This window comes from Rosa chinensis, chromosome 4, assembly GCF_002994745.2.
Source record: "Rosa chinensis cultivar Old Blush chromosome 4, RchiOBHm-V2, whole genome shotgun sequence".
In the NCBI taxonomy this organism is placed as follows: domain Eukaryota; kingdom Viridiplantae; phylum Streptophyta; class Magnoliopsida; order Rosales; family Rosaceae; genus Rosa; species Rosa chinensis.
Window position 1 is genome coordinate 63533972 of NC_037091.1, and position 72089 is coordinate 63606060.

Sequence of the window (72089 nt, forward strand, 5' to 3'; positions counted from 1 at the left end):
CAATAAATCTGTAGATCCGCTCGTTCTCAGTGCCAACCAGATCAGGCACAAACTGAGCTAACTGGGTGAACCGCTGCTCAAACTCCGTAACAGTCATGTCCCCCTTACCTAAATGTAGGAACTCATATTTCATCCTGTCACGGATAGCTGTACCATAATACCGCCCCGTAAAATGTTCCTTGAACTGTTCCCAAGTGATTGGGCCATCATTCTCTAATTCCCTGCTAGTATAAGCCCACCAATCAAAAGCCACACCATCAAGAAAGTCCACTGCTAAACCCACTTTCCGGTCTTCTGGGCAATGGATTTGAGTGAAGACCCGCTCCATTTTGTTCAACCAATTCTGGGCATCCATAGCATCAGGAGCATGGGAGAAACAATAAGCTCCATGCCTCTTCGCTCGCTCCATGGTAAAATCGGTTTTGGAGCCCGAAAGCGCTGCAGTCAACTGCTGCACAATACGTCTCAAAGCTTCCGCTATTCCTCCAGGAGTATTCTCATCTCCTGGAATGGGAGGGGTCTCCCCACGAGTCCGGCGTCTAGGAGGCATAGCACCTGAGATTGAGAAAGAATTAGATGACTCACAACAAAGATACTAAGACAACTACATTATACACTTGAAGAACATACTAGCATCGAAGAGCACACGATGGGGATCCGCCGCGGTCGGGCCATCACTCGGAAGATACTAGATGTCCTCAAATGTATAAAGTAGTATAAATGACAGGAAACGGGAAACCTAATGCTCTGATACCAACTGTCAGGACCCACCCCGGAATTACCCTCCTAACTCCAAGATGGACCTGCGGGGCCCACTTTTTAAGAAAAATTCGACAGAACTTCCCCTAAAAGTGGACAACCCTAAACCTGCTGAAAACACTTCTAAGTATAGCAATTTCTATGCTTGAAGCCACCCTGCTTCCAAGCAACAATCCACAAATTTCCAAGTATAAACATCGTCCTACACAAACATAACCATTTATATAAATTACAACCCAGCAAATCAATTCTTTTTACTTTCTCCAATATTAAACAACTCCCATACACTCATAATTATACAAATGTATAAATCCACCCTTTTTAAGTCATCAGAGCAATCTAAAGAACACACTCGAAATATAATACATAGAGTAGGTTAACAAATAACCTACTGAGGATAGATGGCAAAGGTGGTGCTAGCCTCCACTCCTAAGCCGGTCAGCAACGCTGCGATCTGGGCAATTGAAACCAAAGGGCCCAGGGGGAAAGTACATAAAAACGTTAGCGTGAGTGGACAAAATAAATAAGTATAAAGGAAGAAAAGTTCATACTCTCCCACAAATTTACATTATAAAAAAAAACTCGATGCATGCAACGTTATAAAACGTATTTCTTTAAATTCAAAACTCGTGAAAAACATACCAGCCTCGCTGGTTAAAAGAAAACGGACTAGCCCCGCTAGTCAAGTAATGATAAAAATATGGGGAAGAGATTTCACCATACGAAAGAAGGGAGCCTCCCAGGCTCGGGTCGGAGTGTCCCACACTCTGGAGCATCCCATGCTCTGCTCTTACTCACCCACAAACACATAGTAAGTAGGGAGGAGTACTAATGGGCTAGCTAGCAATAAATATGACGACCCAGGTATGGTGGGTAAAAACTATTAAAATCCAATAAATCCTTAAGGCTTCCCCATGTCCCACGAATAAATAAAACGCGGGTGCGATTCCCAACCGTACCTGGAAATTCTCGTAAAAAGTCATATAAACCAACAGCGTGTCCCACACGCTAAAAGGATAAATAGATTATCAATAAGGCATTCCCAATGCCAAAATCGTAGGTCGATAAGTAAACATGGAGGTTTACTCCAACAAAACTCAATTTGCCAATAAAGTCTCAAATCGACGAATATAAATATAATATAAATAGTATAAATCCGAAAATCACCTCGAAACAATTCGTCGACAATCAACATCAATTATGAATTCGAATCCGAGCATAGCAACTTGGTAACCGAAACTTACAAGTGGTATAAATCAATATTTATTTCATGACAATCATTATCAAAAGCAAAACCACGGGATAATTTGCAATCAAACTTATATGCTCGGAAAATAATATGTTAAATAAATAAATCATGCTTTAATAAATAAATTCATGCATCACTTATTTGAAAACGAAAGTCCACTCACAGTGTACGGCTAAGCCTGCCGTCGATCCGAACCCTCCTCGAGGGAATCCTCCTCACGTCCTGTACAATATAACGTCCGTAAACCTTAATTACTGGATGGAAAACTAAATTACGATAATTAAAACCAAACCCTAACATCATCTTTATTTGCCCAAAATCTCCCAATCTTCTTCACTAATATTATTCCCTTAAGGTATGGGCTTTAGGGCCGAATCAAGGAAATCCGATAGATGGATTTCTCATAATTCAATTAACAATTTCATCATTGATCAACATCAAAATCCATAATCACTCTTCTCCAATTTTATCCCAAAACTGCAATCATGGAACTAAAAGTATAATTGACTAATTATATCAACAACAGAAGTCAAATTCCGGCCAAAACACAGTCTCACGCGCCACCTACAGTGGCGGCGCGTGGCACCCACGCGCCGGTACCAACCTCCACCACCGGCTACCAAATTTCATATACAGCAACTACTCAACACACTGATTAAACTTCTCAACTACAACATTCCCAAATTATACCTGTAAATGGTCGAATTCAACCGGCGAAATTAACCCAGAAAATCAAGAACCCTAGATTTTCAATTCTGCCTCTACACTTCAAATCTTGATTCGAGGCTAGGGGCGAAATGATCTCCGTGGAAAACCGAGCCTTCGACGGCAAAATGGTGACCGGAGGTGGCCGGAATAGCCGGAAATCGGCAAAAATGGCTAACTGCCACCGTAGCTTCCTCCGCTCCAAATCGAGCTTCTCCGGCCAAATCACCGTAATATACCTCCACAGACGTGACAAGGGGAAGAAACCGAGCTTGGGGGTGGCCGGATTACGTCCTGGGTCGGCCGGAGGAGGAAGAAATCGAAGGGGGAAAAGATCGGGCCGAAAGGGAGGAAAGGTCGGGGAGAGAGAGAAGAGAGAGTTACCCGGCTAGGTAGATTTCTGAAAATAGAAATCTACCAACAGTAATTTCCATATATATATATAACTTACCATGAACAGTAAATTCTACATTTTTAGCCATAACCCTCACATACTAAGCCCAATTTTTACGCACCACATATGCACGCGCTCGGTTTAACATCCCCTACAACTTTCATGAAGAACATTTCCTCAAATTTTGACCCGAACAAAAAGTCAACTTTTAGGGCCACTAAAATATCAATAAAGATTAAAAATTGAAAGTATCCAACAATTATCGTCCAAATAATGAGTAAATCGTTAATTCTAGGTTCGGGACGTAACAAGGTAATTCCACAATATCCGATATATGGATTGCATGTGGAAAGGGAACAACACGTACACATACAATAACCATGTGATGAAGTACGAAAATCATTTCCAAAATTCATGTACTGGGGAGCAGTATTGTATGATACTAAATGAAAGCAGTTCAACTAGCTAGATTGAACCACATCATAGTAGCTTTTATATTCCTTTTATTATACTTGTTCATTTTCATTCACGGAGTTTTGGTTTTACGTGCCCCGCCCCACCCCCTTGTAATTTTCTAATTATTAAAAAAATTAAATCATATTTACATTATCAATATACAACACATTATCAATACACATAGATAAAAACACTAGTTTAGCAACCTACTACAGTACTAGTTAATTACTCGTCCATATAAAATATCATAATTCTATTATAAATGTATAATTTTTGAGATGTTACATTGTAATTAGGTTTATTATAGGTTAGTTTAGTCTATGTAAAAGTTTCATTCAAAAATATCATTTTATAAATGCAAATAATTTGATTTCTTTATTTTTAATTGAAATTTCCACCGAAATCGAATCTTTCTCTGAAATTTCCTTAAATTTGAAGTACCGAAATCGAAACCAAAACTAAATTTGAAACCTTGGTTTGTGAATGATAAGGACTATTCATGCAATAGGTATTGCTTAATGTATGCGATTGACAGACTCGTAATGTATGCGATTGACATACTTGTAATGTGCGATTGATTAGTATAGCTATTATGTATTGCATTTTGTATACATGATGTAACCTTATATAAACCTCATGGTGAGATGAATACAATACATTTTTTCAATTCTCAACAACACGTTATCAGCACGATACTCTAACCCAAGCCCTAGCCAGGAAAAAAAACCCTAACACCCGAAATTTCTTTCACCAAAAACTGCCGCAAGCTCCTAGCCCTTGCTAGCCATACAGTTCGCTTCTCCTGCAGCCCTTGAGCACCCGTGTACCTCCTACTGCCCCTGCAGCATCATCGCACGCCTGCTGCCCCTGCAGCACAACAGTACGCTCGTTCCTGTGCATATCAGCCTGTTTGAACGCCCCGAAACATCTTGATCGAGACCTCAGATCAAAATCATTCCTTTATCAAAGTTGTTCGTCTCTGCCTCTTCTATCTGAGCTATAAATTTCAGCCCTATTGGAGCCTTTTTGAGATCTGTACACCATTCGAAGTGGGAGATATTCAGAAGCGAATCTGCTCCGAATTTCAACATGTAAGTTTTAAAGATTAAAGTTCCTGCTTTCTTGTCTTTTAAATTCCTTTATTTTCTGCAGGATTTTCAATATACGAACATGGGTTCGATTATTTAATAAAGCGGAATTGTGGGGATTCACGCTTAACGAACTAAGAGTGTTCATAATGCTCGGACTAAGAGCGTCCGTAAGCATCAAATTGTGACCATATTAAAACATTATTGTTTGGTCTAATCCAAAAGAGATTCTTGGAAATTGTTTTCTTGGTAGCATAGCTCGGAAATCTTATTATTTTAGTTTTCGTGGAAGTTTAGCTCCGAAACTAATATATCTTCTCTTCTTATTTTCAGGATGTCGAATGAACCTAGACTTGACTTTCCCATGCTTGACTCAACAGGCTCGAATTACCACAGTTGGGTAAACGATGTTGAGAACCACCTCACTTCAAAGGGAATATTACCTATAATCCAGGCACCTAACCCGGATCGTGTGTTCGTGCGAACACCTACAAAGCATGCTCAAGCAGTTATCTTGATGCGAAGCCATATGGACAAGGCACTCAGATTGGAGTATATGTCAATCAAAGATGCAAGAGAGCTATGGGTAGCGCTAGAAGAGCGCTTTGGCAATGTCCAAGATTCCCTCCTCCCTGACTTGAAGGTTCAATGGAACAATCTGCGCTTTGCTGATTTCAAGTCTGTTGCTGAATATAATTTAGAAGCTCTTCGCCTACAGTCCATGTTGAGGTTTTGTGGACAACCTGTCGCAGAGCAAGAGCTAATTGAGAAAACTCTCTCCACCTTCCCCGTTTCAGCCACTGTGGTATCAAAGCAATACTGCACTGAAGTCAATGCTGGACAGATCACGAGGTTTCATCAGCTTATCAATCTCATATCTATAGCTGAGAAACATGATAACATACTCGTGAGGAATTATAATTCAAGGCCCATTAGAACTAAGAGCATTCATGAGGCGAATTATAATGCACCCAAAAAAGGGCGCAAGGAGCGGAACCCTAAGAATAAGGGATATGAGGGACGTATGGGTCCATATAACCGCCCTAACAAGGAAGGAAACCGCAGGTTTGGTGCGAAAACACGTGGTCGAAATGCCACACGTGGGAGAGGTGGTCGTGGTATCCCTGGTCATGGTGGAGGCACCATGGGTCGTGGTGGTGGCGCATGTTTCCTGGAGAGTTGGAATGCCTTGTTGATAGTGGCACCACACATACTATATTGTGACATAGGCAACTATTTCTATGGATGACGCCTAGTCGATCTTCTGTGACTACGATGGCTGGACCATCACAATTGATTCATGGTTGAGAACCAGCTTAATTTATGTTGCCAAATGGCATAAGTATTAATGTCACCGAAGCTCTATATGCTCCTAGGGCTGGAAGAACCCTATTGAGTTTTAAAGATATAAGAGCCAATGGTTTTCATGTGGAAACACATTGTGAGAATGGACAAGAGTTCCTTTGCATCACCTCTAATGACTACGGACATAAACGAGTATTAGAGAAACTTATGTGTCGCTCTAGTGGGTTGTATGCAACCACTATTCGAATTATTGAATCCAACCATGTCATGAGAGATGACTTATGGGATTCTGACACATATAGGCTTTGGCATGACAGTTTGGGACACCCAGGTCGTGATATGATGATCCGTATATTAAAGACTTCACACGGACATCCATTTTTCAAAACGAAAAGAAGTCAGAACCAAAATTCGATCCAAGGTAGGGCTGGCGCCGCCTACCAAATGCGACCCAAAAGTGGTATTGACGCCACCAATACCTCCTTGGTTCCTTTTTCTACTTCTAAAGTCAATTGTGACTTCGTGGCTCAACCAGATACTTCCCTGGTTGCTTCTAAAGCCCATATTTCGTTTTGCAAAGCCTGCTCTTTAGCAAAATTAGGATCGAGACCATCCTATGCAAAGGATACTAAGGAAAATATTCCATTCTTACAAAGAATCAAAGGTGATATTTGTGGACCTATTCAACCAACTTGCGGACCATTTAGATATTTTATGGTGTTGGTTGATGCATCGACACGATGGTCACATGTCATGCAATTGTCCACAAGAAATGCTGCATTTGCTAAACTCCTAGCACAAATCATTAAATTAAGGGCTCACCACCATGATCATCCCATTAAGTCAATTCGTCTTGACAATGCTGGAGAGTTTACATCAAAAACGTTTGATGACTATTGCATGTCCATTGGGATTGATGTTGAACACCCTGTTCTCATGTTCACACCCAAAATGGTCTCGCAGAAGCTGCCATTGAAAGACTTCAAATGGTCGCTAGAGCATTGGTTATGCGCATCAATCTCCCTGTTTCTGCTTGGGGCTATGCAATATTGCATGCAGCTGTGCTCATTTGTCTGAGGCCTACTGCCACTCAACCCTTTTCTACATCCCAGATGGTTACTAGATATGAGCCTGATGTCTCACACTTACGCATATTTGGGTGTACTGTTTATGTGCCAATTGCGCCCCACAGCGCACCAAAATGGGTCCTTAAAGACGATTAGGCATTTATGTTGGATATGACTCTCCAACCATTATCTGCTACTTAGAACCCTTGACAGGCGATTTATTTACTGCTAGACTTGCGGATTGTCACTTTGATGAGACAGTCTTCCAGTCGTTAGGGGGAGATAAGAACAATAATGTTCAACAGGAATGACAGAAATTGTCGTAGTCTGTCCCCACTTTGTCTCATCTTGATCCCCGAACCGCACAGTCCGAAATTGAAGTGCGGAGAATTCTCGTTCTTCAGAACGTAGCAGACTCTATGCCAGTGACAAGATCACATATACTTGCTGTAAGCGTTCCTGCAAGGATTGATGTCCCTAAAAATCATGGACATGGCGCCACCCTAAGGGATATTGGGCATGGCGTCGCCACCACTAATAGTGATGGCAATGTGGCTCAAGCCGGGCTCCCAGCAAGGAAACGTGGGAGGCCCAAAGGTTCGATGGATTCTCGCCCGAGAAAGAAAGCGAGTTTGGCACAGAAAGATCCATTAATCATCAACATAAATAACTCGTCTCATGAAGATATTCCGGATTATGGTTATGTCCGAGAGACATCATTGGGGGACGCTTCAATGTTAGAACCAATTCCAGGGAATAGGGAGATCTCCATGAATTACACTAGTGTACATGAGACGTTGAATCGAGATTCTATTATCCTTGATGATGTGTTTGCATATTCTATTGCTCAAGGAATTATAGAACATGATGATATCAAACCTCGCTCCATTGAAGAATGTCAACGAAGAGCAGACTGGCCTAAATGGAAAGATGCGATCCAGGTTGAATTTGATTCACTAACAAAGAGACAGGTATTTGGGCCTATAACGCTGACACCCCTAAGTATAAAGCCTGTTGGCCATAAATGGGTCTTTGTTAGAAAGCGTAATGAGAAAAATGAGGTTGTTAGATACAAAGCCCGCCTTGTGGCGCAAGGTTTCTCACAACGCCCTAGAATCGACTACGAGGAGACATATTCTCCCGTAATGGACGTTATAACGTTCCGCTACCTTGTCAGTTTGGTAGTTTCCGAAAAACTTGACATGCAGCTTATGGATGTGGTTACAGCATATCTCTATGGGGATCTAGATTCAGAGATATATATATATATATATATATGAAGGTTCCAGATGGACTTCAATTACCCAAATCAAGTGGCTCTAAACCACGGAGCGCTTTTTCAATAAGATTGAGACGCTCACTATATGGATTGAAAAAATCCGGACGGACGTGGTATAACCGTCTAAGTGACTACTTGATTGGTAATCAAGTTAGAATCAAAATCAATCATCAATCCCCGGCCGAAGGCGCCAAAAACTTGTTGTGAAATTTTAATTAAAACTCGCAAGCGCACGAATCGTCGTTAGTATAATGTGCAAGTACGAGGTCGTTCCAACTGAGGATTGATAATCAATTTTTAGGTTATGATTTTTAATCCAAACACAAAAACACATAAACAATCAAACTAAAGAAGATATGGTTTTAAGGTTTTCGACTAAACAAATAATGTAAAAATTAAATAAAGAAAGATAGAAAGAAATAATGATAAAACCTAGGGTTTCAGAATCAACCACTAACAATCCTATTTATGTTTCAATGCAATTAACAGATTCTTTTGTTTCTCTAGATGATAATTCCCGTATCTAAGTCCTTCTTAGGTACTCTAGACCATAGTTTTCCTTGAGTGTATGATGCTCTCCCTCTCGGGTAAAGATCTTATATCGTAACTATGCAATTTATCCTTCTCAGGTATAAATTTAACATGCAAGACTCATTACGCTTTAGAAAACAAGGGAATCAAGCAAACCATTAGTCTTTCTCCAGTAATAATGTAATTTACCACACTTAATCACAAGAAGCTTATCAAATTATATTGCATCTCTGCTTCAAATTTGTCTTCCAATTACTATATGCAAAGCCCTAAGGTGATCAATCAAAGAACTTAAACATAAAGCATCAATTCAAACAGTGATTAAGAATTCATGATAAAGAAACTATAAATCCATCAACAAATCATCAAAGTACATAAATAATCATGATAGGGCATCATCTTAACCCTAGAAAAAGGTTTAACAAAAGATAACTAAATAAAACATAAGAAAAACATAAAAAGAATGGAAGGGGAAAAGAAAGGGAAGATGGATGAGTCGTCTCCGCTCCTTAGGCGTCTACATTGTGCTCCTAGACTCCCTTTCTCATGTAAATTCGTGCTCCCTTATATAGGGAAGATTTCTGCTCATCTTTGGCTTCATGTTTCCTTGTAAAACTTGGGTTTAGATTCCTTTCTTCATTTGGAATGGGAAAATCTTGAAATATCTCTTGTAGAAGTAGGAATACATGTATTCTTGAATCCTCATCTGAATTAACTTCCTTGAAATATTAGGATTGACGATCTTGTGCCACGGAACTTGAGTTCTCCACAAATGGTTGTAAATTCCCGAGCAGATTTCCTGTCCTGACCTACTCAAATAATCATAACTTTCTCCAAAAGTATCAAAATCGAGATCCGTAAAATTTTACAGAAAGTAGACATCCGTAGCTTTCCAATTATATAAGGCTCATTGTCTAATTCGATCTGGGTAACTCCCAGTAATTCGGCGAAGTTGGGTGTTCTGCACAGACAGATTCTGGGACTTGGAATTGCACATTGCCTTTCAATCCTAGTTAGCTCATTTTGGCTTCTTTTCTTCTCTCTATGAAACAAACCTACAAAAATACTAAAACATGTAAATGAATCATAAATAAGGAAAACTAAACATAAAAACCAAGATTAAGAGGCAAAGAAATATAGGAAAATATGAGCACATCAATATGTCAACAATGAAATATATGCCCATGTGTGTTTATAAAGAGGACAAGTTCCGGATTTGCAATTGTAGCAGTTTATGTCGATGACATGAACCTAATTGGAACTCTAGATGAGTTAAAGGAAATTGCTAAGTACTTGAAATCCGAATTTGAGATGAAAGATCTTAGGAAAACACGGTTTTGCCTCGGACTAGAACTCGAGTACCGTAGTGATGGGATTATGATCCATCAGTCAGCATATACTCAAAAATTATTAAGGCGCTTTAATGAATATAAAGCAAATCCTGTGAGTACTCCCATGATCGATCGTAGTCTTGAGCCTGAAAAAGATCAGTTTCGTCCAAGGGATGAGGACGAAGACTTATTAGAGGCTGAAGTGCCCTATTTAAGTGCAATAGGCGCATTATTGTACTTAGCTCAATGCACAAGACCGGACATCTCATTCGTAGTGAACTTGTTAGCTCAACACAGTTCTGCGCCAACACGCCGCCATTGGATTGGCATAAAGACAATCTTTCGATACTTGAGAGGTACGATTGATATGGCCTTATTTTATCCCTACAGAGAGAAAAGAAATAACAGAAGTGTGGGATCGGACTCCACAAGGCAAAACGCCACCTTCCGTGCTCCTCCTCCCTTCCATCAAAATGACAACGATGTCTTGATGGGTTGTGCTGATGCAGGGTATCTCTCGGACCCTCACAAAGGTCGCTCGTAAATGGGTTATGTCTTTACCATGGGAAGCTCTGCGATATCTTGGAGGTATACAAAGCAGACCCTTGTTGCTACTTCCTCAAATCATGCAGAGATTATCGCTCTACATGAAGCTGTGCGAGAATGCATATGGCTAAGGTCTGTAGTTAGACACATTCGAGGAACTTGTGGTTTGAAATCTACCACAGATGAACCTACATGTATTTATGAAGATAATGCAGCTTGTATTGAGCAAATGAAGTTAGGTTTCATCAAGGGCGACAACACCAAGCATATATCGCCTAAGTTCTTTTACAATCAGCAACAACAAACACTTCTAAATATTGAAGTGAATCAAATCCGTTCAAATGATAATGTAGAGGACTTGTTTACCAAGTCGTTACCTAAATCCACCTTCGAGAAACATGTGAAGAGCATCGGATTAAGAAAGTTATCCGAACTCCCATAATTGTAGAAATCAGGGGGAGACCTTGACATCAGGGGGAGGTATGATGTCTACATGTTCGATCTCGAAGAGTGAAGGACGTGTTGTGCTCTTTTTGCCCTTCGACTAGGGTTATTTTTGTCCCACAGGGTTTTTGTTACCTGGCAAGGTTTTTAGTGAGGCAACGATCAAAGCGTCATCACCGAGTTTGAGCTGCACAAGGGGGAGTGTTGAAGGATGTTGACTATTCCACATTTAGGCCTCATCAACTGGCCGGGCCGGGCCGGGCCCGGCCCATTGGTAGCGGACTTGGGCCGGGCCTTACTCCATTTTTAAATAGTAGTGGGCCGGGCCGGGCCGGGCTTTATTGTAAATTGAAGGATCCAAGCCCATCCATTTAATGCGGGCCTCGCGGGCTTTTTCGGGCAGGGTCGGGCTAAGCCTTGCGGGCTTTTTCGGGGCCGGCCTTGCGGGCTTTATTTACAAATAAATCTTTAAAGATAATATGTTTTATAAACTTATATTTATATATCATACACTCCAAAGAGAAACCTCTATCAACTTAAAAAAAAATGGAAAAACCGACCGTTGGATGAGATTATTATAATAAATTATGAGTGTGATAAAAAATTTAGCCAATTTCACCATATTTTTGAATCCGATCGAATTGGTCAACCGTCGTTACTTGTATGTTTTCTTGGTTGACCGATGGCATGACGACCGCGAAACGTGCTTATTTTTTCACATCATGTCTATAAATATTTCATCGATGGATGTGCGTGGACATAAGATAAAAATTTCAATTTTAATTGCAAAGATGTTGGCCTATATCAATTTGCCTCCTAAAGTCGTATGACTTGTATATTGCATTTAAATTGTTGAGGTTCATTCTAAAGCAACCATGAAGTGGAAAATGAATTTAGAGAAATCAACCGCTCGATTGAGAGATTTTAATGTTTTATGGTGATTGTAAAAAATTCAGCTAATTTAATTCTCATTTCGAATTCGATCAATTAGGTCAAATTTAGTTACTCTTATATCTATATATCATACACTCCAAAGAGCAACTCCTATCAATTCAAAGAAAATGGAAAAATGGACCGTTGGATGAGATTATTACAATAAATTATGAGTGTGGTAAAAAATTTAGCCAATTTCACCATATTTTTGAATCCGATCGAATTGGTCAACCGTTGTCACTTGTATGTTTTCTTGGTTGACCGATGGCATGACGACCGCGAAACGTGCTTATTTTTTCACATCACGTCTGTAAATATTTCATCGATGGATGTGCGTGGACATAAGATAAAAATTTCAATTTTAATTACAAAGATGTTGGCCTATATTAATTTGCCTCCTAAAGTTGTATGACTTGTATATTGCATTTAAATTGTTGAGGTTCATTCTAAAGCAACCATGAAGTGGAAAATGAATTTAGAGAAATCAACCGCTCGATTGAGAGATTGTAATGTTTTATGGTGATTGTAAAAAAATCAGCTAATTTGATTCTCGTTTCGAATTCGATCAACTAGGTCAAATTTAGTTACTCTTATAAACCTATATCTATATATCATACACTCCAAAGAGCAACCCCTATCAATTCAAAGAAAATGGAAAAATGGACCGTTGGATGACATTATTACAATAAATTATGAGTGTGGTAAAAAATTTAGCCAATTTCACCATATTTTCGAATCCGATCGAATTGGTCAACCGTCGTCACTTGTATGTTTTCTTGGTTGACCGATGGCATGACGACCGCGAAACGTGCTTATTTTTTCACATCACGTTTGTAAATATTCCATTGATGGATGTGTGTGGACATGAGATAAAAAAAAATTAATTTTAGTTACAAACACATTGGCCTATACCAATTTTCCTCCTAAAGTTGTATGACTTATACATTACATTTAAATTGTTGAGGTTCATTCTAAAGCAACCATGAATTGGAAAATGAATTCGGAGAAACCAACCGCTCGATGGAGAGATTGTAATGTTTTATGGTGGTTGTAGAAAATTAAGCCAATTTGGTTCTAGTTTCGAATTCGATCTACTAGGTCAAACTTAGTTACTCTTATAAACTTATATTTATATATCATACACTCCAGAGAGCAACCCCTATCAATTCAAAGAAAATGGAAAAACCGACCGTTGGATGAGTTTATTACAATAATTTATGAGTGTGGTAAAAAATTTAGCCAATTTCACCATATTTTCGAATCCGATCGAATTGGTCAACCGATATGTAGAATATATATATGCACAATGCACATATTCTATATAGAAGTATAAGAACTTCCACACACACACACACACACACACACACACACACATATATATATAAACACACACACACAAATATAAATCTATATGTGTGTGTGTGTGTGTGTATATATATATAAACACACACACACACAGATATATATATATATATATATAATATTTTACCAGCTTTTACGGGCCGGGTTTTTGCGGGCTTTTGGCGGGCCGGCCCACTACCCACTGAGGCAGGCTTTTGCAGGCTTTTTAACCGGCCGGGCCGGGCTTTTAGCCCTCAGGGCCTGCTGGCCTCCATCGGCCCACTTGATCCGCGGGCTTTTTGATGAGGCCTACTCCACATTCAAGCGCGTTATGCTCTTTTTCTCCTTCGACCAAGGTTGTTTTTTCCCACAGGGTTTTTATTACTTGGCAAGGTTTTTGACGAGGCAACTTAGAAGCGCATAGCAGAGACAACACTATTGACATGGAATATCCAATGGGGAGTGTTGTGAATGATAATGACTATTCATGCAATAGGTATTGCTTAATGTATGCGATTGACAGACTCGTAATGTATGCGATTGACATACTTGTAATGTGCGATTGATTAGTATAGCTATTATGTATTGCATTTTGTATGCATGATGTAACCCTATATAAACCTCATGGTGAGATGAATACAATACATTTTTCCAATTCTCTACAACACAATCTACCATTTTTTATGTTGTGTATAATGATATATGAATAATAAGAGAAAACTAATCAACCAAAATGTTACACAAAAAATAAAGTAGTAAACTGATGACATAATTTATTTCATATCTAATTTACAAAAGAAACATGTGTGTATGTAACGGCCTATTCTGAATGTATATATATATATATATATATATATATATATATAAACACCTGGCTTCCGGTTTGATTAAAAAAAATATAAAAAAAAACATGTGTGTTTGTATCATCTTAACAATACCATTGAAAGTGAGCATTAGCTAGAAGGATTAAGGCTTCTAGAGCTATAATGATAAAAATAAAAAAATTATTAGATGAGAGTAGAGGCAGAGGGTTTATAAAAATAAAAATAAAATTATTAGATGAGAGCAGAAGCAGAGGCAGAGGCAGATGTTTGGCTCCAGTTTTTCTTGAGCTGGTCAACAGTCTCTTTTCTTGCGTGGGCGTGAGGTGCGGTCGACGGGGGTGTCCCTTGACTGACTTCTTTCAAGCAATTGTGGACGAGGAGAGCACCAACCTCGTCGTGGGATTCTTTGTGCCTCGTGGCGAAGACTTTTGCTGAGCTTCTTCAAAATCATAATCGATACTCAACGTCGTAGATCGAGCAGAGCGAAAATCACTGGGAAGTGAGGGGAACTTGCTAAAGCGCGACTTTAGCTTGGCTGGTTTGCGAGGGTGTTACCCTTGCTTGGCTGGTTCCGTAACCGTTGTGGTCGCGGTACTACAGTCGGCTCCTGAGAAGACTAGGACCGAAGCACATTGACAGAGGGCTTGGTGGCACTGACAGTCGGCTCCTGAGGATTCTGAGACTGAAGTGTGGTCACCGGTAAGAGAAGGAGAGGGGTTGCTCTGGAGAGACTTGGATAATCGTAGAGATTGTTGTTGATTTGTCTCTTGTTACTTGTTGTAGCTTCTATATATAGGCTACCAAGCCATATTGGTTGGCCTTAAACAAATCATGGTGGGTTAAGCACTTAAGCACTATGAAATCATGGTGGGTTAAGCACTTAAGAACTATGGAATCATGGTGGGTTAAGCACTTAAGCACTATGGAATCATGGTGGGTTAAGCACTTAAGCATTAATGGAATTGAAAATGATGAGTTTTGGAGTGGTTTTGAGTCACTTTCTGCTCATTTATTCCTTCAATTATATCTCCACCAAGAATTCAGAATGGGCCTTTGACTTCTTCATATAAAATAATCCACCATGAGTGTAGATCATTCTGGTAAAATTTCAGAGTTTTCTTTCATGTGGTTAGGCCGGAAACGCTGCTGGACTCCTTATAGGTCTGGTTTTCCAGTTTTGTCTTTCAGAAAATTGGACTGATTGTTTGAAGGTTTTCACTCCAAACTATCTCTTTCACTATTCATAAGAAATGATCCTTGGGATGTCTAGAATGAATCTAGAAAGTTTTAGCTCATTTGGATTTCATTTGGTTAGTCTGCCGCCCCTCCTTCCTTGTTTAGCTCGGTTTCTCCTAGCCGAAATAGGAAAATGTGCTAAAGTTGACTTTTCATTTCCATGCTTCCATTATTTCCTTTTCTTGCAGCTCGCATAATCTTTCATAATTCTGCAGGTAGGCTTTATTTAGTTTCTAAATAATATATTTTGAACTTGTCGACAATATATAGCTTGAGCCACTGACATTGGCTCAATTTCTCCAAGACACGCCTTGTCAGGCCAAAATGCTCATTTTGGGTTCAAACAGCAGAGGCAGAGGAGGATAGTGGGAAGATAGGTCTAAGACAAAATGGATGAGTGTCACCTCTGCTGCTTCTTCTTCTTGTTTTTTTTTTTGGTGAAGAGTTTCTTCATTTTTTGAGTGAGAAAGAATCCATCAAAATCTCTTGGGAAGTGGTTGGATTGTTTTTGAGTTTTGATATGTATAAAAAGCACTATAAAATCCTCCAAAATCCAGCATTTAATGAAATCCTTAAAAATCCGTGTACTTTTGAATATTTGCAGATTTGAATGGATAATTTTAAATCTTAATTGAATACATCAAGATTTTAAATGATTGTTTAAAATCTCAATTGAATACCCATAGACTTTCAAAAAACAAAAAAATCTTGTAGACTCTTAAATGAATACACCCCCCCCCCCCAAGTCTTTTTTCAGTGTCCTCTCAGTAAAATGTTTTGGGTCTGTGCTTATTTGGCGTTAGCTATAATTTAAAGTTTTTAGCCGACAATTTCTACCGGCAGTTGTAATAATTTAATACTACTATTTTTTTTTTGATCAAATATGAGACATACCAATAGTATGCTCCGTTCATAGATTAAGAAATAGTACAAGACTACTCCAATAAGACACTTATGCTCTGAGTAGCCTATGCCACATGCAAACACCTGACCTTGCAGGCAATCTAGTCTACCTAGTCTCACACGCCGAGCACGCAATTGTGGTACGCTAAAAACTAAGTACTTCCACAAGACTCATAGAGGTATCTCTACCAGCATAGACAATAGTAACTAGGATTAACCTATCAAACAACTATTGGCTCCTTACCCTTTGATGGGTCGGAACCATGAATTGCTTCCACCATGGTGAACTCCAGTAAACCATTCACCAATTTCTCCTCCTTCCTAGGAGTCTTGATCTTTTGTGCCCAGGCCCAAGCCCAAGCCAAGAGAGAACTAGCAGAAGGACAATAGTGCACCTCCTGCCGACTCCTCATCGCCGCTGTCTCCGGCGGCCAATATTTCCAACCCATCCCCGCTGGCTCAGTCTCTGCCCACCTACCAAGGAAGCACCAGGACCGGTCTGCTCACTTCTGCAATTGAAATCAGGGGCCCGATCCCGGAGTCAAACAACCCAGAAGCAATGGATCACAACACCACCACCTCTTGGATTGGGATCCGATCTGACCACGATCACTACTATTCAGTCAAGAAACCTTCAGCCAAAGCAGACGCTCCAAAAGCAACACCACCGCTTCACCACCATACACTCTCTCTCCAACCTGTTAAAACAAAAGCCAGATCCGCAAATCCTAGCTCGAGTACCAGCCGCTTCCTAGCAAGAGACCGGAACTGAGACCAGTGCCCTCTAGTCTCGGCTGACAAAGGCCTACCGCGCACGCCGCCGCTGGGGAGAGAAAACTCTCTAGGGTTTAATTTATCTTTTAGATAATCTAATACTACTATGAATATAATGAATAATATTTATGGTGCATGTGGATAATTTGTATTTCTAAAGTTTATCGATTGGTGATCATAACACGTACAATGAGATTCATATATATAATATGTTCCGAGGAAAATTCAAGAACAGATACTAATTAAACCTGGACGTAACATACAAATCAAACATGACCGATTAATTCCTAGCTATGTATTTGATATTACGATGTGTGGTACTCTTCTCTTATTTAGACTATCTAAGAAATGTTCGAGGAGGCTACTATTATACACCTTCAATCTCTTCATATAATTGGAGTTAAATTCTCTGCATTTACTCCTTTTGGAAAAAAATAAAATGCGTACAAGTCAAATAAGATCAATCAAGTTCAAACATTAATCCCTTTTAAATTGCGGGCTTAATAGTTAACAATGCTTGGAGATTTATTATGTGAAAATCGGTTTCTTTGGCGACAACAGCTGCCCATTGGAGCTGGACACGTGGGTCTTGACAATGTTCCAGCAGCTTCTCATTATATTCTTTCACCATAGCTATTAGCTAATTAGTAGTCGGGTATCATGATAAGCATATAATAAAAAGTAATTAAGTTTCTAGTGGGAAGAAAAGTAAAGGCAACTTTCGATCAAAAGAAGAAAAGAAAAGTAAAGGCAACCTCAAGTTGACGCATGGAATCAAAAGTTATCCGATAATTTTTTTTTTTTTTTTTTAAGGGAAAGACGTCAAACTATATTAATTGAAACTGAGAAGTACAAGGAGCGATGCAAAAACATCGAAAGAAAAACAATATGTAGCAATTGGACGCACTTGTTCCTTTTCCATATATGAACAATTTAAGAAAACAGAGTAGTAGCTAGCTTTTTTTTTTTTTGGTCTGAAGAGTAGTAGCTAGCTATTTTTGGTAAATGCATTCGATGGAAACTATATAGGAATATATAAACACAATCATTGAGGGATAAGGAAGGCTGGTATGGTACAGTGGGCATGAGTATAGAGTACGTTTTTTGCCCTAGCAAATTAACTGCATAGATTCTTCAGGGGGGAACCCCCCCTACTCCGCTAAGTCTGACCCAGAAAAGCAGATAGTATCGGTCGAAAGTACAGCACATCCCCTATTCATGCATTCCGAGACCACAATGACCATGACAGGACTTGGGTATTGGAATATTGTTTCTTTAGCGCGCAGAACCATTCGGCTTTCATTTTGGATCTCTATAAGTACTTATTTAGCTTGGTTTTCCTCAACACTCACACAAATTACAGAAGTAGCTACTAGTGGCTTGACACAACTCAGTCCAATCTCTAACGCCATGGCTCAAATAGCAAAAATGCAAGTTGAAGCTGAGATCAAAGCCAGTGCTGAAAAGTTCTACGAAATCTTTCGTAGCAAAGGGTACTTGTTGCCCAAGATCTGCCCTGACATGATAAAGGACCTGCGGGTACTCGAAGGGGATTGGGGAACTGTAGGCTCGGTCAAGCAGTGGACTTACGTTGCTGCAGGTAGGATATACACATATTTTCCACACTAAATATTATATGCAAGTAAAGAGTGCTAGCCAACAATTTAATGGAATTCATATTAAAATTAAAATTTAAGAAGTAGGCTTGATAGTTTAAGATCTAGGGTTTGGTTCTCAGATATTACGGGCTAAATATCCTAAGTCACTCTCTCTAAATAATTAGCATATGCCACATATCAGATGATTTTCTAAGACCCCCTTGATTCCGTTTCTATTCAGACCAAAAAAGAAAAACAAAAACTTTTGATTCTCAGTCCAAATTAATAATCATGCCTGTAGGTAATTCTGAGATTGCAAAAGAGACGGTTGAAGCCATGGATGAAAAAGCCAAATCAATCACTTTCAAGACGGTGGATGGATCGCTCCTGAAAGTCTACAAGAATATGAAGGCTACGGTTCAGGTTACGGCAAAGGCTGGCGGATGCAGCTCGGTGAAATGGAGTATAGAATATGAGAAGCTGAACGAGGATTCTCCACCTCCCAATAAGTATCTGGACTTTGTTCTCATTCTCAATAAAAAGGTTGATGCCTACCTTCTCAAGAAATAATGGATCATCCTTTGCATGTGGGACTGGTATGATATGTATAATAAAAGCTGGGAAGCTTTAAGGGTTTCCGACTACTTCTAGGAATCTAGTTCTATGCAATTAATCCTTAAATTAATATAAGATATGTATAACTTCCAGTTTTCCACCTCCATTATTGTACTGCTTGAAAAAATAAAAATAAAAAACAAAAGGAAAAGTAGTGCTATTACATGATTTGATTAATTTGACGCGTGGTGCATATGAAGATGGAGGGTGGAGCGGGACAGAGATTTAAGGAGATTATCATATTGGGATTTTGTCCATTTACCCCATTTTTACGGATTTTTTTCTCACTAACCCCATTAAGTTTTTTTAATTCTCTTTTACCCAATGCACTCTAACCCCATTAAGATTTTTTTTTTGTTTTTAATTTTTTTTTAATACCATTTTACCCCTCACCCCTTTATTACTTAGAGAGAGAGAGAGAAACCATAAGAGACTTCGCCGGAGCCGGTCACCGGTCGCCGGAATCCGGTCAACTTTAGCCGGAATCCGGTCACCGGTCGCCGGATTCCGGTCACCGGCCGCCGCCCACCGGATTTTTCTGAAAACCTCTATTGCCCTCCAATAGAGGGGCAATAGAGGTCTATTGCCCCTCAATAGACGTCTATCAACCATGTATTGCCCCCCAATAGACGTCTATTGCCCCCCAATAGACGTCTAGATTACCGAAATGGTAATTAATCTTCCTAAAACTACACAAATAAAACTTTGATTAAAGAAAAAAAACGAGGAGATTACATCTATTACCCCCCAATAGACGTCTATTAGACGTGTACTGCCCCCTAATAGACGTGTATTGCCCCCTAATAGACGTCTATTAGCCATGTATTGCCCCCTAATAGACGTCTATTGCCCTGCAATAGATGTCTATTACCCCCTAATACCCATTTATTTATTAAAATTAGATAAATAAAACTTTGATTAACGAAAAAAAAAAGAGGAGATTACATCAATTCAAAACGTCTACTGCCCTCCAATAGACTTCTATTGCCTCCCAATAGATCTTTAAGAGGCCTCTATTGCCCCAATAGAACCTTTTTTCTTTCTTTCTTTCTTTTCATTTTGGGCTTCTGAACCAATTTACAGCAAAAAAAAAAAAAATTTGATTTGGGCACCCAGAGAAAAGCTCTGGGCACCAAATCGTGGTTCTCCTCCACCACCGGCATACCAGATCCATGTTCTCCTCTGCCACCGGCCTGTGTCGAGGCCGGAGAGCCTAGGTCGAGCACCAGAGGTCGAGCTCGAGCGCCAATTCCCGCCGGAGATGAGTTGCGGTTTTGATTTCGTGATCGGCGAAGCCAAGCAACCGATGACTTCAGTCTTCAGCACGAACTTGCCGCCGGCAATGGATGGCGCGAACTCCGAGCTCGGTGCACGAACCGGAACTCCGACCTAGCTGCACGGAGGTGACGTAAAGGAACTCCGAGCTCGCTGCACGAACTCGCCGCCGGCTGTACGATCGATGGCGCCGGCTGCACGAACTCGCCGCCGTCTTCTAGGCTGCACAAACTCTTCGCCAACTGCACGAGCTCCGGCTTCTGGGCTGCACGACTATTGCCGGATGAGAGAGAGAGAGAGAGAGAGAGAGAGAGAGAGAGAGAGAGAGAGAGAGAGAGAGAGAGAGAGAGAGAGAGAGAGAGAGAGAGAGAGAGAGAGAGAGAGAGAATCAGATCGAAGAGGGGAGAGAGTCAGATCGAAGGGGAGAGAGGAGAGAAAGATCGATGGCATATGATGTAATTTATTAATTTGATTGAGGGTAAAATTATCTTTTTAATTTAAATTGGTAGTGGGGAATAAAAATCTGTTGCTGGGGTAAGTGGGATAACTTTGACTCATTTTGGGGCTTTGGGTCAAGGACCCTAATCTATCATATTTAGGTAGCTTAGTGGAGTAGGCCAATCTTTGATTTCATTTTTTCTTTTTCTTTTTCTCTTTTCTTTTGGACAAAGATTAATTTCATTAATTAAATAGCAACGGCAGAAAAACAAAGAACAACTTAGAAGCTAAGAACAAAACTGACCCAGATACAGCGGAGCAGAATGATCGGGCCTAATCTGGTGGAGTGGGTAATCCGTCATTCTTCAATACACGAATCCAATGAAGATGGAGGGTGGAGCGGGTAATCCATCATTTTTGCATGCATGGGACATGTGATTAATTTCCAGATTGAAAAGGCAGCACTGAGATTTATTTGTCTATTAGTGGGTAGGTGAATCTTTGTATTGATTTGTCTCCTCTGAAGGTCTAAAGCATAAACAATCATAGGTAAAAGACAGACACCACACTCATTATAAAAAAAGAAGAGAGAGAGAGAGAGCATGCATGGCATGCACTAATCCAAAAATGAATGAATTAATACGAAAGTAAAATGAGAATGGCAGTGCTGAATGAACAGTAAAACAGTTATCCATCCGTTTTGTCCTTTAACTTTCTGCTGGTTTACTTACTTATCCCTGACAATTGTCTTCTTTTGTTTGCTCTATCGAAACATAGTGTTAATGTCTAAAAGTCTAGCGGTAGCTGGACTTTAGTTAACGCTGATCCGGCGGGCGGATCGATACTTCTGTTGTTAGTGGTTCCCGTTACCTGTCAAGTAAAATACAATGGGCGTCAGAGGGAGACCGCGCTGGGCGGTCTTCAACTCTCCGATGCCTAAGTTAGTCAATGTATTTATGTTGACAAAGTAACAGTAGGTAAGTATTGAATGCGTAATAAATGAGGAGAGAGGAGAGGACCTTTTATAGGTGAGGAAGAGGATGATCTTCTCCTTGTTTTCGATGTGGGACTGATGTGCTTCAGTTCCCAGTTTCAGTAGCTTCTGATGCTAATTTGACACGGCGCGTGGCGGCGCGTCGGCGGTGCTTTGGGGTTGATCCGGGGCTCAGGCGGTAACCCGGCTAGCTGTCTTTACGCCAGTCACTCATATGGTGGGCGTTGGTACCCCTGGCGGTACAATGAGCGTGGCTCATTATAGCTAATTATGCTTGCAAATGCACATGTATGTACAAGTCCCCCAAATCCCCAGTCAAGGAGGGCAATCTTGGTTGGGGAGTTGATCGGCGGTTTGAAGCGTTTCTCCCGCTAGACTTTGCAGAAGCATAATTAGCGTCAGTGCGTTGTCAACCATGGATTTACTGAGCAAACGCTTTGTGCCCTTTCGGGTGGGCCCCTGCTAGGCCCTCCAGGGAGTCCCCCACTCCCCGGCTAAGATGGACCTCCGGATGGTCGCTATTATTGTTTGTTGAGGGGGAGCTGCACGGAGCAGCGCTGCACGGAGCAGAGGGTGTTGGGTTGCGAGCCCAATCTTAGCACCCAAGTGACGGGGGTCAACGTACCTGATCAGGGCTGTCGTAGACTGTTGACTAGTCCCCGTGTCCCGTAGGGACATTCTGACCGTAACTCCGCGTGGCGGCGTTGTCAGAGAGGCGTGGCCTCGGGATCCACCGCTGGCGGAAGTCCCCCCGCTAGATGTAGCAGGAAGCAGCGTCAAGTAGGCGTGCTTGGTTGTATTTTATTGAGCGGTATTGCGCTGAATAAAGTACGCAGTTTGTCAGAGGAGAAAGGGGGTTCGGTAGCGGTGTGCTGTGTAGCGGAGGACGCCCCGTTTACGGAATGACGAGAGAAGTTCCGTTGGAGACTTGGATGGTGACAAAAGAAGTTCCACTGGCGGGGTTTCGCTCTGTGGAGACTCCGTCACTTGTCAGGTGACAAGCGAAGATCCGCTGGCGGGGTTTCGCTCAGCGGAGACTCCGTCACTTGGATGACAAGTGAAGATCCGCTGGCGGGGTTTCGCTCAGCGGAGACTCCGTCACTTGGCGGATGAGAAGTGAAGATCCGCTGGCGGGGTTTCGCTCAGCGGAGACTCCGTCACTTGGATGACAAGTGAAGATCCGCTGGCGGGGTTTCGCTCAGCGGAGACTCCGTCACTTGGCGGATGACAAGTGAAGATCCGCTGGCGGGGTTTCGCTCAGCGGAGACTCCGTCACTTGGCGGATGACAAGTGAAGATCCGCTGGCGGGGTTTCGCTCAGCGGAGACTCCGTCAGTTGGATGACAAGTGAAGATCCGCTGGCGGGTTTCGCTCAGCGGAGACTCCGTCACTTGGATGACAAGTGAAGATCCGCTGGCGGGGTTTCGCTCAGCGGAGACTCCGTCACTTGGCGGATGACAAGTGAAGATCCGCTGGCGGGGTTTCGCTCAGCGGAGACTCCGTCACTTGGCGGATGACAAGTGAAGATCCGCTGGCGGGGTTTCGCTCAGCGGAGACTTGGTCTCGAGAAATGACGAGGGAGAAGTTCCGCTGGCGGGGTTTCGCTCAGCGGAGACTTCAGGCGGTTCCTTATGAAGTCATCCCAACTGTTTAACACGTGTCGAACCTATAGCGGGTTAGCGTGCGTAGGCTTGTCTCCTAAGCCTGTCCATCTTCTAGCTTTTAATGATATTAATTGTGGGTTTCATAACCGAGGTAACGCCTCGGGTACTCCGGAGAGTGAGTGGAGACTGATGACACGTGTACGGCTGGTACGTGATGCCGTTATGGAGCGGACGGCTTAGGATGCGTTGATGCCGAGATAAAAAGGGTGGGGGGGGGGGGGGGGGCCTTTGGAGATTTGCCACTGCGCGAAAATTTGAAAACCCAGTCGACGTCTTGGAGTTCTGCTTGTCCGAGACCGAAGAGAGAGCTTGCCGGAGCGCGGGTATACCGTTTCCAGAGAGACGTCGACCGTCACCGTGCACGACCGTGCAGAAGATTGCGCCACTGAGGTTGGTACCTGGATTCCCCCTTTTGTTTCTTTGTTTTAGTGGGTCTGTTTATTTCTGGGTTTTGCTGCTTTTGCCTTTCTGAGATGACTGCTGGTTTTGCTGGGTGTGTTTTGAGGTGTGAATGGGATTTCTTTGGGGGGGTTGGATTATGGTTGGCTAAGCGTTGGTGGTTAAGGAATAGATAGCCGAATCTGGGTTGAGTGCGTCTGTTTTGTACTTTGGAGTTTTATGGGTTTTGTTGTTGATACCTTTGGCTATATCTGATGCGAGAGTAGGTTAGATCTGTATTTGTGCTAACTGATGTGGGTTTTAGGGTTTGGGATGGCTAACGTTATAGAGATTTCGAGCAGTGAGGATTCCGGGTCTGACGTGTCGTTCAGAGCGGCGGATAGGATTTTTATTGATTCGTTGCGTCCGTCTGCCCATGCAGGAACCTCACTGCCAGAACCGCTAGAAGTTGAGCCTCTTCAGACCATCCTCTGGGACGTAGCTATGGGCCGCGGTTCGCGTCCAGAGAGCTCTAGGGCGGGTGAGGCCGCTGCCGCCAAAACTAGGCGCGACGAGCGCTTGGCAAGCAATAGTGCTGCTAGCGGGTCTGCTGGCGAAGAGGAAGTAGCGGGGCAGAATGCCGAATCAGCGTGGTTTCTCTCAGATGGCACTGCCATCGACGAGGCAGGTGGGCGGATGACCGCCGCTGCCGTTAACCGGATGAAACAGACGTTTCGGTTGCCGGGGTCGGTGAAGCTGCGCCCGCCGGGGGCGGACGAAAAGGCCTCGATTCTCCCAGCGGGTTTTGCTGCCGTTCACGAGGCGATATTCCGTCAAGGACTGACATTCCCGCTGGTGCCCAACCTCCAGATATTGGTGTGCGAATTTGGCCTTGCGTTTGGTCAGATTTGCCCCAATATGTGGCGGTTAATGTTGGCCCTGAACTCCCTGTGGCGGTTATCCGGGTGCGAGGGCCGACTGTGGCGGAAGTGCTTTACTTCTACGAGTTGGTGTATGTGAAGCGCCGAGGGTGCAAAGGGCAAGTGAACTTGAGTCGCCGGCAGGGAGCGCCCAAGCTAATTGAGAATCTAAGGGACTCAATGTCCTACTGGCGGGGGACCTTCTGCGTCGCTACAGACGGTTGGGAGTACCACGCCAGATCGAATGAGGAAGGGCCGACATTTAGGATCAAGTCTGAGTTCCAACCTATTCGAGGTTGGTGTCCGGTTTCCGCTGAAAGCATTTGGCGTGTTGACGTGCTTGCACCTGTACTCCTACTAACGACGTGTTTTTTTTTTGTGCAGCGGGACTTCGGTACACGCTAACGCGCGAAGAAGAGTGCCGCGTGGCGAGGATCAGGGGTTGCTGGCGGAACCGAAACTTGCTTGATTTCCGCCTGCTGACTGGTTGGGAGTTGCTGGTCGACCTGCGACTAACACGCTCCATTGGTGAGGAGTCTACCCTGTCATATCGTACTATACTTTTGAATTGTTTGACTGATGGCTGTCGCTCTATTTTTTTTTTTTTAGAAACTCCGCCGGGCAACAAATCGAGTCGCGACGCATTTGAGAAGGCGATGGATAGGGCGGAGATAGACAATTTTTGGAGGCCATGTATGCCGAGGGGCTGGCGGCCCAGCAGACCGTGGTGAACCCGGAGACATTGGCGCTGAGGCAGTCCGATGTTCCGGTGGTGATGCCGATGCCGCACCAGTCTCACCTTGGTGAGGATGGTCTGCCTACGGTGCAGGCGGGGACTCAGACAGTCGGCGTGGATCAGAGGGGAAGTGCTGCGGTCGGGCCAGAGAAGGAGCGGATGCCTGCTCACAGGCGGGGTCCTCAAAAGGTTGTGCAACCGGCGGAAGATGTCACTGTGACAAGGGAGGAGCCGCCAGTGAGGGTGACGAGGGCCGTCGCTGGGAGTCAGAGGGCGCTGGAGAGAAAGCGCCGGACGGCCGAGTCTCCTGACGAGGAAGAGGGAGACGAGGTGGTGATCGGGTCCCGTCGTCAGAAGAAGGCCCGACAGGCTCCCTCAAAGACTGCGGCGGTGGAGGGAGAGGCGCCCGTCGTCGGTGAGCTAGACTCGTTCGCCGAGTATGCGCCATTTATGACAGAAGGGGAGCGGGAGTTCCTGTTCCATCTGTGCGAGCGGCTGGGGTTCGGCGGTCTGGCGGGCATATCGCGCCCGACGGCAATTGACCAATCGCCCTTCAGCTCGGCCTTTGGCCAAATATCGGCGGGTTTACATGATATGTTCGTGGCGGCGTCGAAGCAGCCCCGGATTGAGGGAGAGCTCCGGGAAGAAATCGGAGGTCTCCAGAGTGAGTTGGCGGAGGCAAAGGAGAGACTGGCGGAGGTTGAGCGGGGGCTGGCCAAGGTGGAGTGTGATTATGCGGACGCCCGCGGCAAGCTTAATGCGGCCATCAGGCGGGACTTGGAGAGGAATGAACGCGTCTCCCAGCTGGAGCAGGAGATCGCATTGCTGCAGGAGCGGATAGCCGCTAAAGACAAAAAACTCATTATAGTGCAGCGGGAGTCTGCCGATAGGATGGCCGAAATGAAGCGGCTGGGGGTGAGGTTACCCGCCTGAGAGCTGAAGGGAGTACCGCTGCGGCCGCCGCTGTCGAAGCGTTCAAGCAGTCGGCAGAATTTAAGAAGATACTGACCGAAGCGGCGAAGTCTGGGGCCCGGGCCAATATAGACATGTTGAAGCGGAAGGGTGCCATTGACTTTGCAAAGGCGTCACAGCCTGACGTGCCGGCAGCGGAGAGTGCCCCGCCGGAGACAGACGTCGTGCCTGCCCCAGCTGTGGGTATCTTGTCAAATTCACCTGAACGTTGAAGATTTCCGCCAGGGTTTTTGTGATACTTGGCTTGTCAAGATACTCCACCCTTGGCTTGTAATCTATGTCAAATTCACTGAGCTCGATGGCCCACTTGTTGAGGCGCCCTGAATGTTCAGGGTTCTGCATCACCTGTCTCAGCGGTTGATTAGTTAGCACATGGATTGTGTGCGCTTGAAAATATTGGCGGAGGCGCCTGGCGGCAACGATGAGTGTGAGAGCTAGCTGCTCCAAGGGTGGATATCTTGTTTCTGCCCCGTTCATGCCTCTGCCTGCGTAGAAAACTGGGAGCTCGTCCTGTCCCTCCCGCCGGACAATGGCGCAGCTCACCGCTGATATCGATACCGCTAGGTATATGAACAGTGTCTCTCCTTGCACAGGGATAGAGAGTAGTGGGACTGCCGCTAGGTAATCCTTCAAGCCCTGAAATGCCGTCTGACATTCCGGGTTCCAGTTGAGGTGAAAGAGGAATGGTCCCTTGAGGAGTCCCTGCCTGAAAGCCGCCGAAGCCATTGTTTTGTCGAGATCGCGGCACTGAGATGCTGCCGCCCGCCATCTTGTGACGAATGCCTTCAATGATTCGTCCTCTCCCTGCCGGACGCCAAACAACTGGCTCGTGTTGTGATGACCGGCGGATAACAAGATGAATCGAGAGAGGAAAGCATGAGATAACGCCTGGAATGAGCCGATGGACCCTGGCGGACACTCGAAAAACCAACTCATTGCCTCACTATCCAGCATTTCGCTGAACAAGTGGCACAGGGTGGCGTCATCAAATCCCTTGTTGTTGGTGACCTTCTTGAACGTGTCCATGTGGACGAAGGGATCCATCTTACCGCTATAATGTGACATTTTTGGGGTCTTTGCGAACGCTGGTCTGACGGCTTGCAAAATTGTAGTGGTGAATGGTCCTGGCCTGGACGCGAAGAGTGGGTTTGGGGCTGGCGCCGGGGTGCCTGCCTCCGCCAGGATTAGCCTCTGTTCTAACTGCCGTATCCTTTCCAAAATTTGGGCGGTTGCGTTGCCAGCGGGGCCTGCTCGGGAGCTCCGCGGAACTGACCCTCGCCCGGGAATGGGTGGATTGTCCTCAGTCCCTGCTCTAGTCCTAGAGGGGTGGGTGCGCAGCAATGACTCCGCCTCCTGCTCCAACAGTTGAGGGACAGGGGGTGGTCCCATTCCTGCCAGCTCAGGTGGGTTTAGCGGTACTTGCATTTGCACAATGGGTCCCATGCCAGCGGTAGGCCGGCTGTGTCTGGTGCTGCGTGACTACTCACTTCGTGCTGGGTTGGCGTTTGCGTCCAGCGCCCGCTTTAGCTCGTTGAAACTTGTCATCAGCGTGGCCACCTGCTCTTGGGCCTCAGCCTTTTCCTTGCGTTCCTGCTCGCGCTCTCTGTTTGCTTTGTGGAGGTCCGCCAGCGCCAGCTCATACAAGGCGGTGAGGTCCTGACCTGGGGGCGGCTGCTGCTTGGATTTGTTTCACCGCCAGGGTTGACCGGGGTGCTGAATAGTGCGCGGTTGATGCTTACCGCTGGGTGGGCGGGTTGGGGAACGGCGGACTGGTCTGCTTGCTCCTCGACATTTCCCCCGCTAGCATTAGTCATGGTAATTGTGATGGGATGACTTTTGTTCAAGGTTTCCCACAGACGGCGCCAATGTTAATGTCTAAAAGTCTAGCGGTAGCTGGACTTTAGTTAACGCTGATCCGGCGGGCGGATCGATACTTCTGTTGTTAGTGGTTCCCGTTACCTGTCAAGTAAATACAATGGGCGTCAGAGGGAGACCGCGCTGGGCGGTCTTCAACTCTCCGATGCCTAAGTTAGTCAATGTATTTATGTTGACAAAGTAACAGTAGGTAAGTATTGAATGCGTAATAAATGAGGAGAGAGGAGAGGACCTTTTATAGGTGAGGAAGAGAATGATCTTCTCCTTGTTTTCGATGTGGGACTGATGTGCTTCAGTTCCCAGTTTCAGTAGCTTCTGATGCTAATTTGACACGGCGCGTGGCGGCGCGTCGGCGGTGCTTTGGGGTTGATCCGGGGCTCAGGCGGTAACCCGGCTAGCTGTCTTTACGCCAGTCACTCATATGGTGGGCGTTGGTACCCCTGGCGGTACAATGAGCGTGGCTCATTATAGCTAATTATGCTTGCAAATGCACATGTATGTACACATAGTTTGGGTATTTTGTTTTGTCCGATTTGTTAATTTTCTACTCTTCCTTCAATTGTGTCGAGTGATAGAAAGAGAAACCAAGACGATTGGAATTGTTGCAAACTTTAACAAGTATCAATTTTTGTTGAGTTTGAGGGTTGAGTAATCATGTACATCCAATAAATTAAACAAAGATCTATTACAGAAAACGTGATAATTGCCTCTAGGAAAATATGGATAGAACCTAAGAGCTCCAAGAAAGTCGGAGCAGAAAACCTAGAGCTAAGTCGTCTACTTTCAATGCCCTGTTCGACGATGACGATGTCCCAATGCCTCGTCCGACGGCGGGTCCTTGGGACGTCGTCGTAGGACGAGCAACCTAGTTCTGTGAATCTTCTGGCTTGGGACAGTGGTCTTGGGGATGAATCTGAAGCTTGGAAATGCCTATAGAGAGAGTTCGGCAGGCATTGGTGTGTTTCTGATCTCCTCATAGGAGGAGGACGAGGGCAAGGGTGGAGCAACGGAGGGGATCTGGTGTCTGCTGGGGACAATCTAAGGCTTCCAGACAGGCGGTCATGGCTTTTTCCCCTGCATCGGGGTTATGGATTGCTGATGGTGGTCACAAGGATTGCTCCTTACTTCGATCAGATTTCAGATTGAAATCTAGATCTTGGGCGATCTGGTTGGCTATGTCAATGGGTGGTCAAGCCTTGTTGAAGCGATGTGTCCTGTGGAAGTTTGAGGTGCTGCTTTGGCAACGTTGGTGGTGTGCAGCTGTGTGCGGCAACTCGGCTGGTGGTGGAAGCTTTTGGGCTAGTCCTGGGCTTCTGGGCCTACAATGGTGGGCTTGCTTTTTATTGTTTTTAATAATTAATTGGGTTTGGGCTTCTGCCTTAGGCCCAATCTTATTTACCTTTTATTTATGTTGCTTTGTTAGCATAATTAAACATGGCTTTATGCCGGCAATAAGTCCCTCCTATTTTGGGGTTGGGCGACGTGGGCTTTGTCCCGGACTGCACACCTTGTGTGCCTGGTTTGCCCTAGTTAGGTAGTGAGCCCCTTGCTTTGTCAAATGGTTGCAACCTCTTAGTGGCAGGATGAAACTAAATGTTGCCAAATTCATTTTCTGGTGGCAACATAATGGGAAAGCTGTTCTTATTAGTATATTATGGCTTTGAGTAAGCATTTACTTTCCGGTATGTCACCACCTTTGTAAAGCAAATAGATTAGCCAAGAGTGCACTCTTCGCTAATTAATTGTGCTTTTTAGAATACATATCCTTAGTTGAGAAGCCTGTTATTTTCTCGAGTGATTCTCTTAATGCATATTGTAAATTGGGGTTTAGGCTGTATGTCCCCCCCCCCCCCCCCCCCCCCCCCCCCCCCCCCCCCATGTATTCTATGGTTTCATTAATGACTAAGGCTTAAGGGCAGCCGTTCTTACCCTTCCTCAAAAAAATAAAAAATAAAATAGGCAACACCATTTACTCGCCTATTTATTTGATATTACTTTATTTACATTCCATAATCAATAAAGGGTAAACATGTAAAGTTACGATATGTTAACATTTCTCATACATGTCCTATTTTATGTAATATTTATCACTTTAAGAACTCATGTTACCACTTTAGAACTCATGCGGTAACTAAACAAAAATACTCATTATGGTAAATAAGATCCTCGTTAGAGTAAAGTAGTAAGTAGTTAACTAGAAAAAAGTCTTCATTAAGGTAAATTAGGTCCTTAATTATTAGAGTAAAGTAGGTTCTCATTTGAGTAATTAAGTTCTAAAAGTTGTAATTGTAGTACGTTGTCATTTAAGTAATTAAGTTTTAAAAGTAGTAATTGTATGTATGTCATATGTTAACATATTGTAGAAATTAATTTCAGACTTTAGAAAAGGCAAAATGAATTGTGGAAGGTAAACCGTGGGTTACAATTTCTTAAAAATGTCCATTTACCCAAATTTGAGCTACAATAACCCCATTTATCCAAACATTTTATAAGATTGCCCACTTACCCAATAAATTACATCTTTTTTGCCTTAATACCCAATTAAGATATTTTTTATTAATTTTTGTTTATTTTTCAAACAATTTTGGCTTCTCTCCCTTTGTCACTTAGAAAGAGAGAGAGAGACTTCACAGGACTCTGATCGTTGTCTGCCGGAATCCGATCACCGGTCGCCGGAATCCAGTCACTGACTACCAAAATTTGGTGACCGGTGTCCAGTTTTATTGCCCCTAATAAACTTTTTATTACCCCCCAATAATACCAAATATACTTTTTATTGCCCCCAAATATACTTTATTGCCCCTATTAAACTTTTTATTGTCCCTCAATAAAAATTTATTGGGGGATAATAAAAGCCTCCGACAACCTCTTTGCGAACTTCCGGCAACCTCCGGACCTGTGACCAGAGTCCCACGTCCTATTATATTACTCCCCAATAAATTTTTTATTGCTCCCCAATAATACCCAATAAACATTTTATTACCTCCCAATAAACTTTATTGCCCCCAATAATACCCAATAAACATTTTATTGCCCCCAATAAATTTATTGGGGGGTAATAAAAGTCTCCGGCGACCTCTTTGGAAACCTCCGGTGACCGGTGACTGGAGTCCGACGAAGTCTCCATTGACTTTTTAATTATTTAAAGGGCAAACTTGTCTTTTTACATTTAAATCGGGTAAGTAGACACATAAAAAATTTTAGTGGAGTAAGTGGCCATTTGTTGAGCCCAAATTTAATAAATGATTAAGAGCCCTACAATTTCGTTTGCTCTAAAATGAGTACAATTATTATAATTATTAAAGACTAAACCTATAAAATAATTCTAGTTGAATTAATCATTGAATTTCACCTAAATCTCACCTCATATATGTTTCAATAATATTTGCTACTGGGGCCGAAGTTTTGTTATCACAGTGTCCTACTCCATATCCTGCCTATTGATTACTCGTTGTTGGTGCTCATGGACTCTATTGTTGAGATATAGACTTGCATTACTCAAATATTTATTATTTTGTACCAGTTAAATAGTTGGCCACAGAAATATAAAACTAATTTTTATAGAAGCGAGATTTGCGTGTTTGAAATTTGAGGAACAAATAGTAGAAAATGAAAATAATCTGATTGAATTCGTCCACTGATACTACTCACCTCTCTTCTATATAAGGGTGTAAGGGCCGAAGTATTTTTCCACAACACACTCGAACCACATTTCCTCCTGTACATTCAATTATTTGTTGTGTTTTCAGTTAATTTTGTGAAAAATGTCTTCTGATTATGGAAAGGTGGAAGCCGATGTTGAACTCAAGGCTTCTGCTGCCAAGTTCCACGAGTTCTTCACCAGAAGACCACACCATCTGAGCAACATCAGCTCTGACAAAATTAAGGAGTGTAATCTTCATGAAGGTGAATGGGGAACTGTGGGTTCTATCATCCACTGGAACTATGTCCACGGTAAATATTAATGTTTAGGTTTTTAAAGTTACCGTGTGTGTGTGTGTATCTGTCCAAATGAATTCGTCTTCTGATAATGGGCCATATTGATTCCTGTAGATGGCAAAACTAAAGTTGCCAAGGAGGTGTTTGAGGCCATAGACGACGAAAACAACTCGATCACTCTGAAAGTGGTGGAAGGGGACCTTCTGGAGCATTACAAGAGCTTCAAGGTCACCATTGAAGCCTCTCCAAAAGGTGAGGGATGCACTGTGCACTGGACGTTTGAATATGAGAAGGTGCACGGCGATGTTGAAGACCCTCATACACTGCTCCAGTTGGTAGTTGATATCACCAAAGATATATGTTCTCACCTAAGCACCTAAGTATGTAAGGCGAACTTACTGCTATATATATGTGCGCGCGTGCAGTTAATTACTACGTACTCTCCTGTGAGTATCTATAAATAAAATATCTGGAGACTGGCTTACTGGCCTGACCAGTGCCACAGCCATGTTTGATTGTGATTCATGCTAGTACTTGGATATAATCTGTGTGAGCTTCATCTACCAGCTTATTTTGCTTCAATTCTCTCATATGTACGATATATCTTTAATGTATTATATTTTGGGGCTGGCAATAGGTGTTCATTTGTACAGCTATGTAATTAACCCTCACGATCTGTCATGTAATCACATTACAACATGGCAGTAATTAAGCATGCATGAAAAGTTTTTAATGGAATGAAGATGACTGTACCAGTCAAAACTTAATTACTAATTAGATTAGCTTTTTATCAGGACAATAAGTTTCAAATTAACAACGTACAATCAAAATAAGGTTGAGGGTTCATAACTTCAGGATTCAAGAAAAATAAAAGAGGGGCACATTCTGTTGATTAAAGGAATACAAAGGCATACAGAATCAGCTGTTATTCCCGAAAATTATCCCATTTGCAAAAATTCTTAATAGTTTATGACAATTTTTCTGTCTACTAGACTAGAAATTCCATTAAGATACATGAAGAAACTTTGCAAGGTAAATCAAGGTTTGACGGTGGCCTCGTTTCAAAATTTATGTCGCCTCCTGGTGATAATTCCATGCCAACTTAACCAGTGTCTAGTAATACATGCATCATCATGAAAGCCCACTAACAAAGCCAACTTCAAGGCAAACGGCGTTTGCTTAACATAAAAACACTGACCAAAGACGTCTCTTTCTCGTCTTTTTAGTTTTTCTTCAATCTCATCTCTTCCCTGTTTGTTTCTCTGCAACTATATTGGATAAATAGATGGTTATTATTTGTTCCGGTTTTGTTTTCATCAATACTGCAAGACAAGTTTTTATACTTTCGTAAATTAAAGAGCGGATTGATAATGATTGTGATTCGGGTTGGGCGGAAAAGATATGGAAAAATAGAAAGGGAGACCGGTAAGTGGATGGGAAGTTTATTACAGGAATAAGATCGAGAGAGAAAAACAAAGATGGAAGAATGGCGGATAAGATTGAAAACAGAATTGATGGTCTTTAAGGTATTTAACTTGCTTAAACCAATTGACGAACTGAATTTGTTTAACCTGAACTGTACTAGCTTGAAGGCAGTTATCAATGTTTTAATGACCATCAATTTGGCTGAAATTTTACAAAGATGATCTATACATTAATACCTAGAAACTGAACGGTTGAGATGTGGATATGCGACTGAAAAGTGACCATAAATCCTAACATCACTCTGAAATTTCAAAGCAAGACCTCACTTTAGATAAGATCTATATATATATATATATATATATATATATATATATATAGAGAGAGAGAGAGAGAGAGAGAGAGAGAGAGAGAGAGAGAGAGAGAGAGAGAGAGAGAGATAGGCGAACGTCCATGAACTTGCAAAATGCGAACCAAACAAAGTGTTAGCCGCTTGCTCATTTAAAAAAAATTCTACGAGTTGAAAGTTCATATATGTGTCCCACCCATATCATCTTTTCTACTCCTCTTGAATGATACAGAAGAGTCAAATTCGTGCTATAGGTCATAGACTGTGCCAAGTCTAAATGCTTTAACCGAACGTCGGCGATTCTCTCAAAATGTTTCTCGATTAGGATGTTTTCCTCCAGCGGATAGAGGGATAGCTGAACCCGTAGGTCGATGTTCTACTACATAGTTGCCAGTTCGATCCCGGTCTTTTTCTAGAGGCAGAGCAATAAAAAAACCAGACTCATCTCAAATGGTATGTAGTTCCTTCAAATTTCAGTCCATCCTAATTAACATTGAAGCTCAACATAGAAGAATTTTTTTTCTTTCTTTTTTCTTATTTTTCTGGGTTGGTAGTTTGGTACTAATTTCCTCTAGACTTCTCTCCTACTATCTCTCACTTACATGTCCTTCTTTTTTGGCTTTCAATCTTCTATTTCAAAATCAAGAAGTTTCTGGGCATCCGTTTCTCTGATACATGACTTCTCTATTTTTTAGGCATCAGTTTCTGGGATCAATTCTATTAATTGGAAATTCATGTTTGGATTTACAGAATTGTTTGGGTTTTCTTGAATGTGATTCAATTAAAAAGAAAAAAGAATTCTTGATAAAAGCTTTAGTTACTCCAATGTTAATAGAAAACTATTCCACTCTTGTAGGCGTTTGATGCTAGCAAGCTTACATCAATTAGATTAAAGAAACAAACAGAGGCTATTTGAGATGTTTTGGTCTTCGCTAGACTATGAGATCCTTCCAAGTCATTAGAGAAGATGATTCATTTAGTAGGGTTTATTGATTCATTCACTAGATCAAATCAATGGACAAACAGATTCTGTCCAATCTGAACCATTCATGTTCATAATGGTAAATCATGATTATGAAAACGTTAATGATTATCAATTAGGCTAAAAATTTGCATAAGTGATCTACTCATAGAGACCTAAAAATTAAAATATGGAGATGTTGATATAGTTATATAATCGAAAAGTGAGTCCTACAAGAGACCCCTTAAAATGATAAAAAAGAAGAAGGGATCCCTTAATGGAAGGGCCAAAAAGTGACTCACCACTTGTTAGATAATCTCAGTCCTTGATATTTGTTGTCAATTTTTTTTTTCTAATAACCAAAAATTGCAAATGATGTTATCCAACAATCCACGTACTCCTGTTAGTGTAAGTGCACATCGGTACTTCGAATCTCTCCTTATATTTTAAGTACATGTTGAAGATTCGATTGATTGGCCACCCACCCCAACCACTCATTTTCTCAATTATTGGCACATTTAAATTTATCAGAACTCAAATATATATTATCCAGCAAAATTCTGAAAGGCATCACCTTGAAAACTTGCACGAAAGTGGAAAGTACTTCTAGAAGATCTTATCCTAATGTCTGCTATTCTTTCAAATACTGTGACCTTCAATGATAGATTAGGCTTAATATGCTCAAAAACCAACGGTATGACTAATGATGAGCCTAATTGTCAATAATAATCTTTACGTACGTATATCCTGTTGTAATTGAAAACGCAGCAAGATATATAGTGAACTTCAGCATCTCAGCGCCCAGCTAGCTGGTATATATCGTATCAGCTGGACTGCAAATATCTTATATATTAATCCATATCCAAACATGTCTTCTGCGAAGCAAGTTCTTAATTAAGTGAACTGCGTTCTTAATTAAGTGAACTGCAAATCTGTATATTTCAGCTGACATTATATCTCATTACCATAGTGGCGATATATAGGTAAAATATTTACTAACCTAATATCATCATGCATGACGCACAGGATAATTGTTAGGCATTTAATTTTCTGTCTCCCCGGCCAAGTGCAATCATTTTGATAATTATTATTATCCACATTCAATTTTGTTTTTTCAAAAATGTCATTGAATGTGCATACAAAGTGAATCCCATCACGTTACATTGACATTCAACTCAGAACTAATCGGAGTGAACAGGAAGTGCAACTCCAGCCAAATACGTTAAAATGGATGTAGAACCCGAAATGTGACAAAGCAGCAATAAGTGAAGATATATGAGATCTTTTAAGTTCTTCTATATGTAAAATTTTAGTTTTTCAACGTGAGACACACTTCAAACTCTTGAGAACATGAGACTTAAATCTGAGATGTCCTCTAATCGTATAAAAAAAATTACCATATCAATTGCTGGACTGTTATTAGTTGAGACTTTTAGCAGGTTGAATTTCAAACAGAAATTCAGCACATGCTGAAAGAGTTCTATGAAAAATGAAGAAAAGCAGAAGAACAGAGACGACGCTGGAAAACCCAATGGAATACAGAGGCTTCAATTGTACTTATGGGTTGTCATCATGTACAGATATTTATACTATATATATCTAACTTGAATTGAAAAATTACAGTTTTACCCTTAACACCCTCCCTCAAGCTGATGGGAGAGAAGCTACCATCAGATTGTATTAGAAAATGGCTAAAGACTTCAGCAGTACAATAATCTATAATATTGGTTTCAACCAGGATCAATGAGCGGCAGTGATTGACATAGCTTCAAAGGATAAGAGGCCTGCCTACAATGTAGTTTAGTTGGATATGAAGGAGTGGATAGCTGCCAAGAGCCTTGTATCGGATAAGCTCCAAGTAGAGATTGAGGCTTGTAATCATAATCTCGTGTTGTTCACCTCTTACACCTTGATCATGAAAATCTTGGTGATATTCCCTCCTGAAAGCATTATCAAGAGATAAACCAGATTCGATATTTTTGCATTTGTAAAATGGCAATTCATCATTCCTTTGCTTTTCACTCCTTGTTGACTTTGCAACAAATGTTTGCTTTCCTTGATTGTACTCTTGAACCTGCTCAGATGTCATAAAAGGTGCCTGAGCTTCTGTTCTTGAGTTGGTTGCATTATCACTTTTGTTGCCAAGAGAACTCATAAGAGGACTCATAAATGAAAGCTCAGGGATCGAACAGAACCTGAGACAGAATCAGAAGTAGATTCTATTACAACAAAAGAAGTAGATTTCTTTTCTTGTAGAAACTTATCTTTATTAGAAGCAACTTTCTCATCCAGAAAAACATGTTCTTAAGAGTTCATTGCTCCTCTTTATCTGAATAAGAGTCTTCTCCAGCTTGTTTCTTCTTCGAATCTTGAGGAATTTGAATGTCTTCATAAGCACAATCTTCTGGAATCAGTTGCTCAACACTCTGACTTTCAGCCACAGTGGAATCAGAAGTTGAGTTATCATCGGACTCTTCTTTGACAACAAAACTTGCAACTTCTGCTTCTTCTTTTTGAACACATTCTTCTGTAACCAATTGCTTAGCACTCTCATTTTCAATCACCATGGAACCACAATTTAAGTCATTAGAAGATGCTCTTCTCATCATATACTCAGAAGTAGGAAACGCAATACTACTTGTAAACATCATATCACTAGAGACACATGCGGCATTAGTAGCTTGAGCTCTGGAAGTATCACCAAATGCAGCCATAGCAGTCTTGGAGGACAAAGACATGGACATCACAGTTTGATTAATCTCATCTTCAGCAATTAACAAAAGAGATCTCAATTCTTCCATTGAAACAGAGGATCTAAGTGTTTTGATTCTTATTATAGTTTTTATGGTAGCAAACTCTGCTGGCAAACCATGAAGAACTGAGACTATTATATCCTCATCCGCCAGATAAATTCCTACAGTAGCAAGCTGATCACATAGTAACTTAACTCGAAGTAAATACCTGTCAATAGAGTCTGAGCCTTTTTGGATGTTGTATAAGGAGGTCTTCAAAGTCATTATGTTATACGCCGATGCACTAGCATATTTCTCCTTAAGTCGATACCAAATTTCCCTAGAAGTCTTACTTCCAACAATAAAGGAAAGTACATCATTAGACAGAGTAGCTGCAAGTATAGACATAACGGCAGAATCATTTTGCACCCAGTCCACGTACTCCTTTGTCATATCAGACATAACCCCACCTTCTTCTGTAATAATGTGTTGTGGTGGATGAGGGAATGATCCATCGATATATCTAATGAGGCCACAACCTGCAAACATTGTCTCTACCAGAAATCTCCAAGTTACATAGTTAGAGTCGTCTAATCGAACTGTGATTAGATTGTATAAATTGGACAGTAATCAATTTTGTAACACAGTACTGTTATCCATGATATAAGGCAGCACAGAATTGTAAAAGAACCTGACAGAGACTCACCGACCTTCACAGTTCAGTTCTTCTTTTTCAACTTTGTTTCTCATTCCCCCAAGAATAAAATTCTGCTCAAGCTAAATTGTAGATTATAGACCAGAGTAAACAACAATGATGTATATATGACCCATTGTGGGATTTACGTCTTCAAACATACAAAGATGTAGAGATAATCATTCGCCGGATATGTATATGATTAGCAAAGCAAATATCAGAGGTTCCACCAAGTATAACAAGTATATTCAACACCCTTCGTGGGATTTCATATGCAAAATTCTGAGAGATACTCGCCCAACAAAAAAGTGAAGATAGATAAGAGCACCACAGAACGTCCAAATAACATGTAATTTTCAAGAATAGTTAACCTAGATTCAGGTAGAGTAAAGAAGATACCAAAATTCGAGCGCATAAAAACCAGAGGAACTTAGAATGATCAAATCCTTGAACTCGAAGAAGATCAATTCAAGAAAAACTCCAACTCTTGAAGAAAATATAGGATGCAGATGATGTGTTCAACGAAATGACTGAACCAAAATTTAGCATCCAACCTCTTGAAAGCACCAAAATCTCACAGTGCGAGATGAGAGCTTGAATGGAATCTTGATTAGACAGCAGCAAAAGCATCGAAAACCATTGCTTAGCCCCACAACGAATACAGCGAGATGCTTATCAGGATCCAGAGCCTATAAACTATGATTCCAGTACTTTGATGATGAAGTCTGGTCCCGATCAGAACCTGGCTCTGATACTGTTTGAGCCCAAAAGTAATTTTGGCAAGATCCTTTAGTGGATTTAGCACATCAGGCCGATACATGCGGCCCAAAAATAAGCCTACTTGGGTTTGGGTTACAGCTTCGCCCATTCCATAATCCATGAGGAAAACGAAACCTTGTTGGAGTCAAGTAGCAGAGATTGAATAGGAAACTTCAATCAATAATCCTTCTATAGCAAGGAACAGTCGAAACCCTAGGTATAAATACCAGGTTTCAAGGACAGAAGAGAGACCTCTCTCAAATCAATCAATCTCAGTGATTACAAAGCCTCCCCGGAGAAAACCTTCAACCTCGTTGAAACCCGGTGACCGCGCGCCAGTCCTAGTCTCTCCAAGAGCCGACTGCCAGTACTACTACCACCGAGACTCTCTCAACCAGTGAAGCAAGGGTAACGCCCTCGCAACCCAGCGAAGCTAAAGTCACGCTTTAGCAAAACCCGTGCTTTCTCCAAACTTCCCAGTGATTGCTCTGCTCAGCCTACAACGTTGAGTATCGATTCGGTGACTCGAAGAGATCACATCCAAAGTCCTTATCCGTAAGGCAAGAAGTCCTTTCTCGGAAGGCTAGAGAAGAACCTTGTGGCGAGGTTGGTGCTCTCCTCGTCCACAACGCTTGAAGAAGAAGTCAGGTCAAGGGACTCCCCTGACGACTGCACCCCACGGTGCTGGCACGCCGGCGCACACGCTCAAAAGAGACAATTTGCACGCCATCCGGTTTTGGAGCCAAACATTTTGGCACGCCCAGTGGGACGCCAATAGTGTCTCTTCGTGAACGTAGCCATTGGGAAGTCGAGCGAAAACCCTTACCAAAAGGTTTACGCTAACTGCTCAAAGCATAAGACCTCTAGTTACAGACCGCGTTCTCGCGTGGACTGTCGTGGTCTTTCTGAAGAACAAGTGACTCAAAGATTTTCTCGTCCTTCCCAATCATCCGATATGTCAACTGAACGGGAAGAGAATCACCCGACCGCTACTGAGGGTCAGAGTGTCACTATTAATCAGGCCAGTGAGCCGGTTATCACTACCGCTGTCTCCAATACAGTGGAAAGTGGAGAAAGGGAGGCTTTCGTGGCGAAGCCTATTCCAGAGGGAGCGACCTCCGAGGTAAGGTTCGCGATCATCATGGAGAATATTGAAAATCATCGCAAGAAGATAGCCGCTGATTTTGAAAGGGAAACCGCGAAAACAGACCAGCTCATACGCGAACTAGACCAGCGCATTACCCGACATGCAGAGGATACTAGGAAACAAATTGCACAATCAGAGAATGCAGTAAGGGCTCATGCCACAGGTATCGCTAGTAAGCAAAATCAGTGCCAGAAAGAAATCATGGAGGCTATCACGAACCAAACCAAGCAGACTGCGTCAGTTATGGCAGGTCTTCGCAAGGATGGTGCTAACCTCGCAACCGAGGTGGCCATGCAAAGAGCCGAATTGAACCAGGCAAGAGAAGTGTTGAACAAAGCTTTAGGGGATCCTAACGCTATCCTTGGCTCCCTTGGCCAGCCGTCTGGTTCAGGCAAGTACGTGCCGCCGAATCAGCGAGAGAAGGTTAGCAACAATACCGCTACACCTTCCACAACCGTTGCTGCTACACCACTGAAAAATAAAGAGCAAGCTTTGGTTATCGGCGGCAGCAAAGAAAACGCCTCCTTGTCAGCGAACAGACCACCAGACAGAAGCATCAGGCATCAAAAGTTGGTGGAACTTCGTTCGGCTCTACCACATTCGTTCAATACGACAGCGACGGGGCAGAAAACGTATACCAAGAACTGCCAGGAAGCTATTATGGGATTGACCAGGCTGGTAACCCGATTAAAATAACAGCCTTGACAAAAGAGATGCCTATACCAGCAGTGACTCTTCAGCAACCAGCTACAACCCGCGTTGTACATGTAGGAGAAGGGACAGCGACTGTAAACCAAGCAATACCCTTGCAGGCTGCTCGCCATACTGTGGCAACACCCCTTCCTCCTCCTCCGGGCCCAGAATATGTAAGACGTGAAGATGTAGAGGAGATAATCAGGCTGGCTAATCCTAGGGCCCAAATGGATGGGGTCTATGAGGGACCTTTCCCGCCGCATATAATGCTCGCGCCCTTTCCCAGGGGTTATAAAAATATCATATTTTCTACTTTTTTAGGGGAAGACACCGAGAATGCGGCCACTCATCTGGCCAGGTTTAGGGTGCAATGTGGCCAGTACCAGAATGATGATATCCTCAAATGCAGGATCTTTGGCACTTCTCTTTCGGGAGCTGCCTTTAGGTGGTTTTCCAAACTTCGACCAGGAACAGTGGCGAATTGGCCCTCAATGGAAAAGCTTTTTCGAGAAACCTTCCGAGCCATTGAGCCTGAGGTTGACTTGGCTTCTCTCACTCAGATGGCCCAACAGCCTACAGAGTCCGCTATGGCCTATCTTCAGCGCTTCCAAATTCAAAAAGCCAAGCCGAACGTCATCCTGCCTGAGAAAGAGTTAGTCAAGCTGGCGGTCAAGGGTTTGGAACCTCGTCAGCGAAAGAAGCAACATGGCAGCATGATCCAGTCAATGGGAGAACTCATCACAGAGGTGGGCAGCTTTGAACATCTCCTCAGAGAAACTGACGTAAGGAAGAATGCGTCCAAAGGGACATATGTACCAGGAAAACATCGCACCGTAGCGGCCCTGAGCTACCAGCCGGTTACTTATGACCCTTACTACCATCACCACAGTGAAGAAGTGGTTCAAGATGACGATGAGGAAGAGGAGAATGATATCGCTGCTTATGAACTAACCAGGAGGAAGAATCCAGCCCTGAAGCAACTAAAAATTTCCAAGGAACCTGTCAAGCTCAAATCGATGGCCTTCACCAAACCTGAATTCGCGACATATACGTATGATGCCAATAAGGCACATGAGATTCTGGATGAGATGATCGCCGCGAAGATGGTGAAGACCGACTTTGGACCTTTTCCTCGACCAGACCAGCTGAAAGGGAAGAAGTACTGCAAATTCCACAACTTGTGGAATCACAATACCGCGGACTGTGTGAAGCTCAAAGACCAGATTCAGGTATGGCTTAATAATGGCAGTTTGCAGGTGGAAGCTCTAGTAACGGCGGCAGCGCTCATAGACTTGAACCCTTTTCCTGACACTGGGATCAATATGGTCGATGTGAACTGGGCCAAGCAGAACCAGAGGAAACCAACCTTGGATTTGAGTACAAAGGGGCGAGAAGGAAAGTCTGCCGAGGATGAGACCCCTGCAAAGAAGAAAGCTAAACCAGTTGGAAAAGCCTCACCCCTGGTCCTATGCTCGCGATGCAAAGAAGAGTGTGGCATCCAAGTGTCACATGAAGAGGTCGAGCAGACATTTCGTTTTGGCTCTCTCCCGCCCATCAAGTGGGCCTCGCCATTGCGAAACTATCAACCTTCTAGCCCAAGAGAAAAAGAGAAAATGGAGTCACCACCATCCCCAAAGGATTCCAATTTATTCAAGAAACTCAAAGCGGCTGCGGTTGATCAGAAACAAGAGGAGAAGGCTACGAACAATCACAAGGACATTCTGACCAAGCCCTATATCCCGCCTGCTCCAGCCGCCACCATCAACGAAGGAAAATGGTACACCAGGGAAAAGGGGAAGGCAGTGGAAATAAGCCCTTCCAAGAAGAGGAAACTGCAGCACAGGTTTGGGGAAGCCAAGCGCGCGCTAGAGGCTCTGGACCAGGGCCTGATCAAGCCTTCGCAATTGGTCAAATCACCTTAGCAGTATCAGAAGGAGATGGTGGCATTAGCTGCTAAGCCATTAATGGCTCCCCGCGGCCTTCAAAAACAAGCGAGCTCAGCAACAGGGGCATCTAAGCCCAGTGTTTTTTGCAGGATCACTGAAGAGAGAACATCTCCGCTAGCTCGAAAGGAGAGTTCGCCGACTCGGCGACCACATGTCAGGCGCAGGTTGTTTCGCGAAGAACCAGAAGCTAAATCTTCTGTTTTTGAGAGACTGGGGGGCAAGGACAAGACTACCGATACTTTAGAGTGGAGACCAAAAAGGGTCCAGAGTGTAGTAGTCGCTCCCTTAGAGATAAGCATAGCAAGGGAACCGAAGTCAGACTCCCCCAAGCAGGCTCCCGTGATACAAGAACACAAGCAGTGTGAGGTAAAAGGCCTTACAGAGGAGTCGTTGGTAGACCGGTTGGCTAAGCAATTCAACACTGACACCCCTGTCAACGAACCCAAGCTTAACCTGGAAGATGACATGGAAGAGACAGATATGACTGACACATCTTGCAACATGGTTTACGTGCTCCCCGTGCGGTATGCACTACCGGTCACCGCTCAGGACTGCGTAGAAGCTGAAGAAAGTAGTGCACAACACTTGCAGATCACATCGGCGGTCACGATACCTGTGGAAGAGGCTGTCTTTCTTGAAATGGAGGATGCTCACAGCAAAGAGTTCTTCATGAGCTTCACCAGGCCAACACCTGCTCTGGTCCAACACATGAGACCTCTATATATCACAGCAGAAGTTGGCGACACCAGAGTTAGCATGATCATGGTTGATACCGGAGTTGCCGTTAATGTCATCACTACCAGGACCATGCACTTGCTCGGAATCAAGAAAGAGAAAATCCAGTCTACGTCCCTCACGCTCAAGAACTTCGCGGGGACTGTAACAAAGACCCTGGGATTACTTTTCTTACGCATCAAGGTTGGCCCTGCAGAGGGAGTTTATGCTTTCTTTGTGACAGATTGTTATGCGGCCTACAGTGCTATTCTGGGCAGAGACTGGATCCATCGGAGTTACTGTGTTCCGTCAACTCTCCACCAGGAACTAGTTATGTGGAACAGGGAGACAGATAAAGCGGAGGTGATTAAAGCGGATCCTTGTCCATTCCCAGTTTCCGCGAATTATGTAGATGCCAGGTACTATTTGGAGCCTATCACTCCATTGCAGGTCAGTGGCATCGATGACAAAGGCCGCCCCACAGGGGTGACGGCCTCTGAATTGGCACAGTGGGGGCTTACGCTCGCAAAAGAAGGCTTGGAAAGGCCTGGCCAGGCTGTGCCCAAACCCTTAAACTATTAATGGATTACGACCTTCCAGAGGAAGGGATAGAGGCCTTCCACTCGCTGTACGAAAGACTATCATCGTACTTAGTGGAAAAAGAGGCCTATGATCGAATCGCGACCTTAGAGGCCGTCAATGAAGCACTCTCTGATCAGGAACAAGAAGATGAGGTAGATATTCAGCTCGCTCCGGCAACGCTGGACTATACACCTCCTAAGGTCAGAGATCCTACCGAGAAGGTCAATCTTGGAACAGCAGATGAACCTATGGAAGTGGTTATCAGCGTTTACTTAGAGCCTAGCGAGAAACAGAGGCTCATTGACTTATTACTAGAATTCAAAGACTGCTTCGCGGAGAAGTATGAAGACATGCCCGGCCTGTCACCAGACTTGGTTTGCCATCAACTGCCAACACTCCCTGACAAGAGGCCTGTGAAACAAGAGCCACGAAGAATGAATTCAGAAACCCAAGTCCTCGTCAAGGAGGAAGTCGAAAAAATGCATAAATCAGGCATTATCAAGGTAGCCAAATACAATCAGTGGCTATCTAATATAGTGCCTGTTCGCAAGAAGAATGGCAAGATGAGGGTCTGCGTAGACTACAGAGATCTTAATATTGCTACACCTAAAGATGTCTACCCCATGCCGGTCGCGGATATGTTAGTCGACGCCGTCGCAGGACACGAATTGTTGTCCTTTATGGACGGCACCGCAGGGTATCACCAGATTCCGGTCGCAGAAGAAGATAGACATAAAACCGCTTTCCGGTGTCCTGGGTTCGCGGGCGTTTTTGAATATGTGGTTATGCCTTTTGGACTGAAGAATGCTGGAGCAACGTATCAAAGAGCCATGAACCTGATCTTCCATGACATCCTGGGGAAGATTTTATAGGTTTACATCGATGACGTAGTTGTGAAATCTCAGAAGAGAGGAGACCACATCACAGATCTCAGAAAAGTATTCGAGCGCATGCGGCAACACAAGCTCAAGATGAATCCCGCTAAATGCGTTTTCGGAGTTCAAGCAGGAGACTTTCTGGGATTCATTGTCCATCAGAGAGGAATTGAGGTCCCTGAAGACAAGGCACGCGCAGTCATCAATGCATCCCCTCCGCGAACGAAAAAGGAATTGCAGCGTTTGCTGGGTAAGATCAACTTTCTGAGACGTTTCATCTCTAACTCTGCAGGTAAAATCCAGCCCTTCTCTCCATTGATGAAGCTGCAGGGTCAGAATGAGTTTGTCTGGGAGCCTAAACATCAAGAGACTTTCGACATAATCAAGGCCTACCTAGCGAGCCCGCCAGTGCTTGTTCCCCCGAGAACTGGATTTCCATTGAAGCTATATATTTCAGCAGCTGAGGCTTCCATTGGCAGCCTACTCGCCCAGGATGATGCGGAAGGCGTCGAGCACGCCATTTTCTACCTCAGTAGGACACTTACAGATTGCAAAACAAGGCATACTCCTATGGAAAAGCTGTGTCTTACATTGTACTTCTCAGCATGCAAGTTGCGACACTACATATTATCCTTTACTATTTGCATCATCGCTCAAACCGACCTGGTCAAGTACATGCTGTCGCGACCTATTCTGAGAGGCCGCATTGGCAAGTGGGTATTGGCCCTGTCCGAGTTCTCGCTACAATACGTTCCCCAGAAAGCAGTAAAGGGATAGGCCATCGCAGACTTTCTGGCACATCACCCTATGTTGGATATCCCCACAGTGAAGGAGTTAGAGATAGCGACCGCAACTACCACTAGACCAGATTTGGCGCGCATTCCAGAGTACGCCATATGGTATCAAGCCACAGTCTCCTTGCAACCCTGGGTATTATTTTTTGATGGCTCAAGAACTGAAACATTAGCAGGGGCAGGGATTGTTCTGGAGAACCCAGCGGGCGATCGTTTCTCTTACTCTTTCCAATTAGAGTTTAAGTGTACAAACAACCAAGCAGAGTATGAGGCCCTTATTATTGGCCTAGAAGTCTTACTAGAATTGGGAGTAAGAGATGTTCAGGTACGCGGCGACTCTTTGCTCGTGATAAATCAGCTTCAAGAGAAATGCAGGTGTGCAAGCTGTTTGCTCGTACCATATTTGAACCGTGCCATTGAGCTTCTGGATCAATTTGATGACGCGGATTTGGAGTACATCCCTCGCGAGCGCAATTTCGCGGCCAATGAACTCGCTCAACTGGCTACAGGCATTACATTGAAGTATGAGGTTCGCGAGTGCATTCTGAAAGTCGAGCGCCGCACACTGCCTTCCTGGCTCGCGCGGCCTGACCCGCATGATGATCCGGTCGTCGCGGTCCTAGAGCCTATTGACGTCGATTGGCACATTCCGTTGATCGATTACCTCAAACAACCAGACCATACAGCAGACAGGAAGACTCGCTTTCTTGCCTTAAATTACTTCCTCAGGGGTGACGAGCTACGATGACGAGGGGAAGATGTCATAGACTTCCGGTGTGTCTATGGCCGCGAAGCAAAGCGATTAATGCGCGAAGCACACACAGGAGTATGTGGAGCCCATCAAGCGGGACCTAAGATGCGTTGGCTCATCAGGAGACATGGGTATTATTGGCCCAGCATTTTGAAGGATTGTATCGCATTCGCCAAAGGATGCCAAGACTGTCAGGCGCACGGTCCAGTCCAGCACATTCTCAATATTCCCTATTATTAAACCTTGGCCTGCACGAGGCTGGGCATTGGACTTGATTGGGATGATTCACCCCCACTCCTCTCTCCAACACAAGTTCATCATCGTCGCTACTGATTTCTTCACCAAGTGGGTCGAAGCTGAGCCTTTGAAAGAGGCTTCAAGTGCCACCATTCGCCAATTCATATTTCATAACATCATCTGCAGGTTTGGTATCCCTGAAGTGCTTGTTTCAGACAGGGGGCAGCATTCATGGGAGGTGAGGTAGAGAAACTTGTCAACGAATTGGGCATCCAGTTCATCCACAGCACTCCATATTATGCTCAGTCCAATGGTCAAGCGGAGGCCAGTAACAAGATTATTATTACCCTGCTAAAGAAGATGCTAGTTGAAAACCCTCGCCAGTGGCACTGCACGTTGTATGAGACACTATGGGCTTATCACACCTCCAAGCGGAATCCCATTTCTACAACTCCCTATACACTAATGTTTGGCCATGATGCAGTTTTACCCTTGGAAATCAACGTTCAATCCTTACGCGTACAAGATCAGCATCACTTGATCGGTGAAGATTATGTCTAGGCGATGTGGCAAGAACACGAAGATCTGAGCGAGCAGCGCTTAGCGGCTTTGGATAATTTAGTGATGGAAAAACAGCGTATCGCCCGCGCCTATGATAAGAGGACGCGTGGTCGTAGTTACAAAGAGGGGGACCTTGTTTGGAAAGCTGTTTTGCCCTTTGGCCAGAAATTGACCGGTCACGGTAAATGGACTCCACGATGGGAAGGACCCTTTGTTGTTCACCATATTATGGAACGCGGGGCTTTTCACCTTAAAGATTTGGATGGCGACATCCATCGCAATCCCATTAACGGGCAGTTCCTGAAGAAATATTACCCTAGTGTTTGGGAGTTCGAGGATCCATCGGATCAACCTTCTTCCCAGACAGGGGGGCAACCATAGTCTTCATCGGCTCGCATCATCTATATATATTCAGGCCTTTTTCCTGTGGCCTTAGTCTCATGTCTTTGCTTCACCTACGAACACTAGGGGGGCAACACTCTATACATCCAGGCCTTAGTTGAGGCCTTATTTTATAACAATTTACAATTTCAACTTTTATTTTTGTTGTAACTTTTTCTTCCTTGACAATGTGTGTTAAGAATATACGTGATGGCCTATACATGAGGCCTTATTTTATAACAATTTTTTGGAGTACTCAGAAACATTCATTCATAAAGTGGCTTTGCGGCCAAAAGCAGTACAAATCGAAACGGTTACATTCACAATTATAAGGCCAAAAGTGGCTTAAAAAATCATAAGGATTGCAGATCTTCTATGAGTTTCTGGATCTTGTGGCGACAAGGGGCTGTGCTATGATCACTCATGCTCTTCCTCTCTTCACCCACGTCCCTTCTCTGATCTGAGTCGCAGCTGCTATCATCTGTACCGGAGGAAGAGGGAAGGAAATAATCCATCGTAACCCTTCCAGTTGATTATCCTCCGGGATGGAGATGGTCTTCAGAGAGAGCGCGACTCACAACCACATCTACCTCCAGGGGAAAAACAGAAGTCTGATAGTCAGACCCCGGAGGTAGGCTGCGGAAGAAGAACGATAGGCCTCAAAGTGGCCTTCCGCCCTTCTCCCTCCTGCTCCACGCGAGAAATCTGAGGAGAGGGATCCCTCAGAATCTTGTTCTGCAGCGTTAGGAGCGCCGCGTGTTCTTCAGTCTAACTGAAACCGGTGAATCCCATCTGGATTTCCAGAGACCAAAGACATGCGGCTGGACCTGAGATTAGGCCATAAGACCTACCCAGGTTTTGAGATTAAGCCATAAGGCCTAGGAATTTGAGGCTAAGGTTGAGATCATGAGGAAAAGATTTCAGAAACTGAAGGAAGAGAAGTAAGGCTTGTGAAACTATCTCTGGGAAAGCCATATTTGCTTGTGTTTATCACTTCTCCAAAGTACAAGTATTTATAGGGCCAATCTCAGTGGCCTCAACCGTGCGATGGACAGTTGAAGTATTTTCAACGCCATCAATAAGAGTATCAATGGAATTGAATGCTAGGATCTCGGAAATGAAGGTAATTGAAAACGCGTGGGAAGCAGGGCAGTCTTCAAGGAGGTAACCGCTCCATTGAGATTATCTTTTCAAACTTCAATAGCAATAAAGGCAAATTAAACGCTGAACTGCTTAAAAATTTGAGCATATATTTGGGCCAAGCAAAGTGGGCTAAATATTTAAATTATGAATAATAATATTGTTCATACAAAATGGGCCTAACACTAGAGGCCTAAAGTTTTCGGCCTGCATGAGTTAAACGAAGTATATGCTGGTCCAAGCGAAAACTGGCATCGGCAGCGGTTCGCTCCGCCTGTCTGACCGCCTCGCGAGCTTGAGCTAGGTTCTGAGATACTATTTCAGAGGCCGCTAGGGGTTGCTCCAGCAAGGGCTCCTCATGCTCAAGCCGGGCCGTCACAGCAGTCAATTGGGCCTGGAGCTCTTGGACTTGGGACCGGAGATGATTTTGCATGAGCTTCAAATCTCTAACAAGGGTAGCCCTATCTCCTAGAAAGTCACGAGAGGAGTCCATTTGTTGAGCGAGGCCCTGATAGTGGGTTTGGGCTTGTCTGGCTTGCGCAGTCGCGGCCACTCTTTCATTAAGCCACTGGGGGAGATTCTGTAGCAGTTCGTCTATCTCAATGAACTCGTCCTCAGTGATGGCGTGCTCGCGACGAAGAACCCTCAAATACTCCAGAGCTCGGACGGATGCACCAGGCAGCAAGATATCGGGACTCAAAAGACAGTGAAGTCCGTCCCTGGCTTCATCTATAACTCCGGGAGGAATCACATCAAGTACGCGAGCTAGCCTGTCCAATCTGGAAGGAGGCACAGGCAGTGGATTTGAGGCGGCAGCAGCAAGAGCCTCAAGAGGCTCCACAACAGGAACCGCTTCCAGCACCGGTTCGACGTTCACCCCTTCCCCTGCTTCAGGAGCATGGGGGGCAGGCTCTTGGTTAACTACATCTTCACCAGCTGGGTCAGCGGGATTGGCGCCAAGTACTTCCACAGCGACAGCTACTTCCTCGACAGGACCAAGATTCTGGTTTTAAGGAGGAATTATTAGAATGCCCAAAGAATAAGGCAAGAATCAGGACATCATGCTTGTTAAGGAGAAACGTACCTCTGTAGCCGGAAACTGGCGGAGGACTGCTATCGGCACGAGTTCTTGAACCACCTCGCCAGGAATTGGATCAGGCGCTATCTGTGCCAGGACAGGTGTGGCGTTTGGTTCCTCACGAGGTGCATCTGAAAGAGGCATTCTCTCTTCAACTTCAGGCGAGCTATCATCTATGACCTGCACTGGGATCGGGGCCAATTGCATATTGTTTGCAACGTCGGCAAGAGGTGGAGGATTATTGGAACCACTAGGCGCTTGGGCCTGCGAAGCAGATGTCCTTCACCAGCAGCTGAGGGGCCTTCCCCAGTTTGTCTTAAGGATCTATGACGAACCTACAAACGAGGATTGTTATATGGTCACACGGAATAAAAGGAGATTTCAATATGCACTTTTAGTTTCTTACCAGTCGATCAGCGATTGGTTCATCTTCCGCCCACGGATCAGTTCGAGGGTCAAAACGACTGCGCTTGCGGGCCAAGATAGCAGCGATCTGCCGGGGTCAAAGGATTAGACTTGACTTGGAAAGAAAGCATTGTTTGTTTTTTAAACAAGAAAGTTCTTACCGTTTGCGGGTCATCCTCGTCGGAAGAGGAATCTTCTACTTCAGGCTCCGTTATTACTGTTTTTTGCTTCCCGGACTGGCCAGTGGCTGGGGAAGTATTAACTGCGCGACTGCCAGAAGGTGGCACATTTCCCTGGTGCAGCAAAGGTTGAGGAAAAAGGGAAGAGTGAAAGAGGGAATAAAATATAAACTAATATGCTTACCTCTCGACGAGGCTCGCGAATTACGATACCAGCCTGGGCCTGGCGCGGGGCTCGCGCCGGTTGCGGGGCTGGCTCAGGGGGAGGCGGAGGTTGTGCAGCGTCTTCAGGAAAACGAGCAAGTAGCTCAAGGTCAGCAGCATAGTGATATCTCAGTTCCTCAAAGATGGTCGCGAAGAGTTCTTCATACGGTTGTCTCCAGCAATTGACAGAAACTTCCGCCCACCATTCCTCATATCCTTCTTCAGTTCCATCCATGACATCTATATCCTTAGCCCAATCAGGAAGATCAACCATTGCAAGCATGCTTTGTACTGGCGGAGGCCCAGAAAGGGGCCGAAATTTACGCCAAGAGGTGTTGTAGTTCCAGGCATCATACAGCGGGAATGGCACTAATTGGACAAGGCCGAATTGGCGAGCGAAATGGTTAGGAGCGTAAAGCTCATAACTAAGTTCTTCAGCAGCAATCCTAATGTCTGAACAGGAGATCGCGTGGCGAAAAGCCAAGCGAGCGCGATCGCTGTAGCAAGGAGCACCAGGGAGGAATCCGTTTTCAAGCGGAGCTGGGAATCTTCTACCCAGTACTAGGTCGCAGTAGGGCATCTCATGCAGAAGGTACAGATATGTAAAGCACTCGGAGTAAGGAGGAGATGAGTACTTTTCATCGCGGCTGAGCCATTGACCCAAGAGTTGGTCAGCTGGTGGGAGCAGCGGGATGTCATCGCGACGAAAATATGGAAAATAAGTTTGAATCCAGAAGTCAAGGATCCAAAAAGGGCCAGAGATGCTAGTCTCGAAAGGATGCATGGTGGCCTGGTACATAGTGCGATAGAGGGCGCCCAACACAGGTTGTCCGAGCCCAACACGGCGGCCGTTGTAGAGGGCCGTTGCCATAAGAGTCCAAGCACCAGTGGGCTTACAGGAGGAAGTATAGAAGATGAACTTACAGAGCCAGTACTCTAAGAAAGCAATTCCACCAGTCGCATTGTGCTCCCGGCGGTAATAAGACAGCCACCGTGGATAGGAACCGCTGTGAGCGCTGCGACCGTTTTGGCTATGGTTGAAGTAAAAGTGACAGAGTCGAATTGGCCATGCAGATAAGGCTCGCCATCAATGGGTAGGCCAGTGATGGTGAGAATGTCTAGTAAAGTGATACTCATTTGGCCAAATCGAAAATCAAAGGTGTTTGTGGCGGTGTTCCAAAAACAGAGAAAGGCAGCGAGCGGTGAACGATTGCCACCGCGCGGGAGACGAAAACAGAGATCAATAGTGTGAGTGATACCTGCCGCGTTCCAGAGAGCCAGATCTCGTGTTCGTGCTTCGCGATACCAGGAAAGCTCCGCCGCGCTGATAGAGGATGGCCAGTGCCCTATATTTGCTCGATGATTCTGGGCACCCCAACTGTTGAAATCCCCAGCAATTCTTCGGAGAACTGGGATGGGCTGGCGAACGGGCAGGCCATAGAAGGCGATGACGTCGGTCGGAATAGAGTCTCGCAGCGCTGGGTCCAGTCCGACATGGTGGTTCGGGAATCGGAGGAGTAGGGGTCTCTGGATATTGGTGTGGAGGCGAATGCGGGCACCGATGCTGGTTCCCCAAGAGTGGGCAGCCTGTTCATTCAGTTCTTCTTCTTCATCGATGACAATCTTCTTTGGGAGAGCCATTTCTGGGTTTCTGTGAGGAGGGTGTTGGCAGTAAGAGGGTTTCTGGGTTTAGGAACTAAAAGAGTTTCTGATGTGACAGGTCTGAAATGGCTGCGGGTTTTAAATAAGAAATTTTGTGAGGGAAACGATACGACAGAAAGGCGTTTTCACTAGAGAAAGGACGCAACCCTCATTAATGATATCGTTTCAAGCAATCGGCGTATCGTTTTAGTCCCCTTCAATCAGTTACATCTTCGCGGGCCTGATTTCGAGGCCTGGGGGGCAATGTTTGAGCCCAAAAGTAATTTTGGCAAGATCCTTTAGTAGATTTAGCACAGCGGGCCGATACTTGCGGCCCAAAAATAAGCCTACTTGGGTTTGGGTTACAGCTTCGCCCATTCCATAATCCATGAGGAAAACGAAACCTTATTGGAGTCAAGTAGCAGAGATTGAATAGGAAACTTCAATCAATAATCCTTCTATAGCAAGGAACAGTGGAAACCCTAGGTATAAATACCAGGTTTCAAGGACAGAAGAGAGACCTCTCTCAAATCAATCAATCCTAGCGATTACAAAGCCTCCCCGGAGCAAACCTTCAACCTCGTTGAAACCCGGTGACCGCGCGCCAGTCCTAGTCTCTCCAAGAGCCGACTGTCAGCATCACCAGATCAACCCGGCGACCGTACTTCCAGTCCTAGTCTCTCCAAGAGCCGACTGCCAGTACTACTGCCACCGAGACTCTCTCAACAAGCGAAGCAAGGGTAACGCCCTCGCAACCCAGCAAAGCTAAAGTCAAGCTTTAGCAAAACCCGTGCTTTCTCCAAACTTCCCAGTGATTGCTCTGCTCAGCCTACAACGTTGAGTATCGATTCGGTGACGCAAAGAGATCACATCCAAAGTCCTTATCCGTAAGGCAAGAAGTCCTTTCTCGGAAGGCTAGAGAAGAACCTTGTGGCGAGGTTGGTGCTCTCCTCGTCCACAACGCTTGAAGAAGAAGTCAGGTCAAGGGACTCCCCTGACGATTGCACCCCACGGTGCTGGCACGCCCGCACACACGCTCAAAAGAGACAGTTTGCACGCCAACCGGTTTTGGAGCCAAACAGATACCATGAAAGAGTTCTATGAAAAATGAAGAAAAGCATAAAAACAGAGACGACGCTGGAAAATGCAATGAAATACAGAGGCTTCAATTGTACTTATGGGCTGTCATCATGTATAGATATTTATACTATATATATCTAACTTGAATTGGAAAATTACAGTTTTACCTTTTAACACATGCAAGACTGATGTTCTTATAATCAATCTGGTTGAACTTCAACTATTTAGAGATACATGAAAGAGATAAAGCTTAAGCTATTAATCAAGAGACTAGCTAGCTAGTAGATTTTACAAAAAGAATTACCGCTCATCATTCAAATTAATAACAACAAACCTTTAAAACAAGTAATAAATTAGCCCCAACTGTATATATATACTTCTCATAAACAGGCATTTAGATGATCTCTTTCATGCATTCACTCTTTGCTTTTTAATCATAATGGTAAACAGATCAAAAGTCCTTGGACACTGGTTGGTTGTTTTTGTCGGAAAAGAAGGTAGCTAAGTTTCGTGGGCTCATTGGTTCTCGACATTTCTATATGCATGGCAGGTAATATCATCAAAAAAGAGGTCAAAGAAAAAAACAGTGGAAATATATTGATAATGTGATTTATTCTTAATATAATTCATGCCCTCTTCTATATAAGTGTATGGTAATGAGAAGTTTTCTTCAACATTATCAGTACTACTGCACTAGCTTGTTCCTATAACTTGCTATTTGATTGTTTCTTTCAGTTCCAAAGCAGGTTTTTAGTGAAAATGGCTTTGACTGGTAAGATAGAAACGGATGTAGAAATCAAGGCTTCTGCTGCAAAGTTTCACGAAATGTTCACCCACAAACCACACCACATTTCCAATGTCAGCTCCAACAACATTCAAGGCTGTGACTTACATGAAGGTGACTGGGGAACAGTCGGTACTATCATCTACTGGAATTACTTCCATGGTAAGTATCTAGCCTATCTTCCAAGGCAACAGCTAGCTTCTTCAAATATGATTCAATCTTTGACCATTATATATATGATTACGCAGATGGGAAAGCTAGCTAGAGTTGCCAAGGAAAGAATTGAAGCCATAGACGCGGAAAAAAACTTGGTGACTTAAAGAGTAATTGAGGGAGATCTTATGGAGCATTACAAGAGCTTCTTGATCACCATTCAAGCCACTCCGAAAGGTGAGGGCTGCTCCGTGCACTGGACTATGGAGTATGAGAAGCATCATGGCGATATTACCGACCCGCATACGCTGCTCCAGTTTGCAGTCGAGGTTTCCAACGATATCGATGTTCACCTTACTGCCCAAGAATAGTAAGAACAAACTACAAGGCTTATGTATCTTTATGCGCATGTGTTGCAGTATTTGAATTCGGTTGTGTATGAAATAAGAGATTTGATATGGCGACTGTCATCGAATCAGCTGGTTTGTGAAGCAATATTTAATCATGTTGTAATTGTGTGGGAAACTTAAGACTGTTGTTAAATCATGTTTGCGATTGTGAATCAATAATACATGTATTCTACTCAGTGTAACACATATTGGTACCTTCAGTGTGATCTATTGGGTACTTTTAGTACTAGTGTAAGATAATTGCTACTCATCAGTGCATTGAAGCAGCGATGGAAGAGAATATACTGTAAAAACATTGGTCCTCAGTTAATCCTCCTCGAGGTTATAGTAATCAAGAGAACATACATTCATGATACATGGCACTTATGTTTTAAGATCGAGTCCTTTTTTGCTGCTTTTCTGGAAATCAAAATCAACTTTGTGGAACTGGCCCATGAAGCATTTTCCATTATCCGAGGATACGAAGCCAATTCTTAAGCCCACTTTTCCATACAAACTGAAAAGGCCACTCGTAATGGACCAGCTTAATAACAAACAACCAGCTACAGACCGAATTAGTAGGGCTGTCAATTCCGACACGACCCGACAACACGATTCGAAACTAACATGAAATAAAGCGGGTTGAACCCGCACGATTAAAAAGTGGGTCGGCCGTGGGTCAACCCGCCATGACCCATTTAATAAATGGGACGGCCACAGGTCAACCCGCCAACACGAAATGAACCCGTATAACTTGATTATGCTATACTTCTTCTTGAAATTTTGGACGTTGGGAGTATTTGATCATAAGATTAGACAATTTGAAATATTTTGCTTTATAATTATTGGATTTAATTATTATGAATTATATATAGAGAAAATATTTCAAACAGTACCCGAATTAAGGCCGACTCCTAACTTCAGTACCCGACTATGCAAAACTATCACTTTGGTACCCCAAGTTTGAAGCTCGACCCAAAAATGGTACACGCCGTCCATCACAGCGTTAAGTCTTTATTACGTGGCAAACCATGAGGGCCCTCAAAATATGCCACGTGTTTAGCTAGTTAACGCTGTGATGGACGGCGTGTACCATTCTTGGGTCGGACTTCAAACTTGGGGTACCAAAGTGATAGTTTTGAATAGTCGGGTACTGAAGTTAAGAATGAGCCTTAGTTCGGATATTGTTTGTAACATTTTCTCTTATATTTAATTATTTATATTTTTTGTCTTGTGAAGTTTTTAGTGAATTTAATCACTTTATGCATTTTTTTAGTTAAATGGGTCACATTGTTAACCCTTAAATGAGTCATTTTGTCTAACACTGTTAAGGGTATAATAGGTATTAGGTAGGTGTGGCTATTTTAGAATAGTATAAAAGCCTTCCCTCTATAATTTCATGATCAACTCAGTAACAATGTAGTCCTCTCATTTTTCACGTTTTCTCCCTCTCTCCCTTTCTCTTATCTTCATCTTCCTTCGTCACTGATTCTGTTTCTGGTGGCTTTCTTTGGGTACCTCACGCAAAATGCTATACCGTCCGGGATACCGATCCAACTCCTAGATCCTAAATCAAGAATACAGCGTTAGAGGGGTAAACCGTACGGTTTACGCCTCTCCGATGCCTAAGTGAGAAACCAATATAGAGTATCGAGTAAATAGTGGATAAAGGAGTTATCTTACCTGTCAAAGGTAGTTGTGCTAATGCCTTTATACTCGATCATGGGGAAGGAGTCTCCCCTATCCTCGATGTGGGACATAGGTTGTTCTGCTGATGCCATATCAGCTCTCTTGTTTGTGTAATTAGATGGGTTGTGCCAGCCTTGCCCCGGGCTCTGGGTGGCTGGGGTGACATCCCATACGAGTCATGCCATGGTGGGTCGTGAACCCGGCTCATGGTATAGTACTGGGGTGTACCGAAGGATTTTAATTGATAGTGCCAAACCTGGTGGAGACTTCCCTAGTATGTACAAGTCCCCCAAGTTCCCGTTCAAGATGTTTCTTGGGTGGGGACTTAATATTTTAGTCACAAGGTTTGGCACCTGTGTGCCTGTAGGGAGTCCCCCAAGTTCCCGTGCAAGAGATGTCTTGGGCGGGTTACGTTGTAGGTAGCTAATCTACAGTGCTCCCAATTTAACCCATAAAGGTTAAAGAGAACCTCTGGGTGCCGTTGGAGGTCTTGAGCCTCCGGTACCGAGTGGGGTTTTCTGAGGTCTTGAGCCTCTGGTACCCGGTGGAGTAGAATGAGGACTTGGGTCTATGATACCCAATGGGGTAAAATGAGGACTTGGCGTCTTTGGTACCTGGAAGGGTAGAATGAGGGCTTGAGCGTCCAGTACCCGATGGGGTAAAATGAGGACTTAACGCCTTTGGTACCCGAAAAGGTAGAATGAGGACTTGGGTCTCTGATACCCGATGGGGTAAAATGAGGACTTGGCGTCTTTGGTACCCGGAAGGGTAGAATGAGGGCTTGAGCCTCCAGTACCCGATGGGGTAAAATGAGGACTTGACGCCTTTGGTACCCGGAAGGGTAGAATGAGGACTTGAGCCTTCAGTACCCGATGGGGTAAAATGAGGGCTTGAGCCTCTGATACCCGATGGGGTAGAATGAGGGCTTGAGCCTCCAGTACCCGATGGGGTAAAATGAGGGCTTGGCGCCTTTGATACCCGGAAGGGTAGAATGAGGACTTGAGCCTTCAGTACCCGATGGGCTAAAATGAGGGCTTGAGCCTCTGATACCCGATGGGGTAAAATGAGGGCTTGAGCCTCTGATACCCAATGGGGTAGAATGAGGGCTTGAGCCTCCAGTACCTGATGGGGTAAAATGAGGGCTTGGCGCCTTTGATACCTGGAACGGTAGAATAAGGACTTGAGCCTTCAGTACCCGATGGGGTAAAATGAGGGCTTGGCGCCTTCTGTACCCGGAAGGGAAAAATGAGGGTTGAGCCTCCAGTACCCGATGGGGTAAAATGAGGGCTTGGCACCTTTGATACCCGGAAGGGTAGAATGAGGACTTGAGTCTTCAGTACCCGATGGGGTAAAATGAGGGCTTGAGCCTCTGATACCCGATGGGGTAGAATGAAGGCTTGAGCCTCCAGTACCCGATGGGGTAAAATGAGGGCTTGGTGCCTTTGGTACCCGGAAGGGTAGAATGAGGGCTTGAGCCTCCAGTACCCGATGGGGTAAAATGAGGGCTTGGTGCCTTCGATACCCAGAAGGGTTGGTGGTGCATGTCAGCCACGTGGGGTAGAGTAGGCTGTGCAATAAATGCCTGTACCCTCGACTGACGGTTTCGAGGCGTGGGGAGATGCGTGGGACACGTGTAGTGATCCTGCGGTTGAAGGTCTTTCGTCTTCAACGGCTGCGATGCTTTGGAGATTGAATTTAAGAGGGAAACTGACACAATTTCCCTTCACTTTTCGCGAAAACTTTCTCAGAAAACTCCGAAGATTTGCAGCAAGGAAAAGGAAGAGCTAAGGGAGAAGTATCGTGCATACTTGCGGAGTGATCGATCGATCGTCTGTTTGAAGAAAAGGTTAGATCTCTCTCGCCTTGTTTATATGATTTTGTTCGTTCTGTTGTTTCTGTTTCTGCCATGGATGTTTTCTGTTGTGCGTTTACTCTTCTGTGCGTTGTTTGTGTGTAAGAAAGAACAGGAATAATGCTAGTGTAGGTTGCCTATAGGTAGTATCTGGAGAAAACTGGGATTTTCCTAGGGTTTTCTGTTGATTTTTTGATTTCTGGGTTTGTTCGATTTTCTGGGTTCTGTTTTGGTTTTCTGGGTTCTGAAAGTGGGGAGTGATCCGCGCTTTCACTAAGTCTTAGATCTACGACCTAGGCTAACCCTTGTGTTTCTGATTCCAGATAGCGAATTTTGAGGCCCAGGTTGACATAGTTCTTAGGATGGAATCAGAAACCAAGGCTGGGGATGCGGGATCATCATATCAATCTTCCGCAAGACAAGCGGAACCGGATATCGATCGGTACTTGGAGCGAAGTAGAACCGGGAAGGAATTAGCAGAGGATACCGGATCCTCGACTGGGTTGTTCTCGGGGAGTAGTGAGGAGACCGACGAAGGTAAGAGCGAGGATGGATCTGCGGAGGCGCCGGTAGTGACAGTGGCCATTCCCGAGGGCATCCCGAAACCTAGGTACACCTTGGTAGACGGGACCGTATGCGACGAGCCTGGGAGAAGTATGACTATGAAGGAGATCATCGCTATGAGATTGAAGTGGGGAATACCGGACGAGGTAGAGCTTAGGCCTCTCAAAGTAGGAGAGATAGTTGCGAATCCTCCTCCGGGATGGGTGGCTCTGCACGAGAACCAGTTCCACCAAGGCTATCGCTACCGCTGCCCCGGTGCCTACAGTATCTACTGCGGATGCTGAACCTGTCATCGGGGCAGCTGACCCCGAACGCCTAGCGACAACTCTTGAGTATGATGGCCATGTGGGACTTGTGCCAGTAAGGGTGGCCCACTATCAATGAATTCAGAGCCGTGTACCGGGTCCTCTACTCGAGGAAACAATCATGTATGGGTACCGTAACGTTTGCCGCTCGGGACTACGAGCCCCTAGTTACCGATAAGCCTTCCTCAATGAGCAAAAGGTGGAGGAATAAAGTGTTCCTCGCTGGGGGGCATTGGCAGATAAGGAATAAGAAATGGTACATAACAGGTACTTTTCAGGCCATCGGAGATCAGTCCTACTCACTGTCCGATGTCGAGAGAAAACGGATAGCCCGGGTATACGCTGTATGGAGTGAGGAAGAGAGATCCTCCTATAGGTTTATCCGGAACTCGGTACTAGATAGGCTAGGCTTAGGGAGACTTCCCGGTGAGGCTGACTTTCTTTTCTGTCACTCGTGTTCGTATTTTTTTTTTTTTTGGACTGATTCTTCAAATTGCTTGCAGTGAAAGTGCCAAAGAGGAAACCCCGAAAGGGCAAGGAAGACAACATGATGAATGACAACGCGATAATGGACATGCTTATGAGCCAAGGAGAAGATGCTCTGCACATCGATGTCGATCTCTCGACGAAGGCTACGGGCCGTTCCCTTGATGAACTTTTCCTCGAGATTGACGACGATGGGTACGGGCACCCTGATCCTAAGGCCCCCGTTACCCAGAGCGATCAGCCTCTTGCCGGAGACATTGTCACTATTGTCGATACCGAAAGAGGAAAGGCGCCGGTGTCTGGCTCTATATCATCTCTATCTGCCGGGTCAACCGGAAGTGAGGAAGCTTTGCTCCCTGGTGAGAAGAAGAGGCATCATAGGCACCGCCATCAAAGCGGGAACAAGGAGGACGTTACCTACACTGGTAGGGACGTCAAGGGGGCGGAGCCTAAAAGGCAAAAGAAAAATCCTCCTGGATTGGAGGCGTCGCCGTCGCTCGGGCTTTTGTCCCCTGCTATTCCCATAGTCCCCAAGAAGCCTATCAAGCAGTTGCTGAACGAGTACGGGGTCGCCGATGAAAAGTTCGTGCGCTCTATGCTCGCCGATTTGAAGGATATAGACCTCGATCGAGTACGGGCGAAGGGCAATACCCCTCAAGAGAATCGTCGCATCGCCCGGGAATCACTGATGTGGGTATGAGACCTACCTTATCCTTTCTAAATGTTTGTATTATTCGTGTGCTAGTCGGGGTGCTTGTAGGCACTGTTCAACGTGTACGCTGTTGACGCTAGTGAGGAAGATATGTACTTGAAGGAGGAGGTTAGCAATCTCTCCGGGCAAGTGAAGTATCTTCAAGGGGAGAAGGGAAAGCTGGAGAAGGAGCGGGACCTATTGAAGAAGAAGGTAGAGTCCTTAAGTCCCCTGTTGACCGAGCTGGAGGCAGCGAAGCAACGGATCACCGAGCTCGAAGGTGAGTTGTCCGGGGCGAGGAACGAGGTTAAGAGTGCCCGGGACTCCGAGAGGGAAGTTGCAGAGTCTGCCATATCATGGAAGGCAAGAGCGGAGAGCCTGGAGGAGCGTCTTCCTGTGGAAAGGCAAGAGGCCGTTGCCGAATACCAGGGTTCCCAAGAGCTGATTGACATGTTGTTGAAGGCTCAGGACAAGGCCGTGATCATGAAGTACAGAGAGTGGGTGGCAGCCGGGTACATGGATGAGGCCAAGTTCAGGCGCGGGCTCCTTGAGAAGAAGAAGGAGCAGGAGGCTGCTGCCAAGGAGGGTGCCGGTGGATCTCAGAGTACCACTCATGATTAGTAGTATATTAGTAGATTTTTTTTTTTGTTAGTACAAATTATCCTCGCCCTGAATAATGGCTTAATTCCTTTGTGCCTGGTAGTCCGGGTACTTTTGTGAATGAAAAGAAAAAGTTTTTTGAACTTGAATGGGAATTGGAAAGGAATTAAAATTTCTAGGATTTTATACCTTGTCTTGAGCATTTACTTGCATCACTTATTACCGAAATAGAGTAACTGACAATAGCTATGTCCGGGAATGCCCGGTGTAGGTAAAAAGTGCTAGAAATGGTCTGAATAATTCATTTTTCCATTCAAGTACCACATGGTGGTTTATACAGAATGAGTACCCAATGGGTAGCTTGCCATAGCTGTGTGGTCAAAAGCAAAAGCTAGGACAAGATGCTCCGGGAGCTACTTGTAATAGTACCGTAGGCGCTGGGTGTTCCATGGATGCCGGGAAACAACTCCGTCCGTGTCCCGGATGTAAAAGGTTGCGGGGCCTACCTCTTCGATGATCTCGTAAGGGCCTGTCCAGGATGGATCCAGCCCGCGGGGTTCTGGGTAGACCTGCTTCATGACCCAGTCCCCTAACTTCAATGTCCGGGATTGTACTGTGGCATCATAATAACGAGCTATCCTCCACTTGTTTGCCAAGTTATGCATGTGTGCCACATCCCTTCGTTCCTCGAGTAAATCAGCATCGAGCTGGAGGCCCTCTGAGTTGGTACCCGCATCGAAGTGTTCGATTCTGGGACTCTGGATTTGTGTTGCAATGGGGAGGACTGCTTCGGATCCGAAAGCCATGCAGAAAGGGGTCTCCCCAGTGGCCTCCGTTGCCATGGTCCTGATTGCCCATAACACCTCCGGGAGTTTAGCAGCCCAGAGACCCTTGGCTTCATCGAGCTTCTTCTTCAGTATCTTCTTGATTATCTTGTTGACAGCCTCGACCTGACCATTGGTCTGGGGGTGAGCCGGGGATGCATAGTTGATTCTAGTGCCCAAGTTTTCGGTGTAAGCCCTCAACTCATCATTGTCAAACTGGGTACCATTGTCCGTGACTATGGTGTCCGGGACTCCAAACCTGCAGTAGATGTTCTTCCACAGGAAGTTTTTAACCTTTTCCGTGGTGATAGCGACAAGAGGTTCTGCTTCTACCCACTTTGTTTGGTAGTCTACAGCGACAATGGAGTATTTGAATTGTCCTACTGCTGTGGAAAGTTTACCGATTAGGTCGAGGCCCCACTGGCAGAATGGCCAAGGTGCAAGGAGGATGGAAAGGGCAATGGGAGGTGCCCTTGGGATATTTGCATACATTTGGCACTTATGGCAAGAACTAGATATTGCTTGAGCTAGGGCCGACATGGTTGGCCAGAAATATCCTGCCCTTAGGGTCTTGTGCGCAAGAGACCGGGCTCCAGCATGGTTACCTCATACACCAGCGTGTATGTCCTTCATTATTTTGTGATCGTCCTCCGGTGTTACAGACTTCAGGTTAGGGAAGCAGTGACCTCTTCTGTATAATTTTCCGTTCATGATCGTGTATCGAGCTGACCTTAGCTGGAGTCTCATGGCCTCGACCTTATCGTCCGGTGCTAAACCGTCCACCATGTACTTCAAGATTGGGTCCATCCAGGAGGCTGTGTGGTCCACCGTGAATATTTCTGACACCGTTTTAGAAGTGCTAGGCTTTTCTAGTATTTCGACCTTGGTGGCCCCGTAGGTAGGGCTTGGAGAAGTTGCCGCAATCTTAGCAAGGGCATCTGCCTTGTCATTCTCTGCTCTCGGTATTTGGGTGAAAATGTAGGAGGTAAATCTCTGAACTAGTGCCCAGGCTAGAGCCTGGTAAGAGGACATGTGGGGCTCCTTTGTCTCGAAGTTACCGCTGACCTGGTTCACGACTAACTGAGAATCACTGAAGATACTAAGGTGCTGGACACCTAGTTCCCGGGCGATCTGTAGACCTGCTATGAGTGTCTCTTATTCTGCGGCATTGTTGGATGCCTTGAAGGCAAATTTGAGGGCGTACTCGTAGACTTGATCGTCCGAGCTAATTAGCAGGATACCGGCGCCACTTGTCCTTTTGTTAGACGCTCCATCAACATACAATCGCCAAGTGCTTGGAAGTGGATCCGGGGCTGGTGGCTCAGGTGATCCCGGGGGTGGGTTATGAGAGGGAATTGAGTCAGAAATAAAATCTGCCGCTGCCTGGCCCTTCATAGCTGTCCGGGGTTGGTACCTGATATCGAATTCCCCCAATTCGATGGCCCATTTAATTAACCTGCCTGATGTCTCTGGCTTCTGCAAAACCTGCCTCAATGGGTGATTGGCGAAAACGGTGATTGAGTGTGCCTGGAAGTAGTGTCTAAGCTTCCGGGCCGATACCAGGAGAGCCAATGCTATTTTTTCAATGTCCGGGTATCTGGATTCCGCACCAGTGTAACCTTTTCCAGCGTAGTACAACGGGTACTCGCAATCGGAGTCCTTCCTAATCAGAGCGGAGCTCACGGCCGTCGAAGATGCCACAAGATATATGCATAGCATTTCTCCTGGAACAGGTTTATAAAGTAGAGGTAACTCTGCCAAGTATGCCTTTAGGTCAAGGAAAGCAGCTTCGTGCTCAGCGGTCCAAGCTATTACCTCGACGTGCTGGGTTTTTAGCAGCCTGAAGAAAGCAGTACACTTGTCCGTCAGCCTAGAGATGAATCTTGACAGGGCGGCTACTTTACCTGTAAGTTGGGGACCTCGTTCCGGTAAGTTGGGGATACCATGTCTAATATAGCCTGCACCTTCTCTGGATTGGCCTCAATTCCCCTGTGGCTAATGATGTAGCAGAGGAACTTTCCTACCTCGACCCCAAAGATGCACTTCTGTGGGTTAAGCCGCATTCCGTTATGTAATATGATGGCGAAGACAATTGACAAGTTGCTTACGTGATCCTCTGAGGTCAAACTTTTTACCAGCATATCGTCCACGTATACCTCCATGATAGTACCGATGACTTCTTCAAACATGGAGTTGACAAGTCGCTGATAAGTGGCGCCTGCATTCTTCAATCAGAAGGGCATGACCTGGTAGCAATAGAGACCTTTGTCTGTGGTAAAGGCAGTGTGTTCCTCGTCCATAGGGTTCATTCGAATTTGGTTGTATCCACTGAACGCATCCATGAAACTGAGTAACCGGTATCCAGCAGTGGAGTCAATTAGCTGGTCAATTCGTGGGAGCGGGAAGCTATCCTTAGGGCATGCTCGATTGAGATTTGTGTAGTCCACACACATGCGCCATGATCCCGAAGATTTCTTTGGTACCACGACCACGTTGGCTAACCATCAGGGGGATGTCACTTCCCTGACAAAGTTGATGGCCATCAACTTCTTCACTTCAACCTGGATAGCCCGGTACTTGTCATGTGTGAAGGCTCTTCTCTTTTGTCTTACCGGTGCCGAGAAAGGAATAATGCTAAGGTTGTGCGTGGCTATCTCAATTGGTATACCGGGCATATCCTCGTATGACCAGGCGAAAGTGGATGCGTTAGAGCGAAGGAATGAAATCAACTCTTCCCTGATAATCGGAGGTAGCTTGGTGCTTATCCTGACAGTCCTGTCCGGGAACTGTTCTGAAAGTACTACCTCTTCAATGTCTTCCACGGCACCGGGTCGTTCTTCGTCAGAGTCGGTATCATTTCTGGGATCCTCGTACCTGTCTGTCAGAGGGTTAGTAGCTACGGGCAACATTTCAGACTTTCCCTTGCCACGAGATACAGTCAAAGAATAGCATTGCCTCGCCGCAGCCTGGTCACCCCGAATGGTAGCGATGCCAACCGGGGTTGGCACCTTCATTACTAACATGTGACCTGCAATGAAGGTTTTCAGACGCCAGAGTGCCGGTCGACCCAGGATAGCATCATAGGATGAGGCACAATCAACTACAATGAACTCTGTTTTGATGGTTGAACAATTCGGACTCTCCCCTACCGTGATCGATAGATAATCCGATCCGAGTGGATGGACGATATCTCCTGAAAAGCTAATGAGGGGCTCATTATCTTGTGACAGCTTGGCCCTTCCTCTATTCAAAGCTTTATATGCGTCGGGAAATAATACGCTAAACGAGGCCCCAGTATCCACGAGTACCCGGGACATTATGTAATGGTCCATTTGGAGCGTGATCAGGAAGGGATCATCATGGGGCATCTTCAGATCAGCTTCCTCCTCCTGCAGGAATGTGACGGATTTCCACCCGGTGCCCTCGTCTTGTTGCGGGGCCTTGTGGAAATTGAAAACTTCCGGATGACCGAAATTAGAATTTCACTTCCTCCTCTGGGGAGGCAGCTCTTTTGGGCCCCCCACCGTGGATCGTGAAGATCTGGCCGTACACTTCTATAGCTCCTATCTCTTTTCCAGGCAGGTACCGCTGAAGCTTGCCCCTCTGGATAAGCGACTCGATAGTATTTTTTAAAGCCATGCAGAGGTTGGTATTGTGTCCAGCATCCTCGTGATACGTACAGAACCTTCCGGTATCCTGCTGGGTAAGTTTACTCTTCGGGAACTTCCTCGGTGGTGGTCCCCATATCTCATCCTTATTCTCGTTCCAAATAGTCTCGTATGAAGCGTTGAGGATAGTGAACACCTCATACCGGGGTGGTGGTGGTGTTCGCGGGGTCTGCTGTGCCCTTTGCTCCCTGTGAGGCTGAGTTGCTCCATAACTGTTGGACCTGGACGAGGACTCTTTGCTTCTCTTGTTCGAGGTATGGGGTGACCGGTCCTGACTATGGACCCATTCCCTCTTTCGTGGCTCATCCCTGACCACTGGGGCCGGGGTGGAAACCCTTAGCTCTGGTCTGGGTGTGTCCCCATACGTTTCGAATTCGGCCTAGGCGTGTCTGATGGCCGTAGCCATCAGCTCGTCGTAATTAGCAGGGAGGTTATGATTAATCCCGTAGAGAAATTCTCCACGCCTTAAGCCCGTCCTAAAAGCCAGCTCCGCTAGTTCCTTATTAAGGTCTCGGCACTTAGCGGTAGCCGCCTGCCATCGATTAACAAAAGACTTCAAAGTTTCATCCTCCCCTTGCTGGACCTTTAGCAGGCCCTTTGGGGTGTGTATCCCATCGGTACGCAAGATGAATCGAGCTACGAACTTGTCAGCTAGTTCCTTGAAGTTCCCTACAGAACCGGCCGACAGTTCGTAGAACCAACTCAAAGCCTCCCCTGACAAGGTCTCCTGGAACATATTACAACACACCTCGTCGGTATATCCCTTAGCGCTTGTTTGCGATCGGAAGGCCTATAGGTGCTGGTAAGGGTCTCCGATGCCTGTATAGTCAATCTTCAGTGGTTTTGATATATTCGCTCGAATGACGCCTCTAACTTGTTGGGTGAAAGGACCTAGACGGTCCTCGTACGTGGTCAATGCTCTCCGGGTGTCCCTATTCTCTGTGGCCTCTACCCTTGCCTGCAGGGCATGCAAAGAGTTGCTCATTTGCAAAAGCAACGCCGTGTTTAGGTCGGTTACCAGTGGGTCACTTTGAACTGGCTGTGGTAACGGTGGTGGTAGATGCCTCAATCTTTCCGGGAACAAGTCTACCGGTACCCGGATGATCCGGTGACTGCCTTCCGTAGACGAGGTTGGGGCGAGGCCAAGGCCTACCGTTACCGGAGCAGCATTTACGTCTGTTGCTACTTGGGATGCTCTAGCCAGGGCTTGGGTGAGTGCCTCGTTGTGCTGGTGCCTCCTGTCCAGTGCTCGGGCCAGTGTAGTGTTTTCATCTTCCAACTCCTACAGTCTTTGTTGCGAAAGGCGGTTTGTTTCCCTATCGGTTCTTTGTTGTTCCTGATCAATCCTGGCTTGTTCCCGGAAGGCTGCGATCTCCACTCGCATAGATTCCAACTCCAATACCGGAGCTACATGATCCGGGGCCTGAGGGTGTTGGGTGATTGATGGATTGTCTGTGCTCTGTGGGTCCTGGAATCCGAGACCATGCGTTTCTCTTCCGACTCTTGGCGTTTCTTCTGATCAAGTACTCGGAGAGAATATCAGTGCCCGGGCGACACTTCTACCCTTTCCTGCCATTTCTTCCGGCTCTGTCATGAAGGATCTCCCCTATCTGGCGCGCCAATGTTTCTGGTGGCTTTCTCTGGGTACCGATTCTACTCCTAGATCCTGAATCAAGAATACAGCGTTAGAGGGGTAAACCGTACCGGACGGTTTACGCCTCTCCGATGCCTGAGTGAGAAACTAATATATAAGAGTATCGAGTAAATAGTGGATAAAGGAGTTATCTTACCTGTCAAAGGTAGTTGTGCTAATGCCTTTATACTCGAGCATGGGGAAGGAGTCTCCCCTATCCTCGATGTGGGACATAGGTTGTTTTGCTGATGCCATATCAGCTCTCTTGTTTGTGTAATTAGATGGGCTGTGCCAGGGGTGACATCCTATACGAGTCATGTCATGGTGGGTCGTGAACCCGGCTCATGGTATACTACTGGGGAGTACCGAAGGATCTTAATTGATAGTGCCAAACCTGGTGGAGACTTCCCTAGTATGTACAGATTCATAGCTCAGCTTTCATGGTATCAGGAGCTCAGGTCGATCGATGACCTAGATGTTCTTGCTTCCTCTATCTTTTGCTTCCGTGTTTATCTGTTTCATTCAATTTTGATTTTCCCCAATTCCAAACTCTAACCCCCAAATTCAGTTTCTCCCTCTGCCATGGATCCTTGCTCGAAGCTTGAGTTTTTCAATGTCACAATTGTTCTGTTCTGGAATCTGAAAGTCATCGGTATCAAGCTTCCAAGGCCTTGCTCAGTGCGACGTCATTTTCCAATTCGAGTGCGGACAAGCGATTCCCTCCACCGGAATTTGAGTGCGGATTCATCTCCATGGTTTGATACAATCACAGAGAGTTTGGTAATCTCTTTCCGATTCACTCATCTCTACTCGTTGTTCATCTGCTCTCTGCAATTGTTGTTGCTCCGCTTCACTATACTGCTAATGTGCTAGTCTATTATAGTATTATGGGATCTTGCCTAAGTCGTTTTTGTTTCATCCGTCTACCTTGCACGTCATTATGATGAAGTATATTGATAGAATATTTGAAGAAGAATTGAATTTTGAAGAAGAAGAAGAAGAATTCATTGGATTTTGAAGTAGAAGAATTAGTTGTAAATATTTGTGAAAGAAGAAGTGAGTGAATTTTGCAGAAGAAGAATTGGTTGAATTTGAAGAAGTAGATGATTAGTTGTATATAGTTTGAAGAATGAAAGAAGAAGAGTTGAGTTGAATTTTGAAGTATTGGTTGAATTTTGAAGAAGTAGATGATTAGTTGTACATAGTCTAAAGAACAATTGAATGAATTTTTGAAGAAGAAGAATTAAGTGGATGTTATAGAATAAGATTTAGTTGAATATTGAAGTTTGTTTTCTTTTCTGGATGGATGGTTCTGACTTGACAAGTGGGATAGTAGAAGATGTCAGCTCATGGTGTTTTGGATTGTGAGAATGACTCTAGTGTGAAGGAAGTCTCTGAATTGAAGATTTTGGTTAAATTGATTCTGAGTTTGTAAGTGATGAGATGCCTAAATCTGGGTTTGTGTTGTGGTAGTGAAGAATTGGATGTGGTAGATAAGGCTGAGCTGTATCTCACCAAAAAAAAAAAGTTGTATGGAGGCATCTTTTTTTTATGGTGATCAATCTGTGATGCAGTATAGATCTAATGATGGTGTATTTCTTTCTGACCTGGTGGAGATATCACTATTGGTGAGTTACTTAAAAAGAAAGCAAGTGAAGTTGTCCGGTTAAATGTGGATGAGAAAATGTAGCATTATGACATGGGTACCCTACCTGGAATCAGAAGAAGTGCAACTGACCAGTTTCCCACCTCAATAAGTTTCATGAAACTTGCTGATATGTGAATGGGTTATGTTCCTTGCAAAATTTTTGAGTTCATTAAGTTGAACATCCACAAACTTTGGTGCTCATTCTGCTAGTTCACAAGTATCTACCATCAATCCTTGAGAAAATGCAAGAATTTGAGAGACTGATAGAATGAATGACTAAATGATAGAGGTGTTGGTGACGTAAAGGAGTATGCAAAGGTGCTGCAGTGCTGGGTTTTGTTTTTCAATTGGTTTAGTTTTTGCTAGATTAGCTGGGTTTTTCTTTGTTCCAACCATTATGCTTGGTACCCAAGCATATGGTTGAGGGGGGATGTTAAGGGTATAATAGGTATTAGGTAGGTGTGGTTATTTTAGAATAGTATAAAAGCCTTCATTCTGTAATTTCATGATCAACTCAGTAATAATGTAGTCCTCTCATTTTTCACGTTTTCTCCCTCTCTCCCTTTCTCTCATCTTCTTCTTCCTTCGTCTCTGATTCATAGCTCAGCTTTCATGAATATATATACATCCCACATGGGAAAAATGAGACCTTATCTATGAGTTTCTAAGGGTTTGGGCCACTCCATCCATTGTCAATTGGTTTTGGATGTGAACCCCAGATTACTTTATCATGGTATCAGAGACAAGTTACCCACTTGTGCATGCCTAACGGCCACACGGGCTCCACGTCACCCAAGTTGTCCACATGTATGGCTTGAAAATTCGCCACACGTGCGGGGGCGTGTTGAGAATATATATACATCCCACATGGGAAAAATGAGACCTTGTCTATGAGTTTATAAGGGTTTGGGCCACTCCATCCATTGCCAATTGGTTTTGGATGTGAACCTCAAATTATTTTATCAAACACGACACGACTTATTTATTAAATAGGGTAAGCAGGTTGGAAACTGGTAATCCGTTTAATAAATTGGTTGGGTTTGGGTTTAAATTTTTGACACGATTATTAAATGGGTTGGGTTTGAGTTTGTATCTTACGACACGACAAAGACCTTGACTGATAGGACCAAAAAGTGTGACGATATTATTGATTATGTGCCTCATTTTAGCCTTATTTCTCCCTTAGTTTAGTGTTTTGAGTCATTAAGTCATTTTGAGAGTATTGTTGAGTGTTTGGAGTGAAATAGGCAGAAAAAGTAAAATTCATGAAAAATCCTAGCTGGATCAGGATTCCTAACTGTCAACTATTTTTGCGGTCTTTACATTTTAATTCCCTTTATTTTCTCTAGAAAATTCTGATATTCTCCTGCTTGTTGTAGGAAACCTTGCCTGGTGGAACTCTTGGAAACAGCAATGATGGAGTCATAAAATAAAGCAATTAAGATATTTGACCAAGCAATGAAGAAGGGAAATAAAGGAGAAAGATGTTTTCAGTTGGGGAATAAAGGAGAAAGACGTTTTCAATTGGGGAATAAAGGAGAAAGACGTTTTCAGTTGAGGAATAAAAGAGAAAGATGTTTCAACTGGAAAATAAATAAGAGAAAGACGTTTCAGCTTGGAAATTAAAGGAATTGCCCCATTATGAGAGGAGTTAAGGCCATAAAGGAGACGTTTCAGTTGGGAAAGCCAACCAATGCTCCCCTATAAATAGGCAATGTCCAGAATAGAATTGGCATCACTTCCCAGCCAAGATCACTTCCCAGCCAAGATAATTCATTGCCTATCACTTCCCAGCCAAGATCACTTCCCAGCCAAGATAATTCATTGCCTATCACTTCCTGGCCAAAAACTTTTCCGAGACTCTGCCCAATTCACTCCTTAAACTTCCATCACCTACAAGACCGTGACACCATCCATCCATCAATCTACAAAGCTCTTAGGCGCTGAGTCAAGGACGCTCCACCACCACAGTAGAGACGAGTTCATCACCGTGTTGCTAAGCCGCTGAGGAAAGCTTCAAAGTGTAACTATGACTCTACTTGCAATTTTTATTTCGGTTTTGTGTGTTTCAATTTGCAAGTTGTGTAATTGGAAACAAGGATTTTTCAGAATATTTTTATTAATATTTTTGAGATTTTCAGTTTATTATTGAGTTAATTTCGAGAATTCTTTTATGATGCATGTTACAATCTTGTGCCCTTTTCCGTGTTTAGGTAATTTTCAGAGTTAGGTTCATAAGTTTGCATGCTAGAATAACGGTGAGAGTTCTTGTGTGTTTTCTTAATTTGCCAAGAGTAATTGTTATTTGTTAAGGCGCTGAGTTAAACAAGTAGCAATTAGTTCTAAAAAGTGGTAAAAACTATGTTCAATGGTTAAACGATTCTGGAAATTACGTGTTAAATTCTATGTCTAATGGTTAATTTGCACGTGTGAGTTGATTCGAGGGTTAGATAATACTACTAGTTTAAGAGAATTACGCTGAGTGTTTTCAAAAATTAGTAGTATTAGGCTTGGTAAGGACTTTTCCGATCCATGCCTACATTAGAATGAATCAGATAAGTGGATTGATCCGCTGAGGCTTTTCATTTGGGCTCTTATCTAGGCATTTAAGATGGGCACATTTTTGTAGCATGTTGAAATGAATTTTCTGTTTTTACACTTAGTAATTTCTGAGTGATATTGGTTTAGGTTAGGGAAGTCGATCATTGTATATAGTTTTATTTGTTTTGTATTTATTTTAAGAAGAATAGGAACCAAATTTGAAAACCCCCCATTTTATTCTTTTATTTGTTAATTGACCTTTTTGTGTAGGTGTACCCTACAATCCCCGGGCTAAACGATCCCTGCTTATCCTATACTGACAACTACATTTTGCAGGGTTAAATTGTGAGGCTATTTTAGCCGCATCAT

The 72089-nt window shown here is 44.3% G+C and overlaps 1 protein-coding gene, 1 long non-coding RNA gene and 1 pseudogene across 2 annotated transcripts; all 3 read left to right on the forward strand.

Annotated features, from left to right (window-relative positions):
* The first annotated feature begins 18496 nt into the window (after window positions 1-18496).
* LOC112198464 (MLP-like protein 31) lies at window positions 18497-19544 on the forward strand. Its single transcript, XM_024339595.2, has 2 exons — window positions 18497-18765; window positions 19065-19544. Exons 1-2 carry the CDS (start codon window positions 18576-18578, stop codon window positions 19331-19333), a joined length of 459 nt encoding a protein of 152 aa, XP_024195363.1. The 5' UTR covers window positions 18497-18575; the 3' UTR covers window positions 19334-19544.
* A 12751-nt stretch (window positions 19545-32295) lies between these two features.
* Window positions 32296-55201, forward strand: LOC112198571 (annotated as a pseudogene).
* On the forward strand, window positions 34559-37491 carry LOC121052502. The gene is made up of 2 exons (XR_005809264.1): window positions 34559-34792; window positions 37039-37491. It is a non-coding gene; the product is annotated as an uncharacterized LOC121052502 (long non-coding RNA).
* Window positions 55202-72089: the final 16888 nt, after the last annotated feature.

What these genes read in the sequence shown, in the direction of transcription:
- LOC112198464 (XM_024339595.2), top strand. Translation starts at nt 18,576, where the DNA reads ATGGCTCAAATAGCAAAAATGCAAGTTGAAGCTGAGATCAAAGCCAGT. An exon ending in GTGGACTTACGTTGCTGCAG is followed by an intron (nt 18,766 to 19,064) that starts GTAGGATATACA and finishes TCATGCCTGTAG; the next exon opens with GTAATTCTGAGATTGCAAAA.